The 72,089-nt window shown below is 42.8% G+C and overlaps 2 protein-coding genes across 5 annotated transcripts; both read right to left on the bottom strand.

The window, feature by feature from the left end:
- Positions 1 to 2,180: 2,180 nt before the first annotated feature.
- Positions 2,181 to 29,368, bottom strand: LOC106566846 (DENN domain-containing protein 2C). Of its 3 annotated transcripts, none has more exons than XM_014135318.2 (19): positions 29,000 to 29,368; positions 20,172 to 21,390; positions 19,028 to 19,152; positions 16,009 to 16,130; positions 15,764 to 15,904; positions 15,153 to 15,231; positions 14,872 to 14,916; positions 14,438 to 14,625; positions 14,080 to 14,189; positions 13,634 to 13,703; positions 13,238 to 13,315; positions 7,111 to 7,251; positions 6,186 to 6,334; positions 5,734 to 5,911; positions 5,095 to 5,136; positions 4,158 to 4,266; positions 3,472 to 3,717; positions 3,208 to 3,294; positions 2,181 to 3,122 (listed from the first exon to the last, which is right to left on the bottom strand). In XM_014135318.2, exons 2-19 carry the CDS (start codon positions 21,146 to 21,148, stop codon positions 3,097 to 3,099), a joined length of 2,913 nt encoding a protein of 970 aa, XP_013990793.1. In that variant the 5' UTR covers positions 21,149 to 21,390; positions 29,000 to 29,368; the 3' UTR covers positions 2,181 to 3,096. The 3 variants fall into 3 exon arrangements, with proteins under 3 accessions (XP_013990793.1, XP_013990792.1, XP_013990794.1); XM_014135317.2 differs by having other exon boundaries at positions 28,882 to 29,368; XM_014135319.3 differs by lacking the exon at positions 29,000 to 29,368 and adding an exon at positions 23,278 to 23,443.
- Positions 29,369 to 29,516: 148 nt separating this feature from the next.
- LOC106566847 (AMP deaminase 1) lies at positions 29,517 to 52,958 on the bottom strand. Of its 2 annotated transcripts, XM_014135321.3 has the most exons (16): positions 52,816 to 52,946; positions 45,623 to 45,634; positions 44,580 to 44,745; positions 39,452 to 39,617; positions 38,678 to 38,843; positions 38,345 to 38,567; positions 35,434 to 35,563; positions 34,453 to 34,647; positions 34,078 to 34,209; positions 33,827 to 33,990; positions 33,411 to 33,537; positions 32,992 to 33,155; positions 32,715 to 32,835; positions 32,426 to 32,599; positions 31,913 to 32,023; positions 29,517 to 30,031 (listed from the first exon to the last, which is right to left on the bottom strand). In XM_014135321.3, exons 1-16 carry the CDS (start codon positions 52,835 to 52,837, stop codon positions 29,876 to 29,878), a joined length of 2,229 nt encoding a protein of 742 aa, XP_013990796.1. In that variant the 5' UTR covers positions 52,838 to 52,946; the 3' UTR covers positions 29,517 to 29,875. The 2 variants fall into 2 exon arrangements, with proteins under 2 accessions (XP_013990796.1, XP_013990798.1); XM_014135323.3 differs by lacking the exon at positions 45,623 to 45,634 and having other exon boundaries at positions 52,816 to 52,958.
- Between the last annotated feature and the right edge of the window lie 19,131 nt (positions 52,959 to 72,089).

Genomic DNA, 72,089 nt, shown 5'->3' on the forward strand with positions numbered 1-72,089 from the left:
ACCACTACTAAAGGACACCAATAAAAAGCAGAGACGTGCTTGGGCCAAGAAACACGAGCAATGGACATTAGACCGGTGGAAATCTGTCCTTTGGTCTGATGAGTCCAAATTTGAGATTTTTGGTTCCAACCTCCGTGTCTTTGTGAGGCGCAGAGTAGGTGAACATATGATCTCTGCATGTGTGGTTCCCACCATGAAGCATGTAGGAGGAGGTGTGATGGTGTGGGGCTGCTTTTCTGGTGACACTGTCAGTGATTTATTTAGAATTGAAGGCACACTTAACCAGCATGGCTACCACAGTATTCGGCAGCGATACGCCATCCCATCTGGTTTGCGCTTACTGGGACTGTCATTTGTTTTTCAACAGGACAATGACCCACACCCCCAGGCTGTGTAAGAGCTATTTGACCAAGGAGAGAAATGGAGTGCTGCATCAGATGACCTGGCCTCCACAATCACCCGACCTCAACCCAATTGAGATGGTTTGGGATGAGTTGGACCACAGAGTGAAGGAAAAGCAGCCAACAAATGCTCAGCAGATGTGGGAACTCTTTCAAGACTGTTGGAAAAGCATTCCTCATGAAGCTGGTTGAGAGAAAGCCAAAAGTGTGCAAAGCTGCCATCAAGGCAAAGGGGTGGCTACTTTGAAGAATCTCAAATATATTTAGATTCGTGAAACACTTTTGGTTACTACATGATTCCATGTGTTATTTCATCGTTTTGATGTCCTCACTATTATTCTACAATGTAGAAAATAGTAAAACTAAAGAAAAACCCTTGAATGAGTAGGTGTGTCCAAAGTTTTGACTGGTACTGAGATGTGTGTGTGTGTGTGTGTGTGTGTGTGTGTGTGTGTGTGTGTGTGTGTGTGTGTGTGTGTGTGTGTGTGTGTGTGTGTGTGTGTGTGTGTATGTATGTATGTATGTATGTATGTATGTATGTATATATATATATATATATATATATATATATATATACATATATACATACATACATATACACAGTTGAAGTCGGAAGTTTACGTACACTTATGTTCGAGTCATTAAAACGTATTTTTCAACCACTCCACAAATTTCTTGTTAACAAACTATAGTTTTGGCAAGTCAGTTAGGACATCTACTTTGTGCATGACACAAGTCATTTTTCCAACAATTGTTTACAGATTATTAAACTTATAATTCAGTGAATCACAATTCCCGTGGGTCAGAAGTTTACATACACTAAGTTGACTGTGCCTTTAAACAGCTTGGAAAATTCCAGAAAATGATGTCATGGCTTTAGAAGCTTCTGATATGCTAATTGACATAATTTGAGTCAATTGAAGGTGTACCTGTGGATGTATTTCAAGGCCTACCTTTAAACTCAGTGCCTCATTGCTTGACATCATGGGAAAATCAAAAGAAATTAGCCAAGACCGCAGAAAAATGTAGACCTCCACAAGTCTGGTTCATCCTTGGGAGCAATTTCAAATGCCTGAAGGTACCACGTTCTTCTGTACAAACAATAGTACGCAAGTGGAAACACCATGGGACCACGCAGGCGTCATACCGCTCAGGAAGGAGACGTCTTCTGTCTCCTAGAGATGAACGTACTTTGGTTTGAAAAGTGCAAATCAATCCCAGAACAACAGCAAAGGACCTTGTGAAGATGCTGGAGGAAACAGGTACAAAAGTATTTATATCCACAGTAAAACGAGACCTATATCGACATAACCTGAAAGGCCGCTCAGCAAGGAAGAAGCCACTGCTCCAAAACCACCATAAAAAAGCCAGGCTACGGTTTGCAACTGCACATGGGGACAAAAATTGTACTTTTTGGAGAAATGTCCTCTGGTCTGATGATACAAAAATAGAACTGATTGGCCATAATGACCAAAGGCAATGCTACCAAATACTAATTGAGTGTATGTAAACTTCTGACCCACTGGGAATGTGATGAAATAAATAAAAGCTGAAATAAATTATTCTCTCTATTGTTATTTACATTTCACATTCTTAAAATAAAAGTGGTGATCCTAACTGACCTAAAACAGGGTATTTTTACTAGGATTAAATGTCAGGAATTGTAAAAAACTGAGTTTAAATGTATTTGGCTAAGGTGTATGTAAACTTCCGACTTCAACTGTGTGTCACACACAAACTGTACAATAGTTAAAAAGTACACAACTTCAGTCAATAGGATTGAGGTGTGACTAGTTTATGGCTTTCTAAACCCACATGGGAACAAGGTTTTTATCAAACTTTGAAGCACTTTCATCTGTCATATCAACTTGCTAAGGTATTCAAACAGGTTCATACAATGTCATATTTAGTTCACAATGCATAAGAGTAGCTAAACATAGTAAACAAAATATTTTGTTACAGAATGAGCTATACAGAATTGAGCTATTCAAAATCTGTTAGAAATGTCAATATAATGCATTATCTTAATGATTCAAACATTACTTGGAACATTTGTCAAGGACAACAAAATGTCAGAGAAAACATACATTAACCTCAGTTTAAATGTGATGTCATATTTAAAGTTACAATCATGCACACAATACAATTATTCTTACTTTGTTTTGTAACGGAGTGCTGAAGGGTAACAAGAGTAGGCTACCTTATTTTTCTCCAACTAGACAAGTTCAAAACTAAATGTAAAAATAACTATATCCATAACACTGAGAGCAAACACTCAAAACACTTGATTAAAACCAAACAAAAAAAATGAACAGCAAAAACACAAATAGGCACGGGTTAGTCTTGTAGCTGAAATGTTTTGTGTAAATTTCATAAGTACATGGTGTTTGCTCCCGCCTTTCTTCTGCCATGTCAAGTCTTCATCGAAGCTTGTTCGCACATAAATGCACATTTCCAGTTTTCCTCCAATTACAATCACACTTCACTCTGGCATGGAGTGCTTTTAGAGTATGGTCTTGTCTCAACCCGAGCCCTATATCTAAGACTGTGGGCCTATGTGCCAAACACCGTTATGTTCTGATCGATTCAAGTACATATCTATATCCGTGACATCATTTGCACACGTCTTGGCCAATCCCGCGGAAGATCCTCATCTTCTCCTACAGAAGCATTTTCAACCAGACCGCTGACATTGTCACTTCTTCGGTAGGAATTTCATCCCTGAAAATAAAATGGACAAAATAATTTACCTCACAGTAAAAAGGGTATTTGTTGAATTGAATGTTATCAATGGAGCACTACTAACCGAGTCCTTTGAGTCCCTTGAGGAACCCACTAGATTCAGGCTCAGGGTTTGAGGACAGATATTCTGCAGCTCTAAATTCAAAAAGCCCTGTGGGAGGGGGAGAAAAGAGCATAGTACAAATCACGCAAGGAAATACATTTAGGTGTTTCTGAACTGCTTTTACCAGCCCAGACTGTCATGTCAGATAAGAGGTGATTAGTTTGAGGAAGGAAGAACGTATTCTCAAAGTATTCCAACGGGGCCACTGATAGGCCTCTCCCTGACCTTTGCCCCCTCCCTTGCGCAGCTCCTTGTCATGGATGAAGCCGGCGAACATCTGGGTGTCCATGAAGAGCTCCAAGAACTGGCGGACTCCGCGGGAGGGGTGAGACTTGCGGAAGCTCTCCCTCTGCAGCTCCCAAGCCCGGCTGGCGCTGCTCTCACCCATATGGAGAGAGTAGTGGCCCACCAGCTCCACAAAGAAATGCACAAAGGCCTCCGACACCAGGGAACTCAGCCCACACTGCTGGCCTGCAGGGAATAAATGTTTTATTGTCACACACACACACCTGATAGGTGCAGTGAAATGTGTTGTTTTACTGGGGCAACCATAGTAGTACGGCGCCCCTGGAGTAAATTAAAGTTAAGTGCCTTGCTTAAGAACACGTCTACAGATGTTTCTTCTTGACAGCTTGGGTATTCGAACTAGCCCTTTTGGTTACTGGCCTGCCGCCCTAGGCTACGCTACCTGACAGACAGATAGGGAGGGGGACAGTCACTTATAATGTAGATGGTGTTAAAATGGAGAGGCGAGTGAAGGATGCTTCAAGAATTGGCTTTCTATACAATTACCCTATATCCAACACATGGACAGAGAGACAAGGGGACTGAAAGGAGACATTGTTTCTTCAATGTTTTGGCTGCGAGGCCATTTTCAAGATGAATATGTAGTAATAGGTAGCTGTGCAAACCTCCTGTGCAATCTCCTTCATCTTGCCTCAATATCTGCTCTCTCTCCTCCAGGATCTCCAGCAGTGCAGCCTGAAGCTTACTGGGCAAGATACAGTCCTCATCACCAAGCTTGGAAACAAGGAGTAGTTAACAGGACAGCCCAGGGCAACTCACATCATGCAAGAGATGGCCTACTACTGATGTGAAACAAGGCAACTGGCTACCTGTGTACTGTGATTCACCTATGCCAGGGATGCACAACTGGCGGCCTGCAAAATACATTTTGATGTTGGGGGGACGGGGGTGGGGGTATTGGTGTCAGTCAGTGTCTCAAATTACTGTTGAGTTAAAATAGTAGAATGTACAAGGTTCAAAATAGAAATTTGGTTGTGCATCAGCTGTTTTTATCTTGTTATGTCAGTCACTGACAGTCACACAATTAGCCTATGTAGGCAAACATTTTTTTTAGATTGGGTAAGTTAGTCTAACAAGGGCCCCCAAAAGGCTAGGGCCTGTATAATATCATTCACTAAGACTACACTATGTACTTTCACTCTGACTGCATATGTGGGTTTGCAGACCCGCGTGCCACTGCAGCACCTCATGATGAGTTCCAATTTTTTGTGGCCTCCACCCCCATCAAAGTTGAACATTCCTGACCTATGCATTAAAAATGGTTGTCATAGAAACTAGCCATCAATATCAGCAGCCCAATAGGATCTCTGAGTGAGAAAGAAGCGAAACTCCATAGCTACTACTATTAAATACTCTCACTATATGAACTTGGATTACATCCAAGATAGTCAAGCTCTGGTATGTGTGAAATCATCAAGTTGCATTAATATTCAACACTGTCACTTGGAACACAGACATGCACAGACAAAGTGTTCCTCATACCCTATTCAGTTGTGTTTTGGAACCACACCTATCTTTCATGAGTTGCAATTAAATACACACCTGTTTGACAAACTTGTCCATACATAAATCCACAATAAGCACCTAGAATGCAAAACAGAGACAGAACCTTTAAATTATCAATGACAAAATTAACGCAGGTCAAATGTATTGGGCTTTGAATTAGACATCAGAGACTTTCTACCATTAACTGTTGGTAACACTTTGTTAGTCCTACTGTAAAGACGTTCATAGAACTACCATTAGGTGGCAGTATAATACTTTATTAAAAGGTAGACTCAGCGAAATGACATTGCCACTAACAGCACCACAGATATTGAGATGAGCGAGATGCAACACTTCGCTCTCACAGTCACCTACAGTATCTGCGTTACAGCGTGTTAGCCACAGGACCAAAACAGCGGAGAAGTTGAACCTTGCGCTTAACCTCTCTTAGTTGTTGTGGAAATTGACCCCCTATGCGGTTTACTTTCTGCATCTACGTCATATCACGGAGTCTACCTTTAAGTCTGGTAAACAACTGTGCGCAACAGATTTCTAAGTAACCCTAACCCTATATCAAGGAACTAGTCAGTCGGGTACTTGCTCATCAATTCTGACGAAATAGAAAATGTTTTCCTTTGTAGCATGGCCATCTAGTGACTAGCCACTGGAAATCAGACGGTGACCTTTGTCACTGACCTCCTCTATGGGCAGCTCCAGAAGCTCGGGCAGGCAGGGCGCCAGCGCCCCCATGAGGAAGGGAGTGGGAGAGCAGCTGATGTCTAGCATGCTAGCGGGCAGCACAGGCACAAATGTATGCTGCCAGGTGAACGGGTAGAGCAGCGCCAGCGCGGCATGGCCACAACGAGACAGCACACTGAAGAGAAGAGAGAGGGATGAAGAGATGTTGAACTCCTGAGAAGAGGCACCCACTTTACAGACAACGCATGTGAAATATATGGAGTCCATACGGTCTGTATAATACCATTCACTAAGACTACACTATGTACTTTTACACCGACCAACAGGAGAGCAAAGCACACAATACATTCCACCCTGGACCAGTGGTATGTTGTTCCTGCCCTCCTACTGTCACCCAAGCCGAGCTGGAGACGACAGTGAACCTGTGTGTACTAGAGGAAACTCCTTACCTGAGTTTGTCAGCAATGAAGATGACCCTCCTCTCCAGTAGCAGAGAGGCAAACACCTGTAGGAGTCTCCCAACGCTCAGGCACTGCAGCAGGCTCTCAAAGTCCACATGCTCCAGCCTTGAGTCTACCGGCCGGCACAGCGTCAGCACCTGATCACACAAGTACACACACAACGACACACAAACAAACACACAGGTTGGCTATTGCTCAGTTATTTGACCAAATACAACTCTTACAACAATAGTTGATTGCTGGGCAGAGACATTGCACATGATTGCGGATGTTGTTGACATAGTGTCTGCAATAAAGAGGTAGGAACTTAACTAAACGGTGTCACTCCTCTTGTTACTTCTCCGAACTCCCTGGGAGATTTTTTTTATTTGTTTTGCTCGAATCCTTGCCTACTTTTGAAAAAGGTCAAATGTAATCGAGGAGGGGAGGAAACAAATGTGCTTGTATGAAATGGGACTCTCCTCCACTAGCACGTCATCGTGCAAATTTGGTTTGCAGGGGCTGATTCCCAAAATAAATGTGTAAAGTAGTAAAAATGTCGCTAGTTGTGCAAAACATTTAATATGTAAAAGGATAAGTAGTGTATCGCTTTTAAATGTGTGCATGCTTTTCTCCTTCGCGAAAACTGCTGATTCAAAGGGGGTGTTGCGGATTTTGAAAGACTTACACGCCGGGAGGATACACTTGTGCTTCCTCGGCGGGAGGCGGCTATCGAGAAGAGGAAGACACTCCTCTGTTCGCCTATTAATGAATTGACACTCTCCTACATATGGCGACCACTTTGCAGTTTCCGGATCACGGAGGAGAGGAAGATGAAGTCGTCGAGGAGAGGACAGACTTTTGCCCCATCTCCCCCTGTAGTTACTCTTTACATGGAGTCCTAGAGGTCCTCTTAGTTGTGTGGTTGTGTTACCTCATTTCCTGAGCCCGGGAGGAAGCTCCTGAGTGTGATGGTGCGTCCAGGGGCAGGGAAAGGAGCCTCCATGACGCTACGCATGAAGGGGGACACTAGGGCTGGACAGATCTCCCTGCGCCGCTCTACCTCCTCCAAGATCTGAAAACACACACAGTATATTAGTGTTGCACGGTATACCGGTACCACGGTAATATCACGGTACAAAAACGTCATGATACCAACATTTTAGAATACCGTAGTACCGTTTCATATGATACTACAGATTTTTTCTAAGAACCTGCTGGCGCCTGTTATAAAATGTTTATAAAGTCAATTTTGTTGAATTGAAGCAACAACCACTAGTCTGTTGAATGTGCAGGTCCGATAATATCCACTTCACTTTCATGTGCATATCACGTGTGGCAGCTGTAATCAGCCAGCCGCATCCCCTATCCTGCTTCTCTCCGTCCGCTCTTCATGCGTGTTTATTCCGCCGTCATTTAAAAAATACATATAATTTAGCAGTGATAGCGAGGGGGGATGCAGACCCTGATGAGTCTTCAGTTCTTGCATTTGTAACATTGGAGCAGCGAGCAATGTTGACACATTGTATAATTTCATCGCTTGTTATAACCAAGAGCACAGACCAGTCTAAGTAGACTAGGCAAGGTCACTGTCATGCAGCCTCTGAGTGTCAGAGGGAAAATGGAGCACTGCTTTGTAACATGATTGATTGCAGCTTTACAGCAAAGAAAACAGCTCGTCTCTAGCCTAAACCATTAAAAAAAAAAGACCCATACCACCGGATCTTTTTCGTTCTATTGGGATTCACACGCATTTTATATAATTTCACAAACCATGTCACAGGCCGTTTGAAACTGATCCAGGGTCACTAATTATTGGTTTGATAACAAACAACAGCTAACAACCTGGTAACATGACAGTAGTTTTAGGCAAATTTGATTGGCACAAGAAGAAAGGAAAACTGTACTACTCATGAGATGTGCTTCAAAAAGGTAGGATTCACATAGTTTAGACTTACATTAGGCCTATATCAAAAATATATTTCTTTCTGGTGTCCCTTCAATTCTGTTTGGTGCCTAACGTTTTCAAAATTCAAAAAAGGCACTCGAACATCTGAGCCATCTCCGCTGCAGGTGCACAGTAACAGTTGAACAAGATGAGGAAAAATAAGAAATCCGCACACTGCTCGATAGGATCGCTGCTCTTTAATAAGCTGATGCAGCACTCCATCACTCTCCTTCCTGGTCAAATAGCCCTTGCACTGCCTGGAGGTGTGTTTTGGGTCATTGTCCTGTTGAAAAACAAATGATTGTACCACTAAGCGCAAACCAGATGGGATGGCGTATCGCTGCAGAATGCTGTGCTAGCCATGCTGGTTAAGTGTGCCTTGAATTCTAAATAAATCACTGACAGTGTCACCAGAAAAGCAGCCCCACACCTCCTCCTACATGCTTCATGGTGGGAACCACACATGCAGAGATCATCAGTTCACCTACTCTGCGCCTCACAAAGACACGGAGGTTGGAACCAAAAATCTCACATTTGGACTCATCAGACCAAAAGGACAGATTTCCACCAGTCTAATGTCCATTGCCCCCGTTTCTTGGCCCAAGCAAGTCTCTGCTTCTTATTGGTGTCCTTTAGTGGTGGTTTCTTTGCAACAATTCAACCATGAAGGCCTGATTCACGCAGTCTCCTCTGAACAGTTGATGTTGAGATGTGTCTGTTACTTGAACTTTATTTGGGCTGCAATCTGGAGGTGCAGTTAGTTGCCGATTTCTGAGTTGCAGTTAACTCTAATGAACTTATCCTCTGCAGCAGAGGTAACTCTGGGTCTTCCTTTCCTGTAGGGGTCCTCATGAGAGACAGTTTCATCATAGCGCTTGATGGTTTTTAACAACTGCACTTGAAGAAAAAATGTTCTTCAAAGTTCTTAAAATGTTCTGGATTGACTGACCTTCATGTCTTAAAATAATGATGGACCGTCATTTCCCTTTGCTAAAAATAAAGAGAAATGAGTAGGTGTCCAAACTTTTGACTGGAACTGTACACTGAACAGTGTGAAGTTCTATTCAAAACATTGAATTTAAGTGGGAGTTTCAGTGGGAGGTTTTTGGAGAACGTTTAGAAAGAGCTCGGCCACAGATTTTTTTACACCGTAGTATCGCAATACTACTCGGTATTGTGATACTTGGCCTGGTATCGTATAGTTTGTAAAATGTTGCCTTCGTGACAAGCCTACAGTATATAACTCCATAACTACACCCCTAAACACAAAGAATATCCTGATGACAAGTATCAACAAAGGACTACACCAGGACTACATAACATACTAGCTGCTTGCTTCATTGTCTATGAACAAAACTGTTATTTACAATAAATTCACACATGTTCCTCTTGCCTGAACAGACTCAAAAATGGGTGGAACATAACACATCCTAAAATATATAAATGATCATTCTCAAAACACACCATTCTGATTAGCTAGGACATTTGAATAGACTTTAATTTGAACCCTTTGAATCTGTGTACAAGCATGGTAAAATGTATTTTATAAACTGGTTTGAGCCCTGAATGCTGATTGGCTGAAAGCCATGGTTTTAATTACGTTGGTAACCAGTTTATAATAGCAGTAAGGAACCTCAGGCGTTTGTGCTACAGTGCATTCGGAAAGCATTCAGACCCCTTGACTTTTTCCACATTTTGTTACGTTACCCCCCCCCCCCCCCCCCCCAATCTACACACAATACCCCATAATGACAAAACATTTTTTTTGCAAATGTATATAAAAAAAACTGAAATATACATTTACGTAAGTATTCAGACCCTTTATGCAGTACTTTGTTGAAGCACTGTTGGCAGCGATTACAGCCTCAAGTCTTCTTGACACTACAAGCTTGGCACACCTGTATTTGGGGAGTTTCTCCCATTCTTCTCTGCAGATCCTCTGAAGCTATGTCAGGTCTCTCCAGAGATGTTCGATCGGGTTCAAGTCCGGGCTCTGGCTGGGCCACTCAAGGACATTCAGAGACTTGTCCCGAAGCCACTCCTACGTTGTCTTAGCTGTCCTGAAGCCACTCCTGCGTTGTCTTACCGTTGTTGTCCTGTTGGAAGGTGAACCTTCACCCCAGTCTGAGGTCCTGAGTGCTCTGGAGCAGGTTTTCATCAGGGATCTGTACTTTGCTCAGTTCGTCTTTCCCTTGATCCTGACTAGTCTTCCAGTCCCTGCCGCTGAAAAACCTCCCCACAGCACGATGCTGCCACCACCATGCTTCACCGTAGGGATTGTGCCCTGTTTCCTCCAGATGTGACGCTTGGCATTCAGGCCAAAGAGTTCAATCTTGGTTTCATCAGAACAGAGAATCTTGTTTCTCATGTTCTGAGAGTCTTTAGGTGCCTTTTCGCAAACTCCAAGAGTGCTGTCATGTGCCTTTTACTGAGGAGTGGCTTCCATCTGGCCACTACCATAAAGGGCTGATTGGTGGAGTGCTGCAGAGATGGTTGTTCTTCGGGAAGGTTCTCCCATCTCCACAGAGGAACTCTAGAGCTCGGTCAGTGACCATCGGGTTCTTGGTCACCTCCCTGACCAAGGCTCTTCTCCCCCAATTGCTCAGTTTGACCTGGCAGCCTGCTAGGAAGAGTCTTGGTGGTTCCTAACTTCTTCCATTTAAGAATAATGGAGGCCACTGTGTTCTTGGGGACCTCCAATGCCACAGAAATGTTTTGGTACCCTTTCCCAGATCCATGCCTTGACACAATCCTGCCTCGGAGCTCAACGGACAATTCCTTCGCCCTCATGGCTTGGTTTTTCCTCTGACGTGCACTGTTAACTGTGGGACCTTATATGGACAAGTGTGTGCCTTTCCAAATCATGTCCAATCAATTGAATTTACCACAGGTGGACATCTCAAGGATGATCAATGGAAACAGGATGCACCTGAGCACAATTTCGAGTCTCATAGCAAAGGGTCTGAATGCTAATGTAAATAAGGTATACTTAAAAAAAAAATGTAATACATTTGCAAACATTTCTAAAAACCTGTTTTCGATTTGTCAATATGGGGTATTGTGTAGATTGAGTATTATTTGTTTCATCCATTTTAGAATAAAGCTGTATCGTAACAAAATGTGGAAAAAGGGAAGGGCTCTGAATATTTAACGAATGCACTGTATATGGCCAAAATACCAAGGCTAATGGCTGTATCGAGGCACACAGCATTGCGTGTGCATAAGAACAGCAATATATGGCAGGTAGCCTAGTGGTTAGAGCGTTGGAACAGTAATCGAAATGTTGCTAGATCGAATCCCCGAGCTGACAAGGTACAAATCTGTCATTCTGCCCCTGAACACACTGTTCCTAGGCCGTCATTGGAAATAAGAATTTGTTCTTAACTGTCTCACCTAGTTAGATAAAAGGTACACACACACACACACACACACACACACACACATATATATATAAACTCAACAAAAAAAGAAACGTCCCTTTTTCAGGACCCTGTCTTTCAAAGATAAATCATAAAATTCCAAATAACTTCACAGATCTTCATTGTAAAGGGTTTAAACACTGTTTCCCATGCTTGTTCAATGCACCATAAACAATTAATGAACATGCGCCTGTGGAACGGTCGTTAAGACACTAACAGCTTATAGACAGTCGGCAATTAAGGTCACAGTTATGAAAACTTAGGACACTAAAGAGGCCTTTCTACAGACTCTGAAAAACACCAAAAGAAAGATGCCCAGGGTCCCTGCTCATCTGCGTGAATGTGCCTTAGGCATGCTGCATGGAGGCCTGAGGACTGCAGATGTGGCCAGGGCAATAAATTGCAATGTCCGTACTGTGAGACGCCTAAGACAGCGCTACAGGGAGACAGGACGGACAGCTGATCGTCCTCGCAGTGGCAGACCACGTGTAACAACACCTACACAGGATCGGTACATCCGAACATCACACCTGCGGGACAGGTACAGGATGGCAACAACTGCCCGAGTTACACCAGGAATGCAAAATCACTCCATTAGTGCTCAGACTGTCCACAATAGGCTGAGCGAGGCTGGACTGAGGGCTTGTAGGCCTGTTGTAAGGCAGGTCCTCACCAGACATCACCGGCAACAACGTCGCCTATGGGCACAAATCCACCGTCGCTGGACCAGACAGGACTGGCAAAAAGTGCTCTTCTCTGACGAGTTGCGGTTTTGTCTCACCTGGGGTCATGGTCGGATTGGCGCTTATCGTCCGATTCGCGTTTATCGTCGAGGGAATGAGCGTTACACCGAGGCCTGTACTCTGGAGCGGGACCGATTTGGAGGTGGAGGGTCCGTCATGGTCTGGGGCGGTGTGTCACAGCATCAACGGACTCAGCTTGTTGTCATTGCAGGCAATCTCAACGCTGTGCGTTACAGGGGAGACATCCTCCTCCCTCATGTGGTACCCTTCCTGCAGGCTCATCCTGACATGACCCTCCAACAAGACAATGCCACCAGCCATACTGCTCGTTCTGTGCATGATTTCCTGCAAGACAGGAATGTCAGTGTTCTGCCAAGGCCAGCGAAGATCTCAATCCCATTGAGCACGTCTGGGACCTGTTGGATTGGAGGGTGAGGGCTAGGGCCATTCCCCTCAGAAATGTCCGGGAACTTGCAAGTGCCTTGGTGGAAGAGTGGGGTAACATCTCACAGCAAGAACTGGCAAATCTGGTGCAGTCCATGGGAAGGAGATGCACTGCAGTACTTAATGCAGCTTGTGGCCACACCAGATACTGACAGTTACTTTTGATTTTGATCCCCCCTTCATTCAGGGACACATTACATTTCTATTAGTCACATGTCTGTGGAACTTGTTCAGTTTATGTCTCAGTTGTTGAATCTTATGTTCATACAAATATTTACACATGTTAAGTTTGCTCAAAATAAACGCAGTTGACAGTGAGGACGTTTCTTTTTTTTGCTGCACACACACACACACACACACACACACACCACACACACACACACACACACACACACACACACACACACACACACACACACACACACACACACACACACACACACACACACACACACACACGGCCTTATTGCTTAATTATATGAAGAGTTTAATCACACTGCTGGTTACCTTAGCAAACAGGTTGAAGCAGCCCAGCCTGCTTACAATACAGTGAACTTCAGGCAGTCTTTTCCCCTTTCCGCTTGGCTAAAAGGCACAAATAAACACGGAAATCAGCATGAAAACCAACCCTGCCGTTCAGTATCAACAATATTATTGCAACACTGTATCAACCCTGGCATTCCAAGGGTAACAGTGCAATGCATTTAAAACACACAAATCTAACATTAAATGTACAGTCATGGATTTAACACGTGGACAAATGGGAAATTAGGTTTAGTTTGGGTCACTGATTCAGAGGTTTTACGGCCTATGACTGTAGTATATCCCTTAGAGATGTTGCGTAAGCACTTTACTGCCTAGTCCTCACACACACAACGTAATGACTCATACACACACACTCACCAGGATCTTACGACAGTAACAAAACCACCGGCTGCCATCCTCTCCCGTCAAGACAAAGGAGAAGGTTTCACTAGAAAGACGGATAAAAGCATAGACAATAGGACAGAGATGCACAATGTGATAGAGTTAAGCAGTGTTCTAGTGCACTCTCCCTGGGGGGAAAAGACAAAGCATGGCATATGAACCGCAATCATGTTCCTCTTTGTCTGAATCACTAGATAATCTGCCTTTCATTGGATATGTCTTGGACTTAATTCTTATATCATCATATAATAACTTAATTTTAGCACAATGATTATTACAAAAACGTTGCTACTTTTGAAATGTTTTACCTGGTCCAATGCTCATATTAAGTGGTTGTATGAATATTTATATTACATGAATACCCTTATTGTAACACCACTGCTACATACTGTTACCATAATGTGAATATGACAGAAGCTTACCTGTGCAGGTCTGCAGAAGGCCGCCAGTCCTGAGAGTCTGGGAAGCAGAACATGGGAATGGCCTTCAGCCGGTCGTCAGCTTCACGGGAGTGACGAGAAGACTTCTCAAACTATAGCGGTTAAGAAAGGATAAAGATACAGAGCGTCTAATTTTACTCCCTGGCCAGCAAAACAGAAACAATAGTACAATGGTAACTAACAAAACAAAACATTCTGGGGTTTCCTTTGAGCTGAGCCCATCCATGGTACATCAAGCAGTATTTCCCCTATAAAAAAATGTGTAAGTGGGTCTATCCGCCTAGCTCTGTTGCCCCCATCTGAAAGAGGTTGGCTTTAATTGGTTTCAATTGACAATAACCTGGTTGGGAAACTGTTGCGTGATCTCAGGGGTGTAGGTGTTTCCTGAAAAACTCTTTCGGAGTGACACCACCACAAAGAACTGAAAGAGCTGCTGTTGCTGGAGCTGGATCAGGTCTTTCTCCAGGGTGCGGTAGCCTGGTCTCCGCTTTAGCGTGGACTGAACATAGACTGAGCGCCTGGACCCTCCTGGTGGAGACAGTGAACATTTTTCAAAATACCTAATAAGTGAATCTGGTTGGGAACAGGATCATACATCTCTCTTTGATTAAATGTGAATGGAAAACGGATGGATCTACATGAGTGTAGACGGCGTAGGACATTGACTGAACTCAACATTCTCAAAATGTCTGCCAAACATTTATTTGAGAGTGAAATCTCACTTTCAATATGAATGACAATTTGACAAGTATCAGGTCAATGCTATAGTAGTACCTTTAGTGTTGTCCTCTGGGTCACTTTCAGTTCCACTGGTCTCCTCTGTTCAGAGAGCGAGAAAGAGAGTGAGAGTGTGCGCTTGCGAGATACATAGACACAGAGAAAGAGCGAGACGGGAGTGTAATAAAGGGATGAAAGAAAGAGACATCATAGGAGACTGACAGTGTCTTTGTACTGTATTTGTAACAGTGACGTAATGTATCTCAAAACGCTGGGTCTTTACAGAGAGCAGTTTATCTACATCTTGTAGACAAGTTGAAGGGTAATAATTGTCATACCTCGAGCTGAACCTCCCTGGCTCTTCACTCTCTTCTTCCCTTGCTTGGTGTTGAAGATCACATGAATCTTGTTGACATACTGCATCACGGAAACCACACACACACACACACACACACACACACACACACACACACACACACACACCACACACACACACACTGATCTGATACAAATAAAAATCACATTCATGTGATATATCATCACATGTCTGGCCACTTAACCTAGTAAAAAAAATTGTGGCCAATCAAATAAATGTGATTTAAGCACACTTCCTTGTTGCACTGAAAAAGGTTGTTTTCTAATGGGCACTGGTTTGGTTTGGATTGTATAGGGCCATCAGTCAAGTTTCAACTTGAGCAGTAGAATGAGTGACCTGGATCCAGAGCCAAGCACACAGGAAGCTCAGACTTATCTCCAAATTGACAACGGAGTGTAGACCTACAACACTAGCTTGGCTTCTTAATGTGTAGTCATGCAAACAGACCAATCCACCTAATAGCATGCTTTTCCCACTCAGAGAGTCAAAATTACATACAACCTCCGTAGTAGTTTGAGGTAATACAATTTCCACGTTGTAGAAAAAGCTTATGAAATGCTTGTGTGTGTTTACCTGAGGCAGTCTGTGTGTTTTATGGGTGGTTGTGGGTCGCTTGGGTAAGGCAGGTCTAGGGGGGGCTTCTGTAGGTGAGGGTTGTGTCGCTGCCAGTGAGTCCTTCCTCTCCACCCGCAATGTGAGAGGCTTGGGAGGAAGCTGCGACACAGGAGACATGGTGTTAATGAAAGATTAAAGCATGTTTTAAAAAATATATATTATACTAATTGTTTCACATTTCCTGTAACAGCTGTCATTACTACCTTTGGGGTGAGAGGGTTCTGTCTCTGTGCCATGGTCCAGGGTCGGGGACGCCCAATGGGGAGACACATAGCAGGAGACGGCTTGACATCCTCATATGGGTTGTCTCTGGTCAGGGGTTCAGCTGGACATGGTCAAAGGTGAGGGAGATAGATGCCATACACAGTATACATACAGTAGATATTTGCTAATAGTCCATGACTAAGTCAAAGTGGTCTTAAATGGCTGCCTTTCTTTCCCATCCACCACTGATCAGAAAGGGACTTGACAGTTGTCAATATTGAGAAAATCTATATCCCACCTTTTTCTTTATCAGTTGTTACGAAGAGAGAAATAAGGAAAGAACGGATCTTATATTAAAGGTTCCTGATATTGTAAGGCAACTAAAGGCGTCAGCAAGCTTCAGTTTGGCTGGTGCCGAACCGAACAAGTGTGCTCGCATACTCCCTTAATAAAAGACCTTCACTTGAAAAAACAAGAAAAAAAAGTGGCAATAGTACTGTTCATTTTGAGACGCCGCAATCAGAATGAATTGAAGATAACTCAAGAAATCGCTCATTCATTTGTATGTTTTTCCCAAAGAGATCTTAGTCGTGCAATTTTACATCTAACTAAGATGTTTGGTGCAGTATTTTTCAATGTGCATGAAAACTAGTTGTCTCTTGTTGTTCTTCTTTGGGACTGGGTTGGCAGATCACGTCCAACTTAAAATGGTGCATATACAGCCAACTACTGTTCTAACGTGTGAGGCCAGTCACGGCCTACCTACATTCAATTATCTTAATTATTCCTGTTCCTAAAAGTAAAAAAATATAAATAAATTGCACCAGAAACTAACCCTACAGCTATATACCACTATTTCATAAAAATATACATCTCCACCCCATTAACTCTTCTGCAGTAAAATCTCATACACCCAGGTACTTCTCTGAAACTGCCACCTACACTCATTAAAAACCCACTACCCCATTCCACTACTTTGACCAGATCTGTTCCTGAACCATGCCAACTGCCTGGGTGGACGGGACACCCCCCCCCCCCCCCAACACACCCTGTAACTCTTCGGGAAGTAAAATCTTGTATACCCAAATACTTCTCTGCAGCTTCCCCCAAAACATCTATTTTCTGTGATTTATTTTCCATTTCTTACTGAAGAGTAACTCACTCCATCCCTCTGTACTGGCAAAAATCTACTGCTCACTGGGATCCTCTCAAGATCCCTCACCCCATCCTCCTCCATTTTCTTCACTGCCTCAGCATAGGACACCCTCTGCACTACTCTGACTCTGGCCAATTCAATCTGCCTCTCTCACACCTGACACTTCTGATCCCCAGCAACATGAGCACCCCTACAATTGTCACACACAACTTTATCCACCAAAACTACACAATCCTCTGTCCCATGCCCTCCTACACACTCCCCACATATTGCAATCTCCCTCCTCCATACTGCTACATGACCATAAACGTTGCACCTGAAACAGCACAATGGATTCTAGACAAAAGCGCTAATAGGATAACTGATATATCCTAACATGACTTTGTCTGGTAGACTGACTCAAAACACAAAAGGACTGACAATGACTGCTCTGTTTCACCACGCTCCCCACCAGCTCTGTGTTGCACCAAATGGCAGGCATCACAAAACACCAGGAATTTTCAACTTCAATTGCTCCAACTCCACACTTAACGCTACCCCAGAAATGACTCCTTTCAATTGTGCCCTATTCCTAAGAGCAAAGCAAGAAACAGATCTTGACCCAAGTTGCGTGACACAAAGTGCCTTCTCCCTCTGGTCAGAAGTAACACAAACAAATATCACAAGTCCACTACAGGTTACATTCACTAATTCAACTACACCCAACTCCATTCTCACCCACCCTGAAACCACAAATGGATCTGCCAAAAGATAAGGGTCCACTTTCTCCCAAAATGTCACTCCTACTGGTCCAGATTCTTCTTTATCGTGTCTGACGCCATTCTTCCTCAACATACATCTTCCCACTACACTCGGCTCTTCTCCTTCTTCCTCGCTGTCTATAATCACATCTGTCCGTTCACCATGCTCTTGCCCCGCCTTCATCCACTGCATTGCTTACTGATGGCATTTCTCAAAAACACAACTTCTGTTCTTTAGTCAATTTCGCATGTCTAGCTATTTCTGACCTCTCAATGTTCTCGTCTCTCGTTGAATGACAACAAAGACTTTATTGAAGAATCCCTACTGTTGACCCATCACCGACGACGGGACGTAGACTTCGGCTCTGAACTTCGGCTTGTCTCCAGAAAAAACGTGTGCCCGATCAGCCCAAAAAAACCTCACCGAAGTCCAAAACAAACAAAAATGTCACAAAATGTCATCATAATATATGCACAAACTCTACTGAACTGTTTCCGCTAGGAAGCATGCAGATGCCTTAAGGCTGCCTTGGTGAAGTAAGGGTTTTTCTGGATCAAAATGTGGCTTAGGTGGTGGGTGTGGCGGGGCCGTGGCAGTGGGCATGGCCAATGGCGTGCTGACTTACCGAATATATTAAAGGCCTTCTTGGCTGCAAAGACAACATTTTGCTGTTGAAGCTAATTTCCTACAATTCTACAAATTTTGCCATGGGGCGGAGAGCAGAAATTGCTGACAATTTTTTGTTGTTGTTGATATATCTGCAATTCTAAACATTTTGCAATGACTTATGCTATGTTATTATGCTATCTGACTGACTCAAACATTATAACAAAATCAATGACAAAAATACTCCTGAATGCATCATTTTTTGAATTTTTGATTCTCCCTGACTTTATAGCTTTTATTTTGGTGATTGTTACTTCTCAAAGATGATCTTATTTAAAAATGTATAAGACCATTATCTTTGACATACAATATATGGTTTTAGTAATTTAAGCTTTTTTTTCAACCCAGAAAAAAATATCCTAAAAAACACTTAGGCGGTCCGCCCAAGAATTTTCTATGCAGAAAAAACCCTAGTGAAGTATCTTTTTTCGGTTTGTGTCAAGGGAGGAACTCACAGATAATGTCCTCATAAAAATTGTCGTCAGAGAAGGCGTGGTATAGACTGGAGCGCTTGGCCTCACTTCCCAGTGTGTCCTGCTGCGCTGTCAACCGCACCACATCCTCAAACTCAAAGGACTTCCTGTGAAGAGGGAGGGAGAGGGGACATGAGACGGGGCCAGTCAGCAGGCTATTGTTCAATGTATTATTCAATGTATTGTCCGCTTACGTTCAGCCAAAGGGTCTCGGCATTGAAAGGGTTTTCGCAAGTTGATAGTGAAGATGATAAAGACCGTAGGAAGGCGAGTCAGGGAGGAAGTAAAGCTGAGAAAAAGGGTGTTAAATAGAAGCAAGGAGAGCTTAGAGCAAAATATATTGAACACGTGGATAATAGTTAAGGTCAATACGGAGAGTGTGAGCAGGAGACAGCAGGAAAGAGATACAAGAGTAGGCCTAATAGATTGATTGAGAAAAAATGTATTCAAGTTGGGAAATTTGTGAAATTTAGGCCTTACCCTAGCCTTTGTTAAAGACACTTCAACACTGAGTCTGTAGATGTTACAAAGCCAGGTTTTATGTGAAACCTTACTGTGTGCTCGTGTGGAATTGCCCCCATAAAGAGACTACAATAGTGGAATACAACAATCAAGGCCAGTGTGTGTTGTGTTATGTGTGTGTGTGTGTGTGTGTGTGTTAAAACAACCAAATGTGACCCCTGGACCGTTGGATGCTGTGGAAGTAAGCCATATCCAGACAATGGTCTGCAATGCTGCCAAAGATCATGTGACATCACACCTGGAGGCCGCCCAAATGCTAGACTCTGATCCTTCTCTCATGCAAACTGTGCCTCAAAAACACTCTCGTTCTCCTTCTTTCAGACTTAACATAAAACAATGCTACATTTAGAACTAAGGACACTGTATGAGAGAGAGCACAATAGCTCAGGACAGAGAAAGACTTTCACCCCAAGTAATTGTTAACCTGGTTGTTCGAAATACAAAAACATGTTTTCCTTTAACTAAAGCCATTGCGAAAGGAAAATGCTAAAACCTTTCTATGTTTAAAATGGCAAACTAAAGACCTCCTCTATTCTACTCTGGCATAACTCACGCCCACTGATCTTTTAGATTTAGCCTTGTGGTGTCGGTATCATGATCTTACCTGCTATTTTTGTGTCTGGAAAACCCATTGCCACGGCTGACAGGACACAGGGGTGGTGGGAAGCTAGGTGGGTGGGTTATGCCACTGCTCTTGGTGTTGGATTGGTTGGCAAATGGAGTCCTGCTATTCCATTGGACCCAGTGTGTTGGGGTGCCGTCTGCTCCTTGATACTGAAACGTCCGTTGTGGTTTCAGTGGAGGGTGAGTCACTGGACCCACAGAACTCTGAGGCTCTGCTGAGGTATTTCTTCCCTTTTCCCAGAACAACTCGTCACCCTCCAGCCTCCGCCAGAAGCCCCTTGAGGTATAGAAATTCCCTGGGGGCAGGCTCTCTCCATGGTCATCAACTGACAGAGGTAGGTGTTTGGTAAACTTAACTTCCAACACACCACCCACCTTCAGTTCACCATTGGTGGGGATTATCCTATCTAATTGGAAAATGTTTGTAGTGTCTGTTGTAAGAGATTGCAAAGGCGCTATAAATGGCTTGGACTCTGGTATTGCAGTTGAAGTCTTACTGAAACAGGAGTGATTCTGAGGGGGATCCAACTTTCTGCTGACGCCTGTGTGTATGCCCCGTGCTTGTAGGTTTTCCCTGAAATCTAAACCCAGGCTTTTAGCTTTGCCGTGAGGTCCGCCTCTCCTACTGTCACTACATACTCCGTTATCCAGGACATCCCCAGAAAGTGATTGGGATACAACTGGTACATGAGCTTTGACCCTATCAGCCTTCCCACCGCTGTCTGGTTGACAGAGGCCTTCCCACTGAGAGATCTTCTGCTTGATGTTGAGGCCTGGTTTGTGGGTTAGAAGCCTCCCTGGGTCGTATGTTAGAAGCCTCCCTGGATCATTGGTTAGAGTCCTCTCTGGCTCCTGGGTTAGAGGCCTCCCTGAGGGTGGTGCCTGCCAGGCCACATTAGCCTGGCCCCGTCCACCTCTCCCCTCTCCTCTCCCCTGCTCTAAGCCCAAAGCCAGCATGGTGAGAGGGGGCACACTGCCAGCTCACCCTCACTGCATGGTTGGTGGAGGCATGAGGGCCCTTCCGGTGTACAGACAGACACTGTTAAACACAGTGAGTCTGTCCTGCTGCTGGTTTAGCCACAGTAGCCTATGGAAGGCAATGAGTTTTACAGGGGTCTGTGTTCTATCCTTTTCTTTTTAAACCACTCTTCCTTTAAACAGAGTCTGCTCTTTTCCCTCCTTTCCTATTAAAGAAAGACCTGCAAAGCAAAGGACACAAAGGTTACTCATCCATTAACGCTTCAAAACAACACTCCGAAGAGAAAGCAAAGAGAAACCTGTCGAAGAGAATGTACAATCTAGTGAGAAGGACAACACTATTTCAACAGCACACTCCTGATGTAGTGGAAGGCGTACGGGATGTGTTTGGCCGGAGGAAGCTGGAGAGGATAGGCTCCTGTCAAGGTCAGTAGCCAAAAATAAAACCCGGAGAAGAAAAGAAGGCAACGGCAGGAACAAGGCGCCGGAGCTTTTAGCAGCCAGAGGGGTGTCAGTCAGTCAGGGAGCCGCCACCCCCCCCCCCCCCCCCCGGAGAGTTGGCTGTCCCTCTCTCCCATCCTTAACCACAGCTGTCCCATTACAGAACACCATGATAGATTAAAACATTTTATCTAATTTACTCTTATCTCAAACATCTCTTTCAGTGGATGAGGAAGGACAGATATTTCAAGTATGCTTATGCCGACTTCAGCACATCTAGGCCTTAAAGCCGTGAAAACATTAACTGAAGATAGGAGCAATGACGCACAAAGGGCCTGTGACAAACAATTAAGATAAATTCTTGATGATTCCGGTTAATCCATATCACAACCACAGTAATGTTGTATTACTGTAAAATGTGTTATATATTGCTATTCCTATTTGATAGGAACAGACAATTGAAACATTTACATTTTGAGTCCTTTACAGTGAATTGCTCCATATTGGGTTTAGCTTGTGCTAAAACTACAACTGAACAGTTTGGCATGCAATACTCATATTCATGATCTTGCACAGGCCCCTCATTGTATGTACCATCCAAACTGTATGGTGAGGCCCAAGTCCCTATGTGAAATCTTCCCTAAATATATTCAAACTCCTGTTCCGGGCAGATTCCTTTCCAATTTAGTTACTGTACTCTGTTTGCTGGAAGCAAAGTTCTTGGACACGTTGCACATTTTTTTGAAAGCTGAAAGCATTTAGAGAAGGGAGACATGGTGAAATTCCACAGTGCTGCTCATGATAATAATAATTCTGTGCTGCATTCCAGCAGAGCCAGCTAGGAGGAGGCTAGGGAATCAATTTGACCAGAGACAGTCGTCATTCAGGCTCCGCAAATTATGCCTTTTGTTTGGTTTGACATAAATCTAAAATATGTAGTGTACTCTCACAGCCAGGACATCCTACACTGAAAACTGTGTGTTATACAGGAAGGCCTATCCTGCATTTCCTAAGACTAAGGAAGAAAGCATCAACCAACTGTCCATAATTATGGTTAGGAGACTTTCACCCAGTTAGAAGCTTTGGTTTCAGTATTGTTTACCAGCTATAATTAGAATTTTAACAGTCATGAAGGATGGTCAGGTTGTCATTCCAGGGTACCTTTGAACTTGTAGTGTCACCCCAGTAAAATCCAAACAGGGATCATCAAGACCCAAACCTACCAAGATAAAACCTAATTGCACCTTCAAAACAACCACAGCTAAACCACCCTCTCCAAGAATTGCTGCATGACTGAACTTGCCCTAGGTGGGGTACCAGAGAAAGGGTATGGAGTCTGGTTTCTCTTAAAACAGTAAATGTAGTTTCTATTAGGTAATGTGGAATCTATTTTCCTTCTCACACTGGACAGAGGGGTATACTACAAAGCAGGATCAATGGGTTAGCCAGCTAACTTTGATGAACAACCAGAAATTACTATTGATTTTCTGGTACATTAAGAAAGCTAAACTTAGATGTGTTTTTGGTTGTTGAGTCAATGAGGCCATGCCCATTTAATGATTATATTTCAAAAAAATTCAAAGTTATTTCAGAAGACTTAGGCAAGTTAGCTGGCTAACTTATTGAACAAAAGCCGACAGATGGCAATATTGAGTCGTTTATCTTACCATCCAAATGCATTTTACGCAGCCGGCAATACATTATCCACTCAGGATGCATATGCTTCGATGTCCTCAACTTTAATGGCGAAAAGACATGAAAGAAAATTGGAAAATGTGTTCCTTATGAAACACCATTTTCCACCATCATGCTAGAGTGGCTAAATGCTAATCCCGGATGGTGTGTATCGCATTCAGCCAATCAGCTTGCAGCAGTCGATTTTTTCACCACTAACCTAAAGCAGCGCTGTTTCGCATTAGTGGAAACCAAGACTGTTCTCAGGGCAGGTCTGCCGGTAACATAGCAGGTTAGGAGAATTTACGCAGAAGGTTAGGAGAAGTAACATGGCAGAATAGGCGAATTAAGTTAAGGTTAGGAAAAGGCTTAGATAAAATGCTAAAAATGTTCCAGACGAGACACAAATCAGAGAGGAAGAGAGAGGCCCAACTCAGCTGAAAATCTGTCTCCATCCAGCAGGTGTTTTTTTTCTTCATTTCACCCGCTGCGCTCCCGAGTGGTGCAGCAGTCTAAGGCACTGTATCTCAGTGCAAGAGGCATCACTGTAGTCCCTGGTTTGAGTCCAGGCTGCATCACATCCAGCCGTGATTGGGAGTCCCATAGGCCAGCGTCGTCCGGGTTTGGCCGGGGTAGGCCGTCATTGTAAATAAGAATTTGTTAAATAAAGGTTACATTTTTTTTGAAGAAAATATTTTTGGTATGGAGGTCAATTAATGGCTTTTTTTCTACATGAGGTTTATTTGATCGAATATAAGTTTCATAATGCTTAAGTTGTTACAAGTGTTCCTCATATAAGTAGGACACGTGACATCCTGGCAAATTTGAGAAAAAAAACACTTTATATTGGAGTTGTCTCCAGATGGCTATGTTAAAAAGGCAACAACCAATAGACACAGAGAAAAGACAACTGTGTGTGAGAGCCAAACGCTTGCTGCATGAGTGGACCAAACTGCAGACTAAGAATGGAATCCTTGACAGAAAGGTTGGTTAGTCATCACTAGAACATTCAAGGCCACTGTGTTGAAACACCTACATAATGACATGGGGCATGTGAGTGCAGATAAGGTTGATCACCTGACGAGAGAGCAATTTTATTGGCCATTTATTCAACAAGAAGTTCAGGACTATGTCACAAAGAAATGTAGTTGCATCAAGCAAAAAATACCAAATGTGCCACAGAAAGCTCCAATGGGCAAGCTCACATCAATTGCTCCCTTTGAGTTGGTCTCAAAATACTGTTCTACGTGTGTGTGTGTGTGGGGGGGGGGATGAATACATCTTAGGATCAGTCGATAATTTCACAGGGTTTACACAGACTTACGCCACCCGCAACAAGTCTGCAAAGACAGCAGCAGAGAAAATCGGATATCCTCAAGAGGTGCCACCACGATCAAGGCTGGGAATCTGAAAACAAACTCTTTGGAAGCCTTCAGGAGCTGGCAGAGGTCGGCCACTCCCGCACAACGCTAGATCATCCTCAGAGAAACCTAGTGGAACAGATTAATCTTACGCCGCTACAGATGTTTCGCACTCTTCCTGAAGAAAATGATTCACAAATGGAAAGACCACTTACCTCATATCGTACATGCATACAACTGCACTCGTAACGAAGCAACAGGCTTCTCACCATACTTCCTTCTCTTTGGCTAGCCACCTCGCCTGCCCATTGACCGGTTGTTTGGCCTCAATCAGACTGATGAACAGGTGTCACACCCAGTCTATGCTCAGAACTGGGCCACCAAAATATTGGAAGCTTACCGAGTTGCATCTGAAAACAGTCAAAAGTCCTCGGGTAAAAGCACAAGAAACTACGACCATGGTGCAAAGGCAGTGGCCCTCCAACCTGGAGACAGAATCTTGGTGAAGAATATGTCAGAGAGAGGAGGACCGGGCAAATGGCAGGCCTACTGGGAGGCAGGGTGGTAGAGAAGATTGGGGAAGGACCAGTCTACAAGGTGGAAAAGGAGAATGGTGCCAAGGGCATCAGAGTGCTCCATCGCAACATGTTGATGTTAATGAATGACCTACCTGTGGAACATGAGACCTTGGAAGAGAGGAAACAGCCTGCTTGAAAAAGAACGTCAAACACAGAACATGGAGGAGATGGGGATGAAACTTCAGCAGACTGATGAGGAGGAAGCCATCTGGTCCCAAGGAGTTAACCCTGTTGCAAGCACAGAACACCCAAGACCTCAGACAAAAATCACTGACAGAACAGGTCTATGCGTTTCATCCCCGTTTTCAGGATACAGAAGGTAGTCAGGATGAGAACATGGAGCAAGAATCAGAGATCCTAGAAGAACCAAACAATGAGGATGGGGTCAATGCCAAAGGGAGAGAGGATCATGTTGAAAGGAAATATGGTGCTCCCGAAACTCAAGACAATGAGACAAAAAAAACGATCTGCCACGCTGATCCTCAACACTGGAGCTCCACAGGGGTGCATGCTCAGTCCCCTCCTGTACTCCCTGTTCACCCACGACTGCATGGCCAGGCACGACTCCAACACCATCATTAAGTTTGCAGACGACACAACAGTGGTAGGCCTGATCACCGACAACAACGAGACAGCCTAGAGGGAGGTCAGAGACCTGGCCGGGTGGTACCAGAATAACAACCTATCCCTCAAAGTAACCAAGACTAAGGAGATGATTGTGGACTACAGGAAAAGGAGGACCGAGCATGCCCCCATTCTCATCGACGGGGCTGTAGTGGAGCAGGTTGAGAGCTTCAAGTTTCTTGGTGTCCACATCAACAACAAACTAGAATGGTCCAAACACACTAAGACAGTCTTGAAGAGGGCACGACAAAGCCTATTCCCCCTCAGGAAACTAAATTGATTTGGCATGGGTCCTGAGATCCTCAAAAGGTTCTACAGCTGCAACATCGAGAGCATCCTGAATGGTTGCATCACTGCCTGGTACGGCAATTGCTCAGCCTCTGACCGCAAGGCACTACAGAGGGTAGTGCGTACGGCCCAGTACATCACTGGGGCTAAACTGCCTGCCATCCAGGACCTCAACACCAGGCGGTGTCAGAGGAAGGCCCTAAAAATTGTCAAAGACCCCAGCCACCCCAGTCATAGACTGTTCTCTCTACTACCACATGGCAAGTGGTACCGGAGTGCCAAGTCTAGAACAAAAAGGCTTCTCAACAGTTTTTATCCCCAAGCCATAAGACTCCTGAACAGGTAATCAAATGGCTACCCGGACTATTTGCATTGTGTGCCCCCCCCAACCCCCCTTTATACGCTGCTGCTACTCTCTGTTTATCATATATGCAATAGTCACTTCAACTATACATTCATGTACATACTACCTCACTTGAGCCGACCAACTAGTGCTCCCGCACATTGGCTAACCGGGCTATCTGCATTGTGTCCCACCACCCGCCAACCCCTCTTTTACACTACTGCTACTCTCTGTTCATCGTATATGCATAGTCACTTTAACCATATCTACATGTACATACTACCTCAATCAGCCCGACTAACCGGTGTCTGTATGTAGCCTCGCTACTTTTATTGCCTCGCTACTGTATATAGCCTCACCACTGTTATTTTTCAGTCTTTTTACTGTTTTTATTTCTTTACTAACCTATTGTTCACCTAATACCTTTTTTGCACTATTGGTTAGCATTTCACTGTAAGGTCTACACCTGTTGTATTCGGCGCACGTGACAAATACACTTTGATTTGATTTGAATGGTTTGTCATGTATGAATGACCTCACTGATTCAGATCAGCAGTGCATAGAGGAAGGGATGGATGTCAGAAGATCCCAACAGATCCAAAAACCATGGGGCATACTAACCTATGACACACTTGGACAGCCAACCTACCAAGTGTGGAGACCTAACATCCGAAGCCCATACAGAACCCACTCAGTTACAGACAATGAGTAATGTCAGGAGACACAATTTAAAGAGGGGAAGAGTGTAGCGGGTTGAAAATCTTTGAGTTAGAACTAAAAGTAAAGGGGATACTTTTTTATTTTTGATGGACTAAGTCTATACATTCCTATGTCAGGCATTTATTATGCAGTAGTAGATGCAATTACAGCCAGGACACAAGAGGGTACTCTAACTTTTGTGTTGGTTTAGGAATCAAGGGAGTTCTGAGCCGGCTTCATTATTAAAACAGTGTCACTTTTCCCCCGCATTTCAGATTACTATCCTACTGCTCTCACATTCCCATTCTGAGTGTAGTAACATATTTTCACTATCCATTGAATACAGGCGTTTGACTTCGACCACATCATCGAATATTCAAAAAAGGATTACAATAATGAGATGTATCCACCAATCCAAAGGATAGGCGGAAGCTAGCCAGCACGCCGTGCCGCTTTGAGGACAACGACTCCCATTTTTGGGGAGGAGAGACAAGTATCTTGTCAGTATATCCATAATCTTTGCTCAAAATGTATTGTAATGAAAGAGTCAGGGAGCAGGTCTCGAACCCTCGACCTTCTAGCCCGAGGTCCGGCGCGCTATCGACTGTGCCGCAAAAGCATGCTCGTGCGACAGAGTCGATTTCCGCACTTATAAACCCAGGGTCGTTACACTACTCCCTCTTTTCAAAGAGTGCGTCCTCGCGCTAGCTTGCGACTCTACGTCTTACAGGAATGCGCTCACCAGCCAAGCACACGCACTGTCGTGGATGCAAGGTTCGATCACTTCTGACACCAATGTAATGAAACAGCAGGGAGCAGGTCTCGCACCCTCGACCTTCTAGCCCGAAGTCTAGCGCGCTATCGACTGTGCCGCAAAAGCATGCTCGTGCACAGTCGATTTCCGCGCTTACAAACCCAGGGTCGTTACAGTATCTAGCTACAACCAGCAGGTGTAAAAGAAAAAGCACCCTTGATCTGATAGTTTCAACCCGATTGGCTGAACGCGATGCACACCATCTGAAATTAACATTTAGCCACTAGCATGGTGCTGGAAATGGTTTTCATATGGAAAGTATGAATATTTTCCCCGTTTTATTTTTCTTATCACATTAATAAAGTTTCTGAGGAAATTGAAGCCTATGCAGCCTGAATGTTTAATGTTTTAGGTACCAACTGGTCCACTAGGGATACGAATGTATTGCCGGCTGCATATAATGTGTTTCTACCTTAAAATGAAAAGACTCAATATCGCTATCTACCGGCCTTGGGATAGCTAACTCATTGATCTTGCTTTGTAGTATACCCCTCTGATCTCAGGCCTGCCATAATTTATTTGTAAATTCATGAAGAGAAGAGTTGTGCTGTTTACATCCAATTAAGATTATCCTAACCAGGATATTTAATTACATAGATTAACTCAACAAAAATATATCAATCACACCGTGCATGACATGGTTTGTTGGTGAATTAGCTGAAATTAAGATAACTTTTAGGACTTTCTTTCAATAACACCAGCACTCATTTTTTATTAATTGATTGTGACAAAGGATCAGCAACACGTTACTGATCATTAGTAGCAGCTCATCAGCAAATGAAATATGAGACCAGATAACGGGGACACCAAGCAAGACGCCTAATCTCTGACAGTAAATATTTTGCTTTACTTTTAATCCACTGAATCGTAGGGAAATATATTAACGTTACCAGTGTGTTGCTTTCGAGGTCCGCTTGCAGCAATCCCAACTTCTTAAATAGCAAATCAAGTATTGTAAGCAGCAAATTAGACCTGTTCCCTGTGTTTAGTTTTAGACATCAGTATTACCTATATTTTCCGTCTTAGTTGAGTCATTACAAGTGTTTCCCACAGAAGTAAATCACGATGACTTCCAAATCGGGCGTTTCATTTCAGTCGCTAGTTCGCGAGCTAGCTAGCTAGTTAGCCACACACTAGTCCTTGTTAGCTGATTAGCCGCTAAAGCTAGCAGTAGCTAACTACTGTATCACCGAAATGTCTTATTTTAGACCAAAAACTTCTGTTTTCTTCCAACTACCGTCCACCAATCTTGGACAGCAAGGAATAAGCAGGCACCGAAAAATTTGCTAGTAGCACAACTCGAACCAAGTGAGAGTTTTTAGGGGGCTCCATATTGATCCTGGGAGCTAAAACGTCACCACCTCCTGCTGTCATCGACGACTGGCTTTAGTAGGCAGATTGACACAATCACAGGAATATGTCATTTGTATCCCCTCTGAAATAAGCAACTGACGGGGCAAGGGCATCAATTTAAGCAAATCAATACAGTCATGGTTTGGTTTGACAAAAGAGATTCATACAGAAATCAAATTAAACCATTTGACATTTAATTTATTTGTTTCAAATCATTATTGTAACAGTGTCATCCCACAATAGGCACATTAAGCATGAAATGTGTTTTCACATAAACAAGTAAAAGAACAGTGAAACCAATTAAATGAAAAGATGGAATACATCATACAGGATGATCACTACATACGCAACCTGTTACATTTAACGGAGTTGACCACAGCCCCGAGATAACACTAAAAACACATGACCCATTCTAATAAATAGACCATGTGGTTTGCCATGAGAGAACACTAGTACACAATAAGGTTTTGTCTTAAAGAATCGATACATTTAGCAGGGGCTGTCAACATAAAACATCAAATCTAAGATTTATCAGTCAGTCTTCAGACCCTCCTTGATGAGGTTGAGCTCATAGCACAGTGTCTCGTAGCGATAGGCCATACGGATCTGGGCCACATTGGTCTTGCGGATGTCATTGCCCTCAGGGCCCTCCTTCAGATAGTCGGCACCCAGAAAGTGAGTCTTCTCCTGTAGATAAAAACCCAAGGCAACACGTTTTGGTTCTGACAAAACTTAGCCATGGCAGTCTACAACAGTGTTGTGTAATCCAACACATTGCTTTATTGTGTATGGGAAAGCCTGAAATTAGCCATGAATCATGGCATGTCTTTGTAAAAATATTTACAGTTTAAGTCGGAAGTTTACATACACCTTAGCCAAATACATTTAAACTCAGTTTTTCACAATTCCTGACATTTAATCCTGGTAAAAATTCCCTGTCTTAGTTCAGTTAGGATCACCACTTTATTTTAAGAATGTGAAATGTCAGAATAATAGTAGAGAATGATTTATTTCAGCTTTTATTTCTTTCATCACATTCCCAGTGGGTCAGAAGTTCACATACACTCAATTAGTATTTGGTAGCATTGCCTTTAAATTATTTAACTTGGGTCAAACATTTTGGGTAGCCTTCCACAAGCTTCCCAAAATAATGGGTGAATTTTCGCCCATTCCTCCTGACAGAGCTGGTGTAACTGAGTCAGGTTTGTAGGCCTCCTTGCTCGCACATGCTTTTTCAGTTCTGTCCACAAATATTCTACAGGATTGAGGTCAGGGCTTTGTGATGGCCACTCCAATACCTTGACTTTGTTGTCCTTAAGCCATTTTGCCACAACTTTGGAAGTATGCTTGGGGTCATTGTCCATTTGGAAGACCCATTTGAGACCAAGCTTTAACTTCCTGACTGATGTCTTGAGATGTTGCTTCAATATATCCACATACTTTCCTCCCTCATGATGCCATCTATTTTGTGAAGGGCACCAGTCCCTCCTGCAACAAAGCACCCCGAAAACATGATGCTGCCACCCCCGTGCTTCACGGTTGGGATGGTGTTCTTCGGCTTGCAAGCCTCCCCCCTTTTCCTCCAAACATAACGATGGTAATTATGGCCAAACAGTTCTATTTTTGTATCATCAGACCAGAGGACATTTCTCCAAAAAGTACGATCTTTGTCCCCATGTGCAGTTGCAAACCGTAGTCTGGCTTTTTTATGGCGGTTTTGGAACAGTGGCTTCTTCCTTGCTGAGCGGCTTTTCAGGTTATGTCGATATAGGACTCGTTTTACTGTGGATATAGATACATTTGTACCTGTTTCCTCCAGCATCTTCACAAGGTCCTTTGCTGTTGTTCTGGGATTGATTTGCACTTTTCGCACCAAAGTACATTCATCTCTAGGAGACAGAACGCGTCTCCTTCCTGAGCGGTATGATGGCTGCGTGGTCCCATGGTGTTTATACTTGCATACTATTGTTTGTACAGATGAACGTGGTACCTTCAGGCATTTGGAAATTGCTCGCAAGGATGAAACAGATTTGTGGAGGTCTACAATATTTATTCTGAGGTCTTGGCTGATTTCTTTTGATTTTCCCATGATGTCAAGCAAAGAGGCACTGAGTTTGAAGGTAAGCCTTGAAATACATCCACAGGTACACCTCCAATTGACTCAAATGATGTCAATTAGCCTATCAGAAGCTTCTAAAGCCATGACATAATTTTCTGGAATTTTCCAAGCTGTTTAAAGGCACAGTCAATTTAGTGTATGTAAACTTCTGACCCACTGGAATTGTGATACAGTGAATTATAAGTGAAATAATCTGTCTGTAAAGATTGTTGGAAAAATGACTTGTGTCATGCACAAAGTAGATGTCCTTACCGACTTGTCAAAACTATAGTTTGTTAGCAAGAATTTTGTGAAGTGGTTGAAAAACAAGTTTTAATGACTCCAACCTAAGTGTATGTAAACTTCCGACTTCAACTGTATATATAGATATATTGACACAGTGTGGATAAATTGTGGGTCTCTGAGGCAGTATATTGTTTATCCTGTTTGTCATCTGTTGTGTTTGTTACCTCATCAGACAGGCCACTCTGCAGCACACTGTTCCTGGAGATCTCACACATGTCACAGGTGCTGAGCTTGAACACCTGGGCTGCAATGGCGTACTCCTCCATCAGGGGCTCCTGAGGACACACAGTCAGAGCAAAGTGAGCTGGGCATCTCGCTTACTCTCTATCAACCATTGCCATTTTGAACTTAAAGGTTAAACCAATGAACGGCACCCTAGGTCAGTTGATTGGCACGAAATGCACCAACATGAACATTTTACATTTACATTTTAGTCATATAGCAGACGCTGTTATCCAGAGCAACTTACAGTAGTGAATGCATACATTTCATACATTTCTCTTTTTTCCCCCCATACTGGTCCCCCATGGGAATCAAACCCACAACCTTGGCGTTGCAAACACCATGCTCTACCAACTGAGCCACACGGGACCACACGGGAACCAAGAGAGCCCCAAACATACAGATCGTCCTACACAACACAGACAGTACCGGACGGGCACCCAGTTTGGCCTCACCTTGGTGTAGTGGAACTGCATAGGGTCATCAGTGGACAGGGAGACGATCAGGCCCTTCTTGAGGAACTCCAGAACAGGATTCTTGGCATACTCCAGGAAGAGACTGTTGTTGCTGAGTGGAGACATGGCAATGGGAATCTGGGCCAGGAAGTAGAGGTACTGCAACACGGGGCTCTGTTGGGTGGGAGTGTTAAATATAAACATCAACATTAAGACCGTTGGAGTTAGTTGTGTCATGTGTTGATGGTGCCAAAGAGAGGGGGCTATTTTGTTTGGAGAGGCTACTGACCTTCTTGAGATTGAGGCCGTGAGAGATGTTGTCAGCGGTCATGAAGGAGGCCAGCAGATGGGTGACGGCTCCAGCCTCTCCACAGTGGGGCCTGAACTGGAAGGTGTTCATTCCCCTAGCTCTAGGAAGCAAACATAAACACAGACTCAGAGACAGAATGATGGCCATGTACTGTAAGACACTGATAATGATACGGGTGTATCATGTTTGGTTTTTACTTTTTCTGAAACAATTTCTTGAAGGACATGTGGATTGTGATTTGACATGTGATACTCACTTGCGTAAGTGGTTGATCATAGTGATGTTGGCATACATGTAGTAGATGTAGTAGCTGTAGGAGGGGTTCTTGACAATGTCCCACTCCTCTGGCTTGGGGCTCTTGGTGCAGAACATGTGACCACTGTGCTTGGACTCGTCATCCACACTGTCGAAACCTGTCACCTACAGAACAGAGAAAGATGGAGAATTAAGAGATTGCCTTGATATTCAATGCATTTTCGACATACCAATTTTTCTTTTTATAAAGTGATTGAAAATGTCAAATTTTAAAAATCGAATTCCTCCCTTCTGAAAACATTTCCATCAAGGCTGGAGAACAATCATGAATTAGGACATTCGAGTGAAATAGCCCTTGAAATCATAAATAAAAAATGTAAACCTCCTTTATCCCTGGTCTCTCATGCCAGTCTCACTCACATGCTTGAGGAAGATGCTGAGCTCAGGGTTGGCGTGGGGTTCGATGGTGGCCTGGAAAATAGGCATGAAGATGTTCTCCAGCATCTTTCCAAAGTGGGGCACAAAGTTCCTGCCTCTAAAGATGTCACTGAGGTGGAAGTACAGAGAATGAGCAGTTAGTAGTTAGTCAGACATTATTCTAAATGCACGAATATCATTATTTAGAGAGCCATTTAAAAATATATTCTGTTCAGGTTTTGTTTTTTACTTTCAGTGCCAACATGACGCTCATAAAATAGTATCATTTTTGACTGAGTTTGCCAAACTCTGTATATCCATGCCTCTAGTATTTCTAACACTTCCTGAAGAATCTAATCGTAAAAAGGGTACAGAAAGAGGGAAGTACATTCACTGATGAACAGAGGGATAGAACTTACTAGATCCTGGGCACTTGAATCATCCACTTGAGTTGAGGGGAGAAGACTCTATGCTTGTTGAACCAGCCGGAGAGCTTGGCCCACTCGTTAGGTTTACAGCCATAGATGGAAAGACGGGGTTCGGCATATTGGTACCTGGCATCCTCCAGGTCCGATGCCACTTCCTGGGTGCGAAAAAATTGAGAATTAGCTGGTTGTAATTAAGCAGTGTTTACAAAAGGGATACTAACTCAGCCATAACAGAGTCTAACCTTAATGATCCTGGCAAAGTACTCTCCGTCGATGTGGTTCTCTGTCTTCATGTACAGGTCACGCAGCTCACTGGCTCCCACAGGGTTGTACTTGGCATTGAACTTGTCAAAACGCTGAAAGGTTTGTCTGCCCTTGAGAGAAGAGGGTGAGAGAAGCATGTAAGACCAGGGAATGTACATACTGGCAATGGAAAAATAATCAAAATATCAAAGCTGCATATTGTTTCACTATATGCATTTTACTGTATAAGCATTCTACGGCTTCTGCCAAGAGATTTGGAACTTTATTACACAGGAGGTAGTAGCACACTTTCATTTTGGCCACAGGACTGCATTTCCCCTTTGAACGCTACACTAGCTAGAGGTAGGACTCACAGCGTGCACATCTAGGGAATCGACAGTGAGATCATAGGGGTGTAGGTTGAGGTTGGCAAACAGTTCCTTCATGGTCACATCTTTGCCCTTAATATTTTGCACTACACGGTCAGCGTCCACCCTGTACGACTTCTTGATGAAGCGCAGGAGGTGCTTCTGGTTCATGCAGGCAGCTGCATGGATGTGGGTGTCCACCTACAACAGCACACACAGGAGTTAAGAGAAAAAATAGTTATGAGTTACTGACAAGTTATTATGAGTTCTCTTTGTGGTGTATTGACACTGCTTGAACAACAGGGGGAGCAGAGCACACAACATTTGCTATTTGGGAGCAGAAGCGGAAGTCGCACCCAGGTTGTAGGAAGTTAAAGTAGCCTACTCTAAAGCCCATAGACGTCTTTTGCATTCACAAATATAAGATATCTGTTGAAAGGTCTTTTTTGTAATTTTGTTATTGCTGTCATTTTTATCAATGAAATGAAACTGGTGTAACAGGGTGAAGATTTCCCTGTTACAGGCAGTTGTTTTCAGTGTTGAATGTGCTCTGTGATTGACCATGTCTAGGGCCCCACTTTTAAGTGCAGAAATGGAGGCACTGTGCTTTTACGTTCATGGCTAGGGAGGATACAGCTTATGTCAAATTGACGCCAAAAATGTGCTTTTTTGTTGTTGTTGCATTTCAGCTAACCCTTTTCCTAACTTTAATCTAATTCTCCTAACCGGCTACAAAAAGTAAATTCTGACAAACTGTATACTACCTAGCCAAAACCTGCTTTTACCGGTATTTTCAGCATTATCCACTATTGTTGCTACAGGCAGAAAATCCTAGTAATTAATTGTTCTGTAATTTCCGATCAATAAATCAATGTCTGGTTGTGCATGTGTGTTAAGCCAGCACCTTAACCATTACACCAAGAGGTCTTAGGAGGTTTAATAAGCTAGGCTAATACTAATATGTTTTGTAAGGTGGTAGCTATCTACCTTCCTGCAGTTGTAGAAGTCCCTATGGGGGTTCAGCTTCAGCTCCTTCATCTCCTCCATCTCGTTCAGCATCTCATGCACGTTGAACTTGGACATGAGAAACTTCAGACGACGGTGACTGTATGTCTTACTGGCACCCAGGAAAGACAGACAAAAATGTAATGTGGATCTTGTAAAGTTGTTAGGCATTTCGTGGTGTGATATGTAGTCCATATGTTGGATTATTTGTTCCAGACCAGCCCTAAGGCTGCATTTACACAGGCAGCCCAATTCTAATCTTTTGCCCAATTATTGGAAAAAGCTGATCTGATTGGTCAAAAGACAAATTAGTGGAAAGAAAAAAAAGATCAGAAATGGTCTGCCTGTGTAAACGCAGCCTAGCTCACTTGATGCAAGTGTTTAAGCAGGGTTGGATCAAAAGCCAGCACATACACACTGCTGTGGCTCTGCTGGGTTGGAGTTAACCTCGCTCCCAGGCTATTGCGCACAGCACATATTACCAAATTCATAGATGCTAACTACCTTTAGCGTCTATTGATGAAGGTATCTTCTTCTAGGGAGACTTGTGTTAAAAGGCCCGATGCTCTGTCTGAACATGAACACGCATAGCTTGTGGAATATATCTTTGATATCAGCGAGAAATAATAAAAAATAAAAAAATTACTACACACCTTTATAGAGTTAGGTCTTTATGGAGTAACGGTAGGCTCGCCTACACTCCTTAAGAGTACATTCTTGGGCTAAGTGCATATAAGCATAGGACATAGTCCCGTGAGCTCAGTTGGTAGAGCATAGCCAGGGTTGTGGGTTTAACTCCCATGGGGGACTCGTATGAACAAATATGAAAATGAATGCACTCACTACTGCAAGTCGCTCTGGATAAGTATGTCTGCTAAATGACAAAATTTTTTAAAACATCAACGTTTAAAAGTTGGCCTTAGTGGGAGTGACAACAGAATTCAATGGGAGTGACCTTACTGATTAAAGTATTTGTAATTAAATTAACGAATCACATGACTGCGTGGCGTGGCTCCAAATGGAGGCAAGACCCAGGCAGGAATTTGTGTTGCGCACAAGACACGTACCGGGGAGGGTGAAGAGGAAGGGGTTGTGGGAGATGATTGGTTGGTAGATTAAGCCAATGCCTGTGTGTCAGGAGTTTCTCCTGATCATTCTGTATTGGTGATCCCACGGGGTTTGTGCTGATTATACGGAAATTGTGACAGCTGGTTAAATGGCGTCCCTTGAGAAGACAAGATCAAGATGTATGTCAGGAGAAGTGCAGTATTATCTTAAGGAGACGCATACTTGGAATATGGAGGAGGAATGGAGGGAAAAAGAGGAGGTCAAAGAGAAGGTCAAAGAGAGAGAGGGAGGAATAGGGTGAGCTTGAGTAGGTTAAAAATAGCAGGAAAATGGAGATGGTTTGTTAAAGAAGAATGGTAGAAAGTGTAAGCAGAGTGAGCTGAAGACAGGAGGAGAAATGGAACTGAATGAGGTCAAAGTACTGGAGGTGGTAGGTGTGGTGAAGTTCTCAGATCCCGAGGCTTGCACCGAGGGTCAGGATAAAGATGAGCCTGTGACAGTAGGAGTGAAGTTTTTGGAAAAAGTGGCCCCTAGCCTTTTGGCTGATCCATTTGTGGTTTCAGGGTGTGTAAAAACAGAGTTGGGTGCTGTGGAATCGGCGAGGGTAACCAGAAGTGGTCTTTTGATAATTGTTTGTGTTTCTGCTGGTCAGAGGCAGAAGGTGATCCGCGTTAAACGAATGGGGGCAAAAAAAAATTGAATTGTTTTGCTCTCAAGAAAAGGGCACCATTGAAAAGAGTGATTACTGATGTAGCAGGACATGTAAAAGTTGACCAACTGAAAGGGAAGATTCCCAGAGTTTGTGATGCTCGTCGTTTGGTGCGACGCAGACAGGGTGGCGTGAGTGGTGAAACAAAAGAGTCATTGTCTGTTCTTTTGAATTTTTATGTTGAGTCTTTGCCCGACAAAGTGATGTTAGGATATATAAGTTATCCTGTACAAGCTTTTGTGCTGAATACATTACGTTGTTACATGTGTCAAGCTTATGGGCATGTGGCAGCAGTGTGTAGGAGGGAGGTTACTAGGTGTGAGAAGTGTGCAGAAAGGCATGAGACAAAGGAATATGTAGCATTGGGGAAGGTAGTGGTATGTGTTAATTGTAAGGGTGCCCATGGGGTTGGGGGTCAGAAATGTCCTGTGTGAGAGAGGCAGGTTGAGGTTTCCAGGGTTAGAGTAGTGCAGAAGTTGTCATATGCTGAGGCAGTGAAGAAAGTTGAGGAAGATGGGTCAAAGAGGAGGGATCCTGGGAGGAGTGGTGTGAGTAGTAGATCTGTACCAGTACAGAGGGATAGGCCAACAAGTGATATATATTATTCAGTAAGATTGGATTTTTTGCATTTACAGCAATGGTTTTCAACTGTACTACAGGGATGGAACGTAAGTCGCAGAAAATTGAGGTTGTGGTGGCAGCTGCAGAGAGGTATTTGGGTGTGTGAGACTTGACATCAGAAGAGTTACAGGGTGTGTTAAGTGGTGGTGTCCAATCCTTTCAGGTTGTTGGCCTGAGGTAGGACTTAATAGATTTAAATAGTAGAGAAGGGTGGTGTCCTTTTGTATTATTTGTGAGTGTGGTGTTAGATGGTAGGGTACTATTTATTTATTCTTTCAAGCAAAGTATAAGGGAGTTGTACTCCAGTCTAGTAGGTGGCGGTAATGCAAAAGGTATTGGATGCCAACTGCCGTTAAACCTCATCGAAGAAGTTCTGTATTGGCTAACCAAGGCCAGGTTTGCCACTTTGGTCCACCAGACTCTTCACATTTGGCCGGAAGTGTCTTGTAATGACATTAGGTTGGAGTTAACCTCCCATTGTGCAGTAAAACTCACGTTGGGCCCTGTGCAATCAGAGCAATGAGGAAGTTCATGTCGTCAATGAAGGTTTCGTAGTGGGGGGCGGGCATGTTCTCGATGGGTTTGTGTTGGTCGGCCTCTGCTGCGTCTTTGTACACATAGATGACACCGTCCTTCATACGCGCTACCCAGCTCAGGTTTTCGGGCAGGCACTTGGTGTTGAAGGGGTCCTCGCCCTCCTTGGGTGGGGATGTGAAGACTGGCAAACAAAATGGTAGCTGTTAGATACTTTCTTGGCAGTAATCATTTGTCACGAGAAACTACTGCATTCATACCCCAGACATCACACTTGCCAGCCTATTCACTTACCTGGTTGCACGGAGTGTTCAGGCTTAAAGGGCTCTCCCTCAATGTCCCTCAGGTACTGGGATGTGGTGAGGGGGAAGCGCTGGTAGGCCAGCCTCATGTACTTCTCTCTGATGGTCAGAGCACGGTACACACCCTTACAGGAAATCTCAAAGTCATCCATGGTTACCTATGAGTAGCAAGGGGAATGATGGAATAAGTGCCCTGTTCCAATACTTTAAAAAAATAAATGCATCCTTCCATCCCTTGAAGTAATCACTGATCTAACACAAATGGATAATTGTCAGCAAGTTGTCAGTTTACAATGGGACCAAATAATTTGATAATATTCATTAGTGGGTTATGTAGTAATGCTTAAGTTGGCAGAGGGGAAAGTGAACTACAAACAGTTTGATAAGCAGGCCCCACATCCTCCTTATGATTTCTCTCTGAAAATGTCAGAGACATTTTTTTACTTAAACCCAGGCATCCGCTGTGGGCTCCTAGTCTACAGCGTAGAGGGATCTATTCCTTGAGGAGGCTTCCCTACAGGAGGTCAATGACCCAGTGGCCCTGGGTCAAGTTCACACCCAGGGCCACAAGACATTTGCTGCTATTTGAGGAGGAGAGGGAGGAGGCAGTATAGATAATGTAATGTAAATGTAATAATGTGTTATGTATGAGTTTATGAGCAGGTCCATCCTGTTGGACCAGGTCTCTCTTGCAAAGGGGATTTGATCTCAATAAGTCTAACCTGGATAAGAGAGAAACATAGGCTACATAGCTAAGATATAATACCCCAGAGGCGTAGTCTCCAATGATGGCCACTCTCTGGAAGTCAGGCACTTCTAGGTAGGTTGGGGTGTCCAACAACACCTCCGCCACAGGTGCCAGCACCTTCCTGGCCTGGTCACTCATGGACGGAGGCAAAGTCATGATGCGAGACTTTTGCAGTCTCTTCTTACTGCCGAGCAACAGGGGAGGTGCGACAGACAAAGAGTGGATTTAGTGATAAGGCAAAGGGCGAGACTATATGGACATGCCTGGTACACCCAAATTGATGACATATGTCACACAGCTGAGACGAATGGATTCGGTTCAGTCAGTCATACCGTCGTCCTGATGAGCCCATCCCAGCTAGTTAGTTTATGCTGGTTAGCTGGCTTGGCAACAGCAGCAGCATGGCGCTAGTCAAAACTGGTAAAATAAAGTGATATTTAGTTCAATGGGCGAGGGAGAAATAACTTGTATTGGTCACCATCTGGATATCACCGTGACATGCCAATTAAATGTTCTGCAGCTGCACCATCGAGAGCATCCTGACCGGTTGCATCACCGCCTGGTAGGGCAACTGCTCGGGATCTGACCGTAAGGCGCTACAGAGGGCAGTGCGTACGGCCCAGTACATCACTGGGGCCAAGCTCCCTGTCACCCAGGACCTATATAATAGGCGGTGTCAGAGGAAAGCCAATAAAATTGTCAGAGACTCCAGTCACCAAAGTCATAGACTGTTCTCTCTGCTACCGCATTGCAAGCGGTACTGGAGCTCCAAGTCCAGGACCAAAAGGCTCCTTAACAACTTCTACCCCCAAGATGAGTCTGCTGAACAATTCATCAAATGGCCACAGGACTATTTAAATTGACACCCCTCTCCATTTGTTTTGTACACTGCTGCTACATTTACACCCCTACCTACATGTACAAATTACCTCAACTAACCTGTATCCCAGCACACTGACTTGGTACCCCGTATATAGCCTCGTTATTGTGTTACTTTTTACTTTAGTTTATTTGGTAAATATATTCTTAACTCTTCTTGAACTGCACTGTTGGTTAAGGGCTTGTAAGTAAGCGTTTCACAGTAAGGTCTACACTTGTTGTACTCGGCACATGTGACAAATAAAGTTTGATTTGATTAGCTAACGTAACGACAAGCTAGTGCGAATGACCAGTGCAAAGGTCTGTTATCAAGGTGCTTCCCACTGCGCATCTTTATCACGTCGCTGGCGGTAGCTAACGTAGCCAATTTTTTCCATCCCACTTGATTCTTTTTAGAGTAGGATAACAGCCTACACGAGAAATAAATTGTAATATTGGTAGTAACTATCTGGATGTCACCGTGATTGTCTACTTTCTCAATGGGGAGCGTTTGCGCTGCACGCTGCAACACGCCGGGGACAGGGTCCTTCGCTCCCACTTGCCGAGCACTGCTGTCCGGTAGTAAGGATGGGAAAGTAGCTTGCTTGTGTAGCAGGCAATATCAGGCCAGTGTAACACCTAAAGCACATTTATAGGTAGCGATGTTCACCGACCAATGTACAAAGCAATTATTAACGAATACATTGTTGTAAAAAATTAAATAAACGAACAGTTACTCTAATGAAAACGGAATGATTCTAAATACTGTCTCAAGTCCCAACTTCGGCAGACAAGTTTCGCATTCAGGCTGAAGTTTCTAGCCACAAGCGGCGGGGGGAGTCATTAGAACGACTGACTGAACTGAATTTGTTCGTCACCATTCAAGCGCGACATAGAGCTTGTTGTAGTCCTAAAAAAACGTTAATGAGTTACCTCTGGTTCGTTCAGCCATTCCTATGGTTTTTTAGATAAACGCCGAGGATAACACAGGCTTAGGAAATCTCATACGTTTTGTCCTTTGATATAAGTCAGTTAACATGACCTTTTTTAATTATGAAGCCTTTGTGCTTTACGTGATTTTAACAATTATATACACGCTTCAAAATTCACAAAAAGTTACGTTATCCGATGAAGATGATCATAGAACAAAACGTATAAGATCTCCTAAGCCTGTGTTTACCACAGACATTATTTTCGGTGTTTATCCAAAAACTAAAAAATGTTAAACAACCATGGTCGGAGTTAGTGCCTACAAAAAAGAAGCTATTACTATTGCTCTCTCTATTTAATACATTTTGGGGACTGGGCGTGTCCTTATCGCCTCTCCCCTATTATATTGACGAGGCACAACTATTTTTTATATATATACACACACAGTACTAGTCATGTTTGGACACACCTACTCATTCAAGCGTTTTTCTTTATTTTACAATTTTCTACGCTGTAGAATAATAGTGAAGACATCAAAACTATGAAATAATACATATGGAATCATGAAGTAACCAAAAAAGTGTTAAACAAATCAAAATATATATTTTGTATTTTAAATTCTTCAAAGTAGCCACCCTTTGCCTTGATGACAGCTTTGCATACTCTTAGCATTCTCTCAACCAGCTGCATAAGGAATGCTTTTCCAACAGTCTTAAAGGAGTTCCCACATATGCTGAGCACTTGTTGGCTGCTTTTCCTTCACTCTGCGGTCCAACTCACCCCAAACCATTTCAATTGGGTTGAGGTCGGGTGATTGTGGAGGCATCTAATGCAGCACTCCATCACTCTCTTTCTTGGTCAAATAGCCCTTACACAGCCTGGAGGTGTGTTTTGGGTCATTGTCCTGTTGAAAAACAAATGATAGTCCCACTAAGCGCAAACCAGATGGGATGGTGAATCGCTGCAGAATGCTGTGGTAGCCATGCTGGTTGTGTGCCTTGCATTCTGAATAAATCACAGACAGTGTCACCAGCAAAGCACCCCAACACCATCACACCTCCTCTTCCATGCTTCACAGTGAGAACCACACATGCAGAGATCATCCATTCACCTAGACACAGCGGTTGGAACTCAAAATCTCAAATTTGGACTCATCAGACGAAAGGTTTAATGTCCATTGCTCGTGTTTCTTGGCCCAAGCATGTCTCTTCTTATTATTGGTGTCCTTTAGTAGTGGTTTCTTTGCAGCAATTTGACCATGAAGGCCTGATTCACACAGTCTCCTCTGAACAGTTGATGTTGAGATGTGTCTGTTACTTGAGCTCTGTGAAGCATTTATTTCGGCAGAAATTTCTGAGGCTGGTAACTCTAATGAACTTATCCTCTGCAGCAGAAGTAACTCTGGGTCTTCCTTTCCTGTGGCGGTCCTCATGAGAGCCAGTTTCATTATAGCGCTTGATGGTTTTTGCGACTGCACTTGAAGAAATTTTCAAAGTTCTTGAAATGTTCCGGATTGACTGGCCTTCATGTCTTAAAGTAATGATGGACTGTCGTTTCTCTTTGCTTATTTGAGCTGTTCTTGCCATAATATGGACTTGGTCTTTTACCAAATACGTAAATCTTCTGTATACCCTCCGTACCTTGTCACAACACAACTGATTGGCTCAAATGCATTAAGAAGTAAAGAAATTTGACAAATTAACTTTTACCCAGGCACACCTGAAATTCTACAATTAACCTTTAGAAATTCTACAATTAACCTTTAACAAGGCACACCTGTTAATTGAAATGCATTCCAGGTGACTACCTCATGAAGCTGGTTGAGAGAATTCCAAGAGTGTGCAAAGCTGTCATCAAGGCAAAGGGTGGCTACTTTGAAGAATCTCAAATAGAAAATATATTTTGATTTGTTGAACACTTTTTTGGTTACTACATGATTCCTCATGTGTTATTTCATAGTTTTGATGTCTTCACTATTCAACAATGTAGAAAATAGTAAAAATAAAGAAAAACCTTTGAATGAGTAGGTGTGTCCAAACTTTTGACTGGTATTGTATATATTATATATATACTACCGTTCAAAAGTTTGGGGTCACTTAGAAATGTCCTTGTTTTTGAAAGAAAAGCACATTTTTTGTCCATTAAAATAACATCAAATTGATCAGAAATACAGTGTAGACATTGTTAATGTTGTAAAGGACTATTGTAGCTGGAAACGGCTGATTTGTTATGGAATATCTACATAGGCATACAGAGGCCCGTTATTAAGCAACCACCACTCCTGTGTTCCAATGGCACGTTGTGTTAGCTAATCCAAGTTTATCATTTTAAAAGGCTAATTGATCATTAGAAAACCCTTTTGCAATTATGTTAGCACAGCTGAAACTCTCGTGCTAATTAAAGAAGCAATAAAATGGGCCTTCTTTAGACTAGTTGAGTATCTGGAGCATCAGCATTTGTGGGTTCAATTACAAGCTCAAAATGGCCAGAAACAAAGGACTTTCTTCTGAAACTCATCAGTCTATTCTTTTTCTGAGAAATGAAGGCTATTCCATGAGAGAAATTTACAATAAACTGATGATCTCGTGCAACGCTGTGTACTACTCCCTTCACAGAACAGCGCTTTATCAAACTAGACACTCAAATGTACTTGTCCTCTTGCTCAGTTGTGCACCGGGGCCTCCCACTCCTCTTTCTATTCTGGTTAGAGCCAGTTTGCGCTGTTCTGAGAAGGGAGTAGTACACAGCATTGTACGAGATCTTCAGTTTCTTGGCAATTTCTCGCATGGAATAGCCTTCATTTCAAGTTCAAGAAAAGACTGATGAGTTTCAGAAGAAAGTTATTTGTTTCTGGCCATTTTGAGCCTGTAATTGAACCCACAAATGACGAGGCTCCAGATACTCAACTAGTCTAAAGAATACCAGTTTTATTGCTTCTTTAATTAGCACAACAGTTTTCAGCTGTGCTAACATAATTGCAAAAGGGTTTTCTAATGATCAATTAGCCTTTTAAAATTGTAAACTTGGATTAGCTAACACAACGTACCATTGGAACACAGGAGTGATGGTTGCTGATAACAGGCCTCTGTACGCCTATGTAGATATTCCATAAAAAAAATCTGTCGTTTCCAGCTACAATAGTCATTTACAACATTAACAATGTCTACACTGTATTTCTGATATATTTTATGTTATTTTAATGGACAAAAAATGTGCTTTTCTTTCAATAACAAGGACATTTGTAAGTGACCCCAAACTTTTGAATGGTAGTGTATATAAGTTGATGAAATGCCATGTGCGTCCACTTATATCAGGAGTAAACCCTCTATTTCACATCTTCCTCTCTGCTAATACCCACCGTTTCTCAATATCTTCTTCAGTGTGCAGGTGGTAGGCCATTTCCTGTTTTAGGATGGGACAGTCATCTTGCTCTTCAAACAAGGAAATCTCATCGCGGACGCCCTCACCTTTGGTCTCAGATGCAAAGACTTCCTCTGCAAAGGCACGCATGTGCTCATCGGTCTCTGGCAGAAACATATACAAACGTGTTACCCACCCCGTTTTTTGCAAGGTAATAGCAAGTTACTAAGTGTGAACTTTTCTTATGTCATATGCCACATAACATCTTGTTTCCCAAAAGCTTTTAAGTTCACTACACAGGACATGATGCAATGAAATGGACAACATGGAGCGCTGACCTGAAACAAGCACTGAACATGAAACAAGCTATCAACAGCATAGATACAACAGGTGTGAATGATCAAGCAAGCTAGGATGGTCAAATCCATCATGATTTAAATTATTGGTTGAAATGATCTTGTAAACACCGAGGTAGTACCACAGAAGGAAACATTAGACATACCTTATTGCAACAGTTCAAAACACTCCCCAGCAGCACATGCTTTGTGTGTATAAGACCAAGCAGAACTTGGTCCAACGTCAACTCCCACAGCTCTGAGCACTAGCTTGGACTGGTAACACAAGGTTCCATGCACACAGAGCTACAGTAATCCAGCACAAACAATAGGGCCCGACGACTCACATAAGCACTCAAAAGCTTGCTCTACTGATACATCAAATATCTACAGTACAAACAAAACAGCCTTCTAGAGCCAAACAAGACAAAAGAGGCTGTGATACTGCACAACTGCAGAAACTCTTGGCCTATCTTGTTCATGGAGTCAGAGTATCTCTGGACTCAACAAGGCCCAGAAACCTCATGCGCCATCAGACTGATACATTTATTGACTTATTCATTTGTCTAGCATCCACTGCAAACTCTATTCTATGACAAATAAGTGAGTGAATGAATGTTGGCAGTCACACATTTCAATGGTGGGACATACATGCAGGGTCAGGCTACTCTAGGATTGCTGTCTTCTTCTCACCCTTCATACTTACTTTGACCTGATACTGCATTCCGCAGCAGGAGAGGAGAGGATAAACCAAAAGGGAACCAATGAAACAAAATAAAATCAGGTTACGAATTAAATTAATGAGTTAGATAATGTTATTACACATTAAAATGAATGAGACACCCTTCCCTGGTCTGTTTCATTTGATCAAATGACAGAAAACCCTTTTCCCATTTAGAAATGCAACATGTAACCATCCAAGGATTCAGCATGAGATAATGAACATAATGATAGTCAATTGAGTTAACTCATAAATGTGTTGATGAAATACTAACAATGAATCACAACATGACTGAAAAGACACAACAAAATCAACTAAAGCGGCAATGGATGTTTATCGAGTTTAAACATTAATTAACAAGCAAGAAATGACTTACAGAAGTAAGGCAACCGGTCATTGTTTTTGGAAGAATATGAATCATGATATTTAGGGAGCATGTTATGTTTAAATTAAGATTATTGCAAAACAGTATGTCATGGTTCTAAAATAGTGGTCAGTCAGACACTGGTTCATTTCTAATGTTAGATGGTTCCTCCCCCTGAAAGTAGCCTATGGGCCAAGATTAACTGTAATCTATGTTTGTTTGTTTTTTTACCAGCTATTAAAAAGTTAAATGAACTTTAGCCAATGCTAGCTAAAATCCAAATAATTGGGGCATGTGTTCAAGTTTTCTAAAATCCATGACCAAATTATTTCAAATCAACTTGGTTTGACGTGATGATTTGGCCTTTTCTTATTTTCTTTTTTCTTACATTGTGTCACACTCTGACCTATGAGAGTTGTTTTTTCTCTGGTTAGTTAGGTCAGGGCGTGATATGGGTGGGCAGTCTATGTTTTTTGTTTCTATGTTTTGTTCTTGTTTTTCTATTTCTAGGTTGAGTTTTGGATGATCTCCAATTAGAGGCAGCTGGTTCGTGTTGTCTCTAATTGGTGATCATATTTAAGCTGGGGTTTGTCTATGGGGTTTTCTGGGTAGTTGTTTTCCGTTTTGTGAGTATCACCTGGCGGAACTGTTGGCTGTCATTTTGTTGTTTTTGTTTAAGTGTTATCATTAAAGTAAATATGAGCACTCTACACGCCGCGCCTTGGTCCCCTTTATACGACCCTCATTACACATTGCATGAATGTACCCCTATCACTTCCATGGAGTTTTAGCTAGTGTTGGCTAAAGTTAGCTGAAGTTTGTAGTGGCTGTTTAAAGAAAACCGGACCATGGATTACAGTATCTCCTAGCCCCTAAACTACTTTCAGGGTGAGGAACCATCCAACGTTGAGTTGTAAAATACTGAACTTCTCCTTTAAACCCAACTTTTAATATAGATTCTCTATTGAGCATGCATTTTAGTCCAGTAGTAGGCTTAATGGAATTATTAATGTTGTATCTCTAAGATCCATGCAAAGAGTAGAATCATCCATGAGATTCCCAACATTCAGGGGATGAGGGAAAGAAAACATTTACTCATCCCTTCACAGCACAAACAAGTCTGGAGTACCAAGAGCATCTTGTTTGTTGAGTTTGCTGTCATGCATTCCCATGTACAGTGACTCACTGAGACAGGCCACCTTTGATTAATTTATTCTCTATACCCCCTATACTCAACTGGCAGACCGGGTCCGGACCCAGAACAGGGTCAATAGGGACCGTAGGTCTCGGTAAATAATTTTAAAAAAAAATCATTAAACACACATTAGACACGGAAGAATGCATAGAATTGCAGAAAATGAGCTTTAAAACAGTAACATTTTCTCTCCTCCAACAAGAGGGGTGTGAAGAGTTTGGGGTTGCATGGGTTGCGAGGTGGGGGTCTGTTACTACGCCGATAAATGACATTATCCATCCAGACGTTTCCCATCTAGGAAATGTGTGTGACCGGAACTTAACAAATAGTACTTGAGTACTCCTGCTCTGTACGTTATCCTTGGATGAAGAATAAATGTTTTTCTAAATGTCACACCCTAATCTGTTTCACCTGTCTTGTGCTTGTCTCCACCCCCCTCCAGGTGTCACCCATTTTCTCCATTATCCCCTGTGCATTTATACCTGTGTTTTTTTGTTGGTCTGTTGCTAGTTCGTCTTGTCTCGTCAAGTCTACCAGCGTGGTTTTTCCCGTGCGGCTTTTCTCTCTAGGCCCTGTTTTCTAAACTCAGCAAAAAAGAAACGTCCTCTCACTGTCAACTGTGTTTATTTTCAGCAAACTTAACGTGTAAATATTTGTATGAACATACCAAGATTCAACAACTGAGACATAAACTGAACAAGTTCCACAGACATGTAATGAACAGAAATGGAATAATGTGTCCCTGAACAAAGGGGGGGGGGGGGGGGTCAAAATCAATAGTAACAGTTAGTATCTGGTGTGGCCACCAGCTGCATTAAGTACTGCAGTGCATCTCCTCCTCATGGACTGCACCATATTTGCCAGTTCTTGCTGTGAGATGTTACCCCACTCTTCCACCAAGGCACCTGCAAGTTCCCGGACATTTCTGGGGGGAATGACACTAGCCCTCACCCTCAGATCCAACAGGTCCCAAACGTGCTCAATGGGATTGAGATCCGGGTTCTTCGCTGGCCATGGCAGAACACTGACATTCCTGTCTTGCAGGAAATCACGCACAGAATGAGCAGTATGGCTGGTGGTATTGTCATGCTGGAGGGTCATGTCAGGATGAGCCTGCAGGAAGGGTACCACATGAGGGAAGAGGATGTCTTCCCTGTAATGCACAGCATTGAGATTGCCTGCAATGACAACAAGCTCAGTCCGATGATGCTGTGACACACCGCCCCAGACTTTGACGGACCCTCCACCTCCAAATCGATCCCGCTCCAGAGTACAGAACTCAGTGGAACGCTCATTCCTTTGACGATAAGCGCGAATCCGACCATCACCCCTGGTGAGACAGAACCGCGACTCGTCAGTGAAGAGCACTTTTTGCCAGTCCTGTCTGGTCCATCGACGGTGGGTTTGTGCCCATAGGCGACATTGTTGCCGGTGATGTCTGGTGAGGACCTGCCATACAACAGGCCGACAAGCCCTCAGTCCAGCGTCTCTCAGCCTATTGCGGACAGTCTGAGCACTGATGGAGGGATTGTGCGTTCCTGGTGTAACTTGGGCAGTTGTTGTTGCCATCCTGTACCTGTCCTGCAGGTGTGATGTTCGGATGTACCGATCCTGTGCAGCTGTTGTTACACGTGGTCTGTCACTGCGAGGACAATCAGCTGTCCGTCCTGTCTCCCTGTAGCGCTGTCTTAGGCATCTCACAGTATGGACATTGCAATTTATTGCCCTGGCCACATCTGCAGTCATCATGCCTCCTTGCAGCATGCCTAAGGCACGTTCACGCAGATGAGCAGGGACCCTGGGCATCTTTCTTTTGGTGTTTTTCAGAGTCAGTAGAAAGGCCTCTTTAGTGTCCTAAGTTTTCATAACTGTGACCTTAATTGCGTACCGTCTGTAAGCTATTGTCTTAATGACCGTTCCACAGGTGCATGTTCATTAATTGTTTATGGTTAATTGAACAAGCATGGGAAACAATGTTTAAACCCTTTACAATGAAGATCTGTGATGTTATTTGGATTTTTATGGATTATCTTTGAAAGACAGGGTCCTGAAAAAGAGACGTTTCTTTTTTTGCTGAGTTTAGTTCTTCCAGTTTTGACCTTTCTGCCTGAACCTGCCTGCCGTTCTGTACATTTCTGACACTGCCGTGGATTACTGACCTGTGCCTGCCCTGACCCTGAGCCTGCCTGATGTTCTGTACCTTACTGACTCTGCCCTGGATTACTGACCTCTGCCTGCCCTGACCCTGAGCCTGCCTGATGTTCTGTACCTTACTGACTCTGCCCTGGATTACTGACCTCTGCCTGCCCTTGACCTGTCATTTGCCTGACCCCTGTTTTGTTAATAAACATCTGTGAATCGAACTGTCTGCATCTGGGTCTTATCCTGAGTCCTGATAGTACGAACTGGCCATTACTGACACGGCAGACTTGGACCAGTTCCGCAACGCCGTCTCCTATCTAGGAGCCACCACTGAGAGACACAAGGAGTTACTTCGAGATCTTATGGAAGGATTCCAGACCTTGGCGGAACGCCGTGACCATGCCTTGAATACATTGCTGGAGCAATTCCGCGGATTTTCTGTTAGGCAGCAATGCCCTCTTATGATTAGAATGACACTCAGTAACTTGTTAGTCTTACAGGGTGCTGATGGTGACGATACAGTTCTATTCAGTACCGGTATTACAAGGAAGACATCACATGACCCAGCTGTTTAACAAAATGTTTTGATAACAATAGCCTAAGAACAAAAAAGATCAGAAATGGGCTACTTGTCTAAACACAGCTTAAAGGCATCACACACATACAGTTGAAGTCGGAAGTTTACATACACTTAGGTTGGAATCACTAAAACTCGTTTTTCAACCACTCCACAAATTTCTTGTTAACAAACTATAGTTTTGGCAAGTCGGTTAGGAAATCTACTTTGTGCATGACACAAGTCATTTTTCCAGCAATTGTTTACATACAGATTATTCCAATTATCATTCACTGTATCACAATTCCAGTGGGTCAGAAGTTTAGATACACTAAGTTGACTGTGCCTTTAAACAGCTTGGAAAATTCCAGAAAACGATGTCATGGTTTTAGAAGCTTCTGATAGGCTAATTGACATCATTTGAGTCAATTGGAGGTGTACCTGTGGATGTATTTCAAGGCCTACCTTCAAAACCAGTGCCTCTTTGCTTGACATCATGGGAAAATCAAAAGAAATCAGCCCAAAAAATGTTTGTGTATCTCCACAAGCCTGGTTCATCCTTGGTAGCAATTTCCAAATGCCTGAAGGTACCACGTTCATCTGTACAAACAATAGTACGCAAGTATTAACACCATGGGACCACGCAGGCGTCATACCTCTCAGGAAGGAGATGCATTCTGTCTCCTAGAGATGAATGTACTTTGGTGCAAAAAGTGCAAATCAATCCCAGAACAACAGCAAAGGACCTTGTGAAGATGCTGGAGGAAACAGGTACAAATGTATCTATATCCACAATAAAATGAGTCCTATATTGACATAACCTGAAAGGCCGCTCAGCAAGGAAGAAGCCACTGCTCCAAAACTGCCATTAAAAAAGCCAGACTACGGCTTGCAACTGCACATGGGGATAAAGATCGTACTTTTTGGATAAATGTCCTCTGGTCTGATGAAACAAAAACAGAACTGTTTGGCCATAATGACCATCGTTATGTTTGGAGGAAAAAGGGGGAGGCTTGCAAGCCGAAGAACACCATCCCAAACATGAAGCACAGGGGTGGCAGCATCATGTTGTGGGGGTGCTTTGCTGCAGCAGGGACTGGTGCACTTCACAAAATAGATGGCATCATGAGGAAAGAAAATGATGTTGATATATTGAAGCAACATCTCAAGACATCAGTCAGGAAGTTAAAGCTTGGTTGCAAATGGGTCTTCCAAATGGACAATGACCCCAAGCACACTCCCAAAGTTGTGGCAAAATGGCTTAAAGACAACAAAGTCAAGGTATTGGAGTGGCCATCACAAAGCCCTGATCTCAATCCTATAGAAAATATGTGGGCAGAACTGAAAAAGTGTGTATGAGCAAGGAGGCCAACAAACCTGACTCAGTTACACCAGCTCTGTCAGGAGGAATGTGCCAAAATTCACCCAACTTATTGTGGGAAGCTTGTGGAAGGCAACCCGAAACGTTTGACCCAAGTTCAACAATTTAAAGGCAATGCTACCAAATACTAATTGAGTGTATGTAAACTTCTGACCCACTGGGAATGTGATGAAAGAAATAAAAGCTGAAATAAATGATTCTCTCTACTATTATTCTGACATTTCACATTCTTAAAATAATGTGGTGATCCTAATTGTTACGAGGATTAAATGTCAGGAATTGTGAAACTGAGTTTAAATGTATTTGGCTAAGGTGTATGTAAACTTATGACTTCAACTGTAGTGGTCCACATGCATATTGGTCCACATGCATGTTCAATGTAACATATAGTCATGTCTCAGACAGATATACTGGAACTGGGAAGACTCCCCACCACTCTGAAGAATTTTGTAAATTTGGACTGCTTGTCCATAGGTTCAAATTACGCCTTAATGACTTCGTATTAAAGCTGTCAAGCCAATTCTCTGCCCACCAATTATAACGTCAAAGTGGTACTGACAGACAAGTACCTCAATAGGAATTTATCACCTGAACAGTTGGCTGGTCTGTGCTCATGCCACAAGACCTGGTGTGACTGGATTAGTCAATCAACATATCAAAGCTTTCTGATATTGAGTCAAATTGAGATTAGGAACTTTTATCCTGTATAAATCCTTACAATTAACATTTCTGAATGGATTGTCTGAAAGAAAACTTTTTCTGACAAGACATGAGGGGACAAATCAGCAGAGGTAAGTGTCCAACAAATTTGAGTTACCAACACATATTTAGAGTTTGACATTCACAATAAAATATGGGTAGTCCATTAAAGGTCAACTGCCCTTTACTGGCCTATGTGGCATCGATAGGAGTCAAACATTTATACTAGTGTCAAAATTTACTACGAAGTGTAAATAGGATAATTTTGGTCATAAAGTCAGTCTCGTCCAAAACGGAGTATGGTTAGTGACTGCTTCATGACTTACTTGAGGATTTGGTTTGGATTACAATTATGTCAACAATTAATTCCCCCTTTTGCCTATTAACATGTGTGGTGGTTTTCTGTTAAAAGACAGCGCAGGTTCCCTTTGCATGGCCCGGTGCCCCGGGTGGGCAGAGACCTCTCCTTAGGATGACCAATGGAATGGTCAAAAATAAGCAAACCCAACCCACCCAGGTCACGCAAAACGAACTTGCTAGCATTTCTTAATGATCATTGTTGAAACACTAGGTTAAATTAGGAAGTGCAGTCACCCTTATAAAAACAAGATATTAAATAAATATAAACCCTGGAAGATTGGAGAGAGAAATCATTGTACTTGAATAAAGGCTATTTACGAAATAACTATGTTTTCATATATAAAATACTGCACTCTGGAAATCTGTGTTCTACTGGCTACAATGCTGCATGACAGGACTATCAACATTCTCAGGCATGGCTTGAAAGTGGGGCAGCAGTCTGTCACTACAATCGCAGTGGCACCCACGAAAAACGACTCACCTGGCATATTGACTTTAGGCATGGTTCCCTTCCACAAACTCGATCCCTGAGGACTGGCAAAGCTGGTCAGCTACTGGACTGGTGTAGTGGGAAGTGTGGAGCCCTCTGCCTCTCCAATGCAATATGAAACTGTGCTTGCGCTGTGTAACCAGAGCTTGCTGTGCCCACACTGGATACATGACAGAGGATTCCGCGTCACCACTCTATTTTAAGTTTTAACATGCCAAGTCTCACTGACAAGTACACATAGCAGGAGAGAGGGTGAGGGTCTGGTGTTACCAGTTCAAAAGCACACACTCATTTTTTTCTGGACAAGTTCAAGAGCATAGACATTTTTTTGAATCCAGAAGGGTGGTGGTCATGGTCAGAGTGGGAAAACAACTGGAAAATAATTATCTGGAAAGGATGAACAGTATGCGAAAGGAGAATATCTTATATTTAAGATTACATTACCTATTACTCAGTGAACATTTTCTTACACTTTTTAACTCTTACTCTGTCATTTATACTAGTCCATGTACACAATTAAACATTTAAAATATCTAGCAGTGTTTGCAAATCATTGCAAAATGTCTTCAGCAAAAGCTATTATAGTAGACTCATATTGTGGTGTCATTGTCAGCTGTGAAAAAGTTGAGCATCAAATATTCAGCTGCAACAGTAAAGAACCCGCATTAAACTACACTTCTCCCTCAAAAGATCATACTCCAAAAGCCTTTGAACACTGTACAGGAAAGGGCAGCTTTTCATTAGCCAATAATAGGTAGTTTGCCAGTTGGAAAGGTAAGAACATACAAAAGCTAAGGAACACCAGACAAATCCTGCCTGAAAAGCTGCATGGTCCAGAAAAAAAGGCTTTTGGCTGTGTAGTTTCCAACAACACTAACAAGTATGAAAGAGTAACCACTTGAGTAACTGCTTCAGTATGGTTTTAGATCCCATCATAGCACTGAGACTGCACTTGTGAGGATGGTAAATTACCTTTTAATGGCGTCAGACCGAGGCTCTGCATCTGTCCTCGTGCTCCTAGACTTTAGTGTTGCTTTTGATACCATCGATCACCACATTCTTCTGGAGAGATTGGAAACCCAAATTGGTCTACACGGACAAGTTCTGGCCTGGTTTAGATCTTATCTGTCGGAAAGATATCAGTTTGTCTCTGTGGATGGTTTGTCCTCTGACAAATCAACTGTACATTTCGGTGTTTTCACTATATATTTTACCTCTTGGCGATGTCATTCGGAAACATAATGTTAACTTTCACTGCTATGCGGATGACACACAGCTGTACATTTTGATGAAACATGGTGAAGCCCTAAAATTGATGGTTGTACAGTCGTCTCAAATAAAACTGTGAAGGACCTCGGCGTTACTCTGGACCCTGATCTCTCTTTTGACGAACATATCAAAACTGTTTCAAGGACAGCTTTTTTCCATCAACGTAACATTGCAAAAATCTGAAACTTTCTGTCCAAAAATGATGCAGAAAAATTAATCCAGGCTTTTGTCACTTCTAGGTTAGACAACTGCAATGCTCTACTTTCCGTCTACCCGGAAAAAGCAGTAAATATACTTCAGTTAGTGCTAAACACGCCTGCTAGAGTCTTGACTAGAACCAAAAAACGTGATCATATTACTCCAGTGCTAGCCTCTACACTGGCTTCCTGTTAAGGCAAGGGCTGATTTCAAGATTTTACTTCTAACCTACAAAGCATTACATGGGCTTGCTCCTACCTATCTTTCCGATTTGGTCCTGCCATACATACCTACGCGTACACTATGGTCACAAGACGCAGGTCTCCTTACTGTCCTTAGAATTTCTAAGTAAACAGCTGGAGGCAGGGCTTTCTCCTATAGAGCTCAATTTTTATGGAATGGTCTGCCTACCCATGTGAGAGACACAGACTCGGTCTCAACCTTTGAGTCTTTATTGAAGACTCATCTCTTCAGTAGGTCCTATGATTGAGTGTAGTCTGGTCCAGGAGTGTGAAGGTGAACGGAAAGGCACTGGAACAACGAACCGCCCTTGCTGTCTCTGCCTGGCCGGTTCCCCTCTCTCCACTGGGATTCTTTGCCTCTAACCCTATTACAGGGGCTGAGTCACTGGCTTACTGGTGCTCTTCCATGCCGTCCCTAGGAGGGGTGCGTCACTTGAGTGGGTTGAGTCACTGACGTGATCTTCCTGTCCGGGTTGGCGCCCCTCTTGGGTTGTGCCGTGGCGGAGATCTTTGTGGGCTATACTCGGCCTTGTCTCAGGATGGTAAGTTGGTGGTTGAAGATATCCCTCAAGTGGTGTGGGGACTGTGCTTTGGCAAAGTGGGTGGGGTTATATCCTACTTGTTTGGCCCTGTCCAGGGGTAGCGTCGGATGGGGCCACAGTGTTTCCCGACCCCTCCTGTCTCAGCCTCCAGTATTTATGCTGCAGTAGTTTATGTGTCGGGGGCTAGTATCAGTCTGTTATATCTGGAGTATTTCTCCTGTCTTATCCGGTGTTAATTTAAGTATGCTCTCTCTAATTCTCTCTCTCTTTCTCTCTCTCTTGGAGGACCTGAGCCCTAGGACCATGCCTCAGGACTACCTGGCCTGATGACTCCTTGCTGTCCCCAGTCCACCTGGCCGTGCTGCTGCTCCAGTTTCAACTGTTCTGCCTGTGGCTATGGAACCCTGACCTGTTCACCGACCTGCTGTTTTCAACTCTCTAGAGACAGCAGGAGCGGTAGAGATACTCTGAATCATCGGCGATGAAAAGCCAACTGACATTTACTCCTGAGGTGCTGACCTGTTGCACCCTCGACAACCACTGTGATTATTATTATTTGACCCTGCTGGTCATCTATGAACATTTGAACATCTTGGCCATGTTCTGTTATAATCTCCACCCGGCACAGCCAGAAGAGGACTGGCCACCCCTCATAGCCTGGTTCCTCTCTAGGTTTCTTCCTAGGTTCTGGCCTTTCTAGGGAGTTTTTCCTAGCCACCGTGCTTCTACACCTGCATTGCTTGCTGTTTGGGGTTTTAGGCTGGGTTTCTGTACAGCACTTTGTGACATCAGCTGATGTAAGAAGGGCTTTATAAATAACATGTATTTGATTTGATTTGAGATTACATGATTTTATGGGTGTGTGTGGATCCATTTCCATCATGCAATGGTCCTACTTGTCTTGCACTGCAGAATTGACATCCTCCCCTCCCTGACAGGGTAAGGGTTAAAACGTGTAAGAAAAAAAGATAATGTAATCTGAAATATAAAATATTCTCCTTTCGCCCACTGTCACGCTCTGAAAGGGTGCCAAAACTCAACAATTTAGCTAATCGGACTTAAACTTGCTCAGCAAAGTAAACCAATCTGACGAGATACTTTTATAACATAAAGGACGTATTGAGAATAAATAAAAAGTTCTGAAATGTATTTTGAGTAACCTTGAAAAGACAAGATAAGACATATCTCCCACTTTGGAAATGTGTTTGGAGTGGAAGCTCATGGAAGCTTTTTGAGGACATCGTTTTTTTGGTACACTTTCGAGACGGTACTGGGATAAAACTTGAGGCCAAGAACACACTGAACAACTGAGCCCCTGCCCCAACCTCATGCCTGAATCTCCAATGCCCCCCCCCCCCCCCCCCCCCCCCCAAATACACAAGCAATCTATTTAGAGAATGCAATCCCAAATGTCAAAGCTTATTTCCATGTGATGTGCAGCCAGTTAAAGACATCAAGTAAGAGAGATGGGTAAAGTGGAGGGGGGTGGGCAGTGGGGGGCACTAGGTAAAGAGAGGAGGGAGTTGGGAAGTAGGGGAACATTGGGTATAGAGGAGAGAGGTTTTATTTTGTGAAAATCCCATTGAGACCAAGGTCTCTTTTACAAGGGAGCCCTGCACATAATCATACAAATTCACAATATTTACAATTCCAACACCATAAAAATGTACAATATTTACAAGAAATTTAATACAAGTAACTAACAAAACAGGATAATGATAAACAAACATTCCTCAGTAAAAAATAAATAAAGCCATCCAGTCTAAACAAATGCAAATCTACCTAAGGTGGAAACCTAAGGGATCTCCAGAGTTAGCCATCCCTGTGATCGGGTCTGGTGACTGGTATGTCTGTAATATAACAACGAAGAAAGACAGCCTTTCCCAACTACAGTTCTCGAGTACTCCCAACATTTTGATTGGAGCCCTGGACAAGCACACCGCTTTGAACTTGTCAATGAATCATCAAGCCCTCGTTAAGTTTAATCAGGTAAGTTTGTCTGGGGCTACGACAAAAATGTATGCTGTTGGGGAAACTGGAGGACTGGAGTTGGGAAACACTGAAGCAAGTTATGGTGAAAGTTTGTACAAGAGGGATTTATAAACAAAAAGAGAGCACTGAGAATGGTAGCTGACTCTATAGCCACTCCTATCTGTCATATTTTTAATCTGGGCCTAGAGGAAATTCTTTGTCCTCAGGCCTGGAGGGAAGCCATAGTAATTCTGCTACCCAAGAGTGGTAAAGCAGCCTTTACTAATTCTAACAGCAGACCTATAAGCTTGCTGCCAGCTCTTAGCAAACTATCTTCTTATTATCAATTTCTTTCAACCAATCATCCGTCATTTGTTTCAGTGCAGTACATGTTGAGTGCCCTTCTCTATAACCAAACTGACCAAATACAATGCTATTTCTCTGTAAACAAATGTAAACAAATTAACAACAGACTTTCAGCATGCTTATAGAGAAGGGCACTCAACATGTACTGCACTGAAACAAATGAAGGATGATTGGTTGAAAGAAATTGATAATAAGAAGATTGTGGGAGCGGTACTGTTAGATATCAGTGCAGACTTTGATATTATTGACCATAACCTGTTTGTTGAAAAAAACGTATGTGTTATGGCTTTTCAACCTCTGCCATATCGTGGATTCAGAGCTATCTATCTAATAGAACTCAACGTTTTTTTTTTAATGGAAGCTTCTCTAATGTCAAACATGTAAAGTGTGGTGTACCACAGGGCAGCTCTCTAGGCCTTCTACTCTTTTCTATTTTTACCAATGACCTGTGTGTCCATGTATGCTGATGATTGAACCATATACGCTTTAGCAACCACAGCTAATTAAGTCACTGAAACCCTTAAGAGTTGCAGTCTTTTTTTGGAATGGCCAGTAATAAACGGGTCCTGAACATCTCTAAAACTAAGAGCATTGTATTTGATACAAATCATTCCTTATATTCTAGACTTCAGCTGAATCTGGTAATGAATGGTGTGGCTGTTGAGCAAGTTCAGGAGACTAAATTACTTGGTGTTACATTAGATTGTAAACTGTCATGGTCAAAACATATAGATTCAGTGGTTGCAAAGATGGGAAGAGGTCTGTCCGTAATAAAGAGATGATCTGCGTTTTTGACACCACACTCCAAAAAGCAAGTTCTGCAGGCTCTAGTTTTGTCTAATCTTGATTATTGTCCAGTCGTGTGGTCCAGTGCTGCAAGGAAAGACCTAGTTAAGCTGCAGATGGCCCAGAACAGAGTTGCATGTTTTGCTCTTCATTGTAATCAGAGGGCTGATTTAAATACTATGCATGCCAGTCTCTCTTGGCTAAGAGTTGAGGAGAGACTGACTGCATCACTTCTTCCTTTTATAAGAAACATGAATGTGTTGGAAATCCCAAATTATTTGCATAGTCAACGTACACACAGGTCTTACACACAGCTCTTACCCCACCAGACATGCCACCAGGGGTCTTTTCACAGTCCCCAAATCCAGAACAAATTCAGGAAAGCGTACTGTATTATATAGAGCCCTTATTGCATGGAACTTCCTTACATCTCATATTGCTCAAATAAACAGCAAACCTAGTTTCAAAAAACAAATAAAGCAACACCTCCCTGCACAACGACTCTCCCCTATTTGACCTAGATAGTTTGTGTGTATGCATTGATATGTAGGCTATGTGTGGCTTAATTTTTTTTAAATGTAGTTCTGTCCTTGAGCTGTTCTTGTCTATTGATGTTCTGTATTATGTTCTGTTTTACGTTTTGTGTGGACCCCAGGAAGAGTAGCTGCTGCTTTTGCAACAGGTAATGGGGATCCTTATAAAATACCAAAAAATACCAAATTGATTTACGCGACTTAAGAGGGGCCATCCTACTTTCTGATACAGAATGCAGTGATGTCTACTGAACCTATTGCACGTAATAAAGTGTAGTGCGCTATAATAAACTGTATCCAATGGCTTCAATAGTGGCAGCTGCATTCATATAGAACCCTCAAACTCAATCCTGGACTTTGAAGCCAGTTACACTACGTTTTTTTATTGTTCCCCTCTAATCAGGGATTGATTTAGACATGGGACACCAGGTTTCTGCAATTGATTATCAGGTAGAAAAGAAAACCAGCAGGCTCCAGACTTCATACGGTAGGAGTTGAATACCTAAATCATCAATATGCTTTTGAAAGATAGCTTTTCTTCAAACCAGACTCCCAGATAGACACTATCAACGTGGGCACCATCCAATATACACTACCGTTCAAAAGTTTGGGGTCACTTAGAAATGCCCTTGTATTGAAAGAAAAGCACATTTCTTGTTCATTAAAATAACATCAAATTGATCAGAAATACAGTTTGGACATTGTTAATGTTGTAAATTACTATTGTAGCTGGAAACGACAGATTTTTTATGGAATATCTACATATATGCGTGTATTATCCGCAACCATCACGCCTGTGTTCCAAAGGCACGTTATGTTAGCTAATCCAAGTTTATAATTTTAAAAGGCTAATTGATCATTAGAAAATTATGTTAGCACAGCTGAAAACTCTTGTTCTGTTTAAAGAAGCAATAAACTTGTCCTTCTTTAGACTAGTTGAGTATCTGGAGCATCAGCATTTGTGGGTTTGATTACAGGCTCAAAATGGCCAGAAACAAATAATTTTATTCTGAAACTGGTCAGTCTATTCTTGTTCTGAGAAATGAAGGCTATTCCATGTGAGAAATTGCCAAGAAACTGAAGATCTCGTACAATGATGTGTACTACTTCTTTCACAGAACAGCGCAAACTGGCTCTAACCAGAATAGAAAGAGGAGTGGGAGGCCCCGGTGCACAACTGAGCAAGAGGACAAGTACATTAGAGTGTCTAGTTTGAGAAACAGATGCCTCACAAGTCCTCAACTTGCAGCTTCAATTTTTATTTGATTTATTTCACCTTTATTTAACCAGGTAGGCTAGCGGAGAACAAGTTCTCATTTGCAACTGCGACCTGGCCAAGATAAAGCATAGCAATTCGACACATACAACAACACAGAGTTACACATGGTATAAACAAAACATACAGTCAATAAGGAACAACAACAACAGAACAAAAGAAAACAAAAAGTCTATATGAGATAAGTTAGGGCAATAAATAGGCCATGGTGGCGAAGTAATTACAATATAGCAATTAAACACTGGAATGGTAGATGTGCAGAAGATGAATGTGCAAGTAGAGATACTGGGGTGCAAAGGAGCAAGATAAATAAATAAATACAGTATGGGGATGAGGTAGGTAGATAGATGGGCTATTTACAGATGGGCTATGTACAGGTGCAGTTATCTGTGAGCTGCTCTGACAGCTGGTGCTTAAAGCTAGTGAGGGAGATATGAGTCTCCAGCTTCAGAGATTTTTGCACTTCGTTCCAGTCATTGGCAGCAGAGAACTGGAAGGGAAGACGACCAAAGAAGGAATTGGCTTTGGGGGTGACTAGTGAGATATACCTGTTGGAGCGCGTGCTATGAGTAGGTGCTGCTATGGTGACCAGTGAGCTGAGATAAGGCGGGGCTTTACCTAGCAGAGACTTGTAGATAACCTGTAGCCAGTGGGTTTGGCGACGAGTATGAAGTGAGGGCCAACCATCGAGAGCGTACAGGTCGCAATGGTGGGTAGTGTATGGGGCTTTGGTGACAAAACGGATGGCACTGTGATAGACTGCATCCAGTTTGTTGAGTAGAGTGTTGGAGGCTATTTTATAGATGACATCACCGAAGTCGAGGATCGGTAGGATGGTCAGTTTTACGAGGGTATGTTTGGCAGCATGAGTGAAGGATGCTTTGTTGCGATATAGGAAGCCGTTTCTAGATTTAATTTTGGATTGGAGATGCTTAAAACCTGCTGGGGCTAGGGGGCAGTATTTTCACGGCTGGATAAAAAACGTACCCGATTTAAACTGGTTACTACTCTTGCCCAGAAACGAGAATATGCATATAATTAGTAGATTTGGATAGAAAACACTCTAACGTTTCTAAAACTGTTTGAATGGTGTCTGTGAGTATAATAGAACTCATATGGCAGGCCAAAACCTGAGAAGATTCCATACAGGAAGTGCCCTGTCTGACAATTTGTTGTCCTTCTGTTGCATCTCTATCAAAAATACAGCATCTGTGCTGTAACGTGACACTTTTTAAGGCTCCCATTGGCTCTCTAAAGCCGCCAGAAAGTGGAATGGGGTGTCTGCTGTCTCTGGGCAAAGTACAACAGCTCTGTTTGTGAGTGGTCAGCCTGGGGCCAGTGAGACTGAGATGCGCGTTCACAAGAATTCTCCATTTTTTTCTTTCAGCCATTGAATGAATACAACGTTGCCCGGTTGGAATATTATCGCTATTTTACGAGAAAAATAGCATAAAAGTTGATTTTAAACAGCGTTTGACATGCTTCTAAGTACGGTAATGGAATATTTTGCATTTTTTTGTCAAGAAATGCGCTCGCGCGTCACCCTTCGAATAGAGACCTGAACGCACGAACAAAACGGAGCTATTTGAATATAACTATGGATTATTTGGAACCAAAACAACATTTGTTGTTGAAGTAGAAGTCCTGGGAGTGCATTCTGACGAAGAACAGCAAAGGTAATCCAATTTTTCTAATAGTAATTCTGAGTTTAGTGAGTTCCAAACTTGGTGGGTGTCAAAATAGCTAGCCGTGATGGCCGAGCTATGTACTCAGAATATTGCAAAATGTGCTTTCGCTGAAAAGCTATTTTAAAATCTGACACCGCGATTGCATAAAGGAGTTCTGTATCTATAATTCTTAAAATAATTGTTATGTATTTTGTGAACGTTTATCATGAGTAATTTAGTAAATTCACCGGAAGTTTTCGTTGGGTATGCTAGTTCTGAACGTCACATGCTAATGTAAAAAGCTGGTTTTTGATATAAATATGAACTTGATTGAACAAAACATGCATGTATTGTATAACATAATGTCCTAGGAGTGTCATCTGATGAAGATCATCAAAGGTTAGTGCTGCATTTAGCTGTGGTTTTGGTTTTTGTGACATATATGCTTGCTTTGAAAATGGCTGTGTGATTATTTTTGGCAGGGTACTCTCCTGACAAAATCTAATGTTTTGCTTTCGCTGTAAAGCCTTTTTGAAATCAGACAATGTGGTTAGATTAACGAGAGCCTTGTCTTTAAAATGGTGTAAAATAGTCATATGTTTGAGAAATTGAAGTTATAGCATTTTTGAGGTATTTCGCGCCACGCGATTCCACTGGCTGTTGACTAGGGTGGGACGCTTGCCCAGGGAAGTTAATGTGAGTCTGGAAGGAGATTTTACAGTCTAACCAGACACCCAGGTATTTGTAGTTGTCCACGTATTCTAAGTCAGAGCCGTCCAGAGTAGTGATGCTGGACGGGTGAGCAGGTGCGGGCAGTGATCGATTGAATAGCATGCATTTAGTTTTACTTGCGTTTAAGAGCAGTTGGAGGCCACGGAAGGAGAGTTGTATGGCATTGAAACTCGTCTGGAGGTTAGTTAACACAGTGTCCAAAGAGGGGCCAGAAGTATACAGAATGGTGTCGTCCGCGTAGAGGTGGATCAGAGAATCACCAGCAGCAAGAGCGACATCAGTGATGTATACAGAGAAGAGAGTCGGCCCGAGAATTGAACCCTGTGGCACACCCATAGAGACTACCAGAGGTCCGGACAACAGGCCCTCTGATTTGACACACTGAACTCTCTCAGAGAAGTAGTTGGTAAACCAGGCGAGGCAATCATTTGAGAAACCAAGGCTGTCGAGTCTGCCAATAAGAATGTGGTGATTGACAGAGTCGAAAGCCTTGGCCAGGTCGATGAATACGGCTGCACAGTAATGTCTCTTATCGATAGCGGTTATGATGTCGTTTAGGACCTTGAGCGTGGCTGAGGTGCACCCATGACCAGCTCTGAAACCAGATTGCATAGCGGAGAAGGTACGGTGGGATTCGAAATGGTCGGTAATCTGTTTGTTAACTTGGCTTTCGAAGACCTTAGAAAGACAGGGTAGGATAGTTATAGGTCTGTAGCAGTTTGGGTCTAGAGTGTCACCCCCTTTGAAGAGGGGGATGACAGCGGCAGCTTTCCAATCTTTGGGAATCTCAGACGATACGAAAGAGAGGTTGAACAGGCTAGTAATAGGGGTTGCAACAATTTCGGCAGATAATTTTAGAAAGAGAGGGTCCAGATTGTTAAGCCCAGCTGATTTGTAGGGATCCAGATTTTGCAGCTCTTTCAGAATATCAGCAATCTGGATTTGGGTGAAGGAGAAATGGCGGATGCTTTGGCGGGTTGCTGTGGAGGGTGCCGGGCAGTTGACCGGGGTAGGGGTAGCCAGGTGGAAAGCATGGCCAGCCGTAGAGAAATGCTCAATTATAGTGGATTTATCGGTGGTAACAGTGTTTCCTAGCCTCAGAGCAGTGGGCAGCTGGGAGGAGGTGCTCTTATTCTCCATGGACTTTACAGTGTCCCAGAATTTTTTGAGTTAGTACTACAGGATGCAAATTTCTGTTTGAAAAAGCTGCCTGTGTATATTTGTCCCTAACTTCCCTGAAAAGTTGCATATCACGGGGGCTATTCGATGCTAATGCAGAATGCCATAGGATGTTTTTGTGCTGGTCAAGGGCAGACAGGTCTGGAGTGAACCAAGGACTATATCTATTCCTAGTTCTACATTTTTTGAGTGGGGCATGCTTATTTAAGATGGTGAGGAAGGCACTTTAAAGAATAGCCAGGCATCATCTACTGATGGAATGAGGTCAATGTCATTCCAGGATACCCCGGCCAGGTCGATTAGAAAGGCCTGCTCGCAGAAGTGTTTTAGGGAGCGTTTGACAGTGATGAAGGGTGGTCGTTTGGTCGTAGACCCATTGCGGATGCAGGCAATGAGGCAGTGATTGCTGAGATCTTGATTGAAAACAGCAGAGGTGTATTTGGAGGGCGTGCTAGTTAGGATGACATCTATGAGGGTGCCCGTGTTTGCGGATTTGGGGTTGTACCTGGTAGGTTCATTGATAATTTGTGTGAGATTGAGGTCATCAAGCTTAGATTGTGGGATCGCCGGGGTGTTAAGCATGTCCCAGTTTAGGTCACCTAGTAGCATGAGCTCAGAAGATAGATGGGGGGGCAATCAATTCACATATGGTATCGAGGGCACAGCTGGGGCAGAGGGAGGTCTATAGCAAGCGGCAACAGTGAGAGACTTGTTTCTGGAAAGCTGCATTTTTAGAAGTAGAAGCTCGAATTGATTGGGTTCAGACCTGGATAGTAATACAGAACTCTGCAGGCTATCTTTGCAGTAGATTGCAACACTGCCCCCTTTGGCAGTTCTATCTTGGTGGAAAATGTTATAGTTAGCGATGGAGATTTCAGGGTTTTTGGTGGTTTTCCTAAGCCAGGATTCAGACACGGCTAAGACATCCGGGTTGGCAGAGTGTGCTAAAGCAGTGAGTAAAACAAACTTAGGGAGTAGACTTCTAATGTTAACATGCATGAAACCAAGGCTTTTACGGTTACACAAGTCAACAAATGAGAGCACCTGGGGAGTGGTACTATTCTCAGTCTAATTTGACCATAATTAGTGCTTGTAGATTCAATGAAGAGTACCCGCAGAACATCAGTCTCAATGTCAACAGTGAAGAGGCAATTCTGGGATGCTGGTCTTCTAGGCAGAGTTGCAAAGAAAAAGCCATACTCAGACTGGCCAATAAAAAAAAGATTAAGATGGACATAAGAACACAGACACTGGATAGAGGAACTCTATCTAGAAGGCCAGCATCCCGGAGTCGCCTCTTCACTGTTGACGTTGACACTGGTGTTTTGCGGGTACTATTTATTGAATCTACAAGCACTAGTTATGGTCAATTTAGACTGAGAATAGTATCTAGTTATGGTAAGGGGTGAAATAAGTATAGCCAGTTACAATTGTAACGGTTTAGCAGATTATAAAAAAAGAAGATCAATCTTTACATGGCTAAAAGAAAAGGAATATAACATATACTGTTTACAGGAAACTCACTCTACATCCTTAGATGAAGTTGCGTGGAAAAAGGAATGGGGTGGTGAAATAATTTTCAGTCATGGACAAAGGAACTCAAAAGGTGTGATGATATTAATTAACAAAAATGTTGATCTGAATGTGCAAATAGTCAGGAATGATTCGCAAGGAAGGTGGATCCTTTTGAATATTAAAGTGGACGAAAAAGAGATTTGGCTCATTAATCTACATGGTCCAAATCAGGATGATCCATACCTCTTCGAAAACATTTATACCAATTTATTGAACTTACAGGCAACAAATGATCAAATCATTATGGTAGGATGTACATATATTCTTATCGGCAGACTCAATAGCCTTGGTTTCTCAAATGACTGCCTCGCCTGGTTCATCAACTACTTCTCAGATAGAGTTGTCAAATCGGAGGGCCTGTTGTCCGGACCTCTGACAGGGTTCAATTCTCGGGCCAACTCTTTTCTCTGTATATATCAATAATGTCGCTCTTGCTGCTGGTGATTCTCTGATCCACCTCCAATCAGACGAAACCATTGTGAATACTTTTGGCCAATCTTTGGACACTGTGTTAACAAACCTCCAAACGAGCTTCAATGCCATACAACACTCCTTCCGAGGCCTCCAACAGCTTTTAAACGTTAGTAAAACTAAATGCATCGTCTTCAACCGATTGCTGCCCGCACCCGCCCGCCCGGCTAGCATCACTACTCTGGACGGTTCTGACTTAGAATATGTGGACAACTACAAATACCTAGGTGTCTGGTTAGACTGTAAACTCTCCTTCCAGACTCACATTAAGCATCTCCAAACCAAAATTAAATCTAGAATCGGCTTCATATTTCGCAACAAAGCCTCCTTCACTCATGCTGCCAAACATATTCTCGTAAAACGGACTATCCTACCGATCCTTGACTTTGGCGATGTCATTTACAAAATAGCCTCCACCACTCTACTCAGCAAACTGGATGTAGTCTATCCGTTTTGTCACCAAAGCCCCATATACTACTCACCACTGCGACCTGTATGCTCTCGTTGGCTGGCCCTCGCTACATATTTGTTCGCCAAACCCACTGGCTCCAGGTCATCTATAAGTCTTTGCTAGGTAAAGCCCTGCCTTATCTCAGCTCACTGGTCACCATAGCAGCACCCACCCGTAGCACGCGCTCCAGCAGGTATATCTCACTGGTCATCCCCAAAGCCAACACATCCTTTGGCTGCCTTTCCTTCCAGTTCTCTGTTGCCAATGACTGGAACGAATTGCAAAAATCACTGAAGCTGGAGACATATCTCCCTCTCTAACTTTAAGCATCAGTTGTCAGAGCAGCTTACCGATCACTGTACCTGTACACAGACAATCTGTAAATAGCACACCCAACTACCTCATCCCCATATTGTTATTTATCTTCTTGCTCTTTTGCACCCCTTTACCTCTACTTGCACATCATCATCTGCACATCTATCACTCCAGTGTTAATACTAAATTGTAATGTTTCGCCTCTATGGCCTATTTATTGCCTTACCTCCCTAATCTTCTACATTTGCACACACTGTACATCGATTTTTCTATTGTGTTATTGACTGCCCTGTGTAGGGTGCTGTCTTTCGGATAGGACATTTAATGGGTGTCCTGACTCTCTGAGGTAATTGTTTTTTCCCTGAGTTCTCCCCGCATTCCCAGCATAAGGCGCTCGTCGGTACAGTCGTGGCTGGGAATTTTATCGACTGAGCGTTCGCCCTTAGTTTAGGGATCCCCATTATTCCTGTGGTTAGACCTTTCCCGGGACACGCTCTGGATAGTCGACCATTAGGGTCCGGGCTAATTAGGGAAGTCACCATCTCCTTGGCCATGGTGACGCAGGGGGATCATGAGGAGAAAAACAGTCTCTTTCTCATTGACTCTCCTATTTTTCTTTTTTCTCTTTAGTTCAATCTCTTGGTTGTTGGTGCATTGGGGGGGGGTTCTTGGGGGTTGGGAATGGTATTAATCATATTCTTTTATTTTTCTTCTGGGGGTGGGGGGGGGGCTGTGGGAGGGGTCTCGAATGGTTGAGGGACAGCTATTGGGGAACTGCGGGGGGATCTTGGAGGGTTCAGGTTCACGTTTTTTGGCCTGGTGGGAGATCTGTCAACGTGCCCTTGAGCAGGGCATTGACCCTGGATGCTTCTGTGTGTTGCTCTGAATGGGAGTCTGTTGGATGACTGATAGGATGTAGTTGTTGAGCGGCTTCACTGCAAGTATATTGTATGTTTCGATATAAAAAAAAGAAAGAAGAATAGACTGATGAGTTTCAGAAGAAAGTCCTTTGTTTCTGGCCATTTTGAGCCTGTAATCGAACCCACAAATGCTGATGCTCCAGATACTCACCTAGTCTAAAGAAGGACAGTTTTATTGCTCCTTTAATCAGAACAACAGTTTTCAGCTGTGCTAACATAATTGCAAAAGGGTTTTCTAATGATCAATTAGCCTTTTAAAATGATAAACTTGGATTAGCTAACACAACGTGCCTTTGGAACACAGGAGTGATGGTTGCTGATAACGGGCCTCTGGACGCCTATGTCGATATTCCATAAAAAAATCTGCAGTTTCCAGCTACAATAGTAATTTACAACATTAACAATGTCCAGTGTATTTCTGATCAATTTGATGTTATTTTAATGGACAAGAAATGTGCGTTTCTTTCAAAAACAATGAATTTTCTAAGTGTCCCCAAACTTTTGAACAGTAGTGTACATATGCATAAATCATCAGATACAATTTTAAGCTTTTTAGAAAGTAACATATAACGCATGTACCTGCATTATGTACCAATTTCAGTTCAACAAAGGCTTGATGTAAAGCAAAAAAGGCAGATTGTAGTTCTAAAAGAGCCTTGTCAACAGAAGGGGCAACAGAATACACAACATTATTGTCCGCAAGTGGAGGTTACAATTTCTTAAAGAAAAACCAATATTTTTTATATACAGTGGCAAGAAAAAGTATGTGAACCATTTGCAATTATCTGGATTTCTGCATAAATTGGTAATAAAATTAGATCTGATCTTCATCTAAGTCACAACAACAGACAAACACAGTCTGCTTAAACTAATAACACACAAATTATTGTATTTTTCTTGTCTATATGGAATACATCATTTAAACATTCACAGTGTAGGTTGGAAAAAGTATGCGAACCCCTAGGCTAATAACTTCTCCAAAAGCTAATTGGAGTCAGGAGTCAGCTGACCTGGAGTCCAATCAATGAGACGAGATTGGAGATGTTGGTTAGAGCTGTGACGTGTCTTTGGCATCATTAAAACTGAAGACATATTTATCAAATAACTCTCTGTAATTATTATTACGCGATTCACCTGATTAATCATGTAACTGTAATTAACTAGGAAGTCGGGGCACCAACGAAAATATTCAGATTACAAAGTTATAATTTTCCTAATATAACTTTCAGATATTTTAATATCTGATCAATTAGTCTTCGAATTAAATTGAATGAGACGTCGATATCTAGTCAATTGCGATTGGCTGGATATCTTAACGTGATCCACATTTGGATTTCCCCTACTTTTCCCAAGTGATGCAGAATGCTGAAATCAAACGGAAGTACAAAGGGCGGGACTTCCGTCGCGCCAGGCGGAGGAATTTAAACTGGTCACAGGAAGAGGAAAATGTTCCCCCTTTTGTTAGCTTAGCATCACGTGCAAGCTAATCCTACTTTGTTCAGAGATATCACTTCCAAGCACAAAATAGGGTCCTCTCACCATGGAAAGGGTGGGTTTACTAGTGACGTCTCACATTAACCCATTCGGCATACTTTGCTAGCGTTATGTTGATTGGAGCGACACGGTACATAAATACAGATACGCCTGTGGTCTGCCCACACTGTCTTAGTGCGGTAGGCGGATAGAATACTTCGGCTCGCCGAACAGATATCTCCTAATTTCTAACCTTACTGGCTCTATGCCCTTGCTCTAGAAGTTAATATTGACCGACAGAAATAGTACCGTTTGGCCTAACGGACTAAATCTGGAATTTATCCCTCATTGCTATCGACACACGACCGGAGGCACTCTCCAAATAGCTTGTTCCGATGGGAATACACACACAACCAATTTGTATAGATAGCAGTCTGTTTGTACAATTCTGTTTGCACAATTGATATATAGAATTCCACAGCAAAGTCCAATTCTATCTTAGATTCCTCGCACGGGGGCGTCATAAATGTATATTATCAAAATGACCCAAACGTGCGTCCTAGTTTTACAGTCCTCACAGGGGGCGCCATAAATGTTGTGTCTTTGGCATCATTAAAACTGAAGACATATTTATCAAATAACTCTCTGTAATTATTATTACGCGATTAACCTGATTAATCATGTAACTGTAATTAACTAGGAAGTCAGGGTACCAAGGAAAATTTTCAAATTACAAAGTTATAATTTTCCTAATATAACTTTCAGATATTTTAATATCTGATCAATTAGTCTTCGAATTAATGACTTATTTACCTCACGTCAGTCTCATTACAAACGTCGTAAATTGTTGGTTATCTGCACGAACCCAGTCTTCACTATGAGTCATCCATACATCAATTGTCTTAAAATCATTTATTTACTAACAAAGTAATTCACAGAAATGCATAACAAACAGTAGATAACGTTACAAAGAAATGATAGAGGAATGTGCCCTAGTGGGCTAAACCGGCATGGTGGCTTGTTAGACAAAAGGGGAGTGTGGGTCAGCTGAGAAGACACTACAGAGTTGACAATTATAACAATTGAAATGCTAATCCTTTGCACATGAACACTCACTCATTCGGGAACAATTGCAATCAATATATATATTTACGCTCAGTGTGTCGTCGGGATCTCTGTTGAAAAGTTTGTTTCTGTTGGAGAGGCTGTCCGCCCTCTCTCTCTCTCTGTCGTGGTTAGAATGCGTAGTTCAGAGTAACATTCATTCATGTCGTTATAGAATGGCGGTTGTCGGTCTTCGCGTTCAATGATACCGAATTCCTAGCTGCAGACTAGTAATTAATATCAAATACTTGTTCTTATTCTGTCGGTATCGATAGTCTAAGAGTTTAACCATGTGGTATGGTTAAAGTTCAGAAAGAGGAATGCATGGTCAAACCTTGGCCCTCTCGTTATCGAGGTAAGCTGGTCTCCAACCTTTAGCCATCTCGTAATTGAGGTAAGCTCGGTCCGGTGATAGAAAACCAAGGTGGGGGTTTTATTCGGAATAGCAGGAAATGGCTGTCTCATGACGCCAGGCCCTGTCTGTTCATGGGGGCGTGCCCATGACTTAGTGAAGACTCCAAAGGGAATTGGAGTTTCCTTCATTAAACAGTCCAAAATCACATTACACAATTTCACAAACAGTTCCATCCTTATTCATTCATTTTATACAACCATTTAGATGTAAGTCTCATACCTGAGACTCTTCTATAAACATGATTATGGTAATGTGGCTGTATTGTCTCTCATGAGTTTCACAAAATTGTACCAAACGGACAAGTTCGTTGCTGGATTCTTCACCGATCTTTTATACCTTCTCCAGAACATAAATGTCGTTCGGTTCTCCAGTTCTGTGAGGTGGAAGAACTCCTTTGTTCTCTATGAAAACTCACTTTCTCTCTATACTGGGGCCATGAGGCAGGATCTTCTCATAGGAATTCACGACCTCTTCTGACCACAGCAGCCTGGGTGTGGGAGACAGAGGTAGGGGGATGGTGCATAGAAAACCCAAAGAGGGCAACGTCATGACAGCTACCTTGCCCTATTAAAACACTCACAAAATTTGAGTTTGCTATTCACAAGAAGCATTGCCTGATGTGAACCATGCCTCGAACAAAAGAGAGCTCAGAAGTCCTAAGATTAAGGATTGTTGACTTGCATAAAGCTGGAAAGGGTTACAAAAGTATCTCTAAAAGCCTTGATGTTCATCAGTCCATAAGACAATATGTCTTTAAATTGAGAAAGTTCAGGACTGTTACTACTCTCCCTAGGAGTGGCCGTCCTGCAAAGATGAATGCAAGAGCACAGCACAGAATGTTCAATGAGGTTAAGAAGAATCCTAGAGTGTCAGCTCAGAAATCTCTGGAACATGCTAACATCTCTGTTGACGAGTCTATGATACGTAAAACACTAAACAGGAATGGTGTTCATGGGAGGACACCATGGAAGAAGCCACTGCTGTCCAAAAACATTGCTGCGCGTCTGAAGTTCGGAAAAGAGCATCTGGGAAAATATGCTGTGGACAGATGAAACTAAAGTTGAGTTGTTTGGAAGGAAAACACAACACTATATGTGGAGAAAAAAAGGAACAGCTCACCAACATCAAAACCTCATCCCAACTGAAAAGTATTGTGAAGGGAACATCATGGTTTGGAGCTGCTTTCCTGCCTCAGGGCCTGGACAGCTTGCTATCATCAATGGAAAAATGAATTCCCAAGTTTATCAAGACATTTTGCAGAAGAATGTAAGGCTATCTGTCCACCAATTGAAGCTCAACAGAAGTTGGGTGATGCAACAGGACAACGACCCAAAATACAGAAGTAAATCAACAAGAAAATAAAATTTGCCTTCTGGAGTGGCCCAGTCAAAGTCCTGACCTCAACCCGATTGAGATGCTGTGGCATGTCCTCGAGCGGTTCACACCAGACATCCCAAGAATATTGCTGAACTGAAACAGCTTTGTCAAGAGGAATGGTCCAAAATTCCTCCTGACCATTGTGCAGGTTTGATCCGCAACTACAGAAAATGTTTGGGGTTGAGGTTATTGCTGCCAAAAAAGGGTCAACCAGTTATTAAATCCAAGGGTTCACATATTTTTCCCACCCTGCACTGTGAATGTTTACACGGTGTGTTCATTTAAGACATGAAAACGTATAATTGTTTGTGTGTTATTAGTTTAAGCAGACTGTGTTTGTCTATTGTTTTGACTTAGACGAAGATCAGATCAAATTTTAGGACCAATTTATGCAGATGTCCAG

Source organism: Salmo salar, chromosome 13, assembly GCF_965601325.2.
Source record: "Salmo salar chromosome 13, fSalSal1, whole genome shotgun sequence".
NCBI classification, from domain to species: domain Eukaryota; kingdom Metazoa; phylum Chordata; class Actinopteri; order Salmoniformes; family Salmonidae; genus Salmo; species Salmo salar.

What these genes read in the sequence shown, in the direction of transcription:
- LOC106566847 (XM_014135321.3), bottom strand. Translation starts at nt 52,837, where the DNA reads ATGCCTAAAGTCAATATGCCAG. An exon ending in ACTTCTACAACTGCAGGAAG is followed by an intron (nt 34,648 to 35,433) that starts GTAGATAGCTAC and finishes GTGCTGTTGTAG; the next exon opens with GTGGACACCCACATCCATGC. An exon ending in ATGATCAACCACTTACGCAA is followed by an intron (nt 32,836 to 32,991) that starts GTGAGTATCACA and finishes TTTGCTTCCTAG; the next exon opens with AGCTAGGGGAATGAACACCT.
- LOC106566846 (XM_014135318.2), bottom strand. Translation starts at nt 21,148, where the DNA reads ATGCTGGCTTTGGGCTTAGAGCAGGGGAGAGGAGAGGGGAGAGGTGGA. An exon ending in CGCAACAGTTTCCCAACCAG is followed by an intron (nt 14,190 to 14,437) that starts GTTATTGTCAAT and finishes TAACCGCTATAG; the next exon opens with TTTGAGAAGTCTTCTCGTCA. An exon ending in CCTTCTGCAGACCTGCACAG is followed by an intron (nt 13,704 to 14,079) that starts GTAAGCTTCTGT and finishes CCGTCTTTCTAG; the next exon opens with TGAAACCTTCTCCTTTGTCT.